At 39.2% G+C, this 72089-nt stretch overlaps 1 protein-coding gene across 3 annotated transcripts; it reads left to right on the forward strand.

Moving 5' to 3' along the window:
• Window positions 1-806: 806 nt before the first annotated feature.
• SI (sucrase-isomaltase) lies at window positions 807-52368 on the forward strand. Of its 3 annotated transcripts, XM_059822947.1 has the most exons (48): window positions 807-934; window positions 1856-1857; window positions 2314-2387; window positions 6612-6732; window positions 6820-6929; window positions 7622-7773; window positions 10989-11160; window positions 12528-12627; window positions 13234-13346; window positions 14106-14231; window positions 15074-15205; window positions 15378-15497; window positions 16536-16649; window positions 18191-18275; window positions 18883-19000; window positions 19391-19562; window positions 20242-20358; window positions 20922-21076; window positions 21652-21736; window positions 23013-23069; window positions 23750-23874; window positions 24257-24345; window positions 27100-27149; window positions 28450-28620; window positions 29562-29711; window positions 31344-31553; window positions 32417-32571; window positions 33827-33995; window positions 34863-34959; window positions 35071-35183; window positions 35286-35411; window positions 36220-36348; window positions 36466-36573; window positions 36857-36919; window positions 37182-37316; window positions 37826-37910; window positions 38834-38972; window positions 42775-42908; window positions 43340-43374; window positions 43466-43582; window positions 44957-45105; window positions 45779-45863; window positions 45959-46015; window positions 46671-46795; window positions 47084-47172; window positions 48665-48714; window positions 50863-51033; window positions 52306-52368. In XM_059822947.1, the coding sequence occupies exons 1-48, from the start codon at window positions 807-809 to the stop codon at window positions 52366-52368; spliced, it is 5442 nt and encodes a 1813-aa protein (XP_059678930.1). The 3 variants fall into 3 exon arrangements, with proteins under 3 accessions (XP_059678930.1, XP_059678931.1, XP_059678932.1); XM_059822948.1 differs by lacking the exon at window positions 1856-1857 and having other exon boundaries at window positions 807-930; XM_059822949.1 differs by lacking the exon at window positions 1856-1857 and having other exon boundaries at window positions 807-930; window positions 31347-31553.
• Window positions 52369-72089: the final 19721 nt, after the last annotated feature.

A 72089-nucleotide genomic window follows, 5' to 3' on the forward strand; every position in this document is an offset into this window, starting at 1 on the left:
CACAGCACGCCTTGCTCCACTGTGCCTCACAAAAAAGAAATACGGGGAAAAGCACGACTTTTACACAGCTTCTTAAGGCACTGACTCCACCAACATCCTCTCCTTCGTTTCAGTTGTGATTTCAGCAGCAACCTGTGTACTCCTCATGGCAGTTTCTTCTGCTTTCACTGAACTGCAGCCCCTGTGAAATCCCATGGGCTTATTTGCATGACATACTCTTCCCCTTTACAAATAAGTAACTTTTACCCCGTTACCTATGTCTTGCCTTTCCCAAGTGTCATGAGCATGCAATCAGAGCTCATTAGAGGCTTTTCTCAAGTACGTCTTTAACAAATCAACATCCTGCTTTATAAAACAGGAGATAGTTTGTGTTTGGTCTAAAGGAGGCAAGAAAACTTGCCAGGAAAAAAAAAAAAGGGGGGGCGGGGGGGGGGGGGGGAAGGGGATTTTGTTTGTTTTCTGCTTCAGGAATTTCAGTAACATGTAAGAAACTCCATAGTTAATCTCAGGAGCAAATTGTGGTTTTTGTGTAAAGTGGTTTGCAGAGAACAAAATACATTTCTCAGCGATTGCCCACTAGTGCAATAATGCAGTAATCTGTGCTGGGTGAATTATCCTGAATTGGAGATTTATTGCATGTAGTCCTTAAGGAGTGTGTTATTTAAACCCTGGGATTAGGGGACATGGTTTAAAACCTGAATGATTCGTAAATTTTGCTGATTTATTAAATTATTAATGTAATCTATAGAGTTTTCAAAGCTGTTACTTCTGTTTTCCTTATACCAACGGTGTTTCTCTGGGTCTAGATGGGCAAGAGGAAGTTCAGTGGGCTGGAAATCACCCTGATCGTCCTCTTCTGCCTGGTGGCGGTCATAGCCTGTGTCTTCATTGGGCTTTTAGCATCAGGACAATCCGGGGTCAAAACTACAGGTAAGTACTTCTCATTGCTGCTGTAGGACCAGAGCAAAATCCCTGAGTGGGAACTGCTCGTCTCTGCCTGCTGAGACTACTGTAAATGCCACAGAGCTTCAGGAACTAACTGTTGGCATCATTTCTGTCACTGTTTGATTCAGGCTTTCCAAGAACATGGACTTCCGAGTGATGAAAAAAAAAAAAAAAGCACTGTAAGCACTGTTAAAAAAAAAAAAAAAGAAAGGACTGTAAAGTAGTGACTCTCAGTGCTTCTGTTAAGTTCTTATCATTACCCAATGGTGAATCATGGTCAGTCCTTCCAAAAGATAACATGACTAAAGTTACCAGTCATGAACATAATAAATAGCGTGACTCAGAATTTATTGTCGTGAAAAAACTTTTATCCCTTCCTCCCAAGACTGGCCTTTTTTAATAAACATAGAACCAGTATGATTTCAAACTCTTTGAATATGAAAAAGACAGCACTGAAAAAAAGAAAAGAAATCAGGGAGAGTATGTGGGAGCAGCCAAATTGTGTGGAACATACATTATAACCATAAAAACCTATAGTATTTTCTGCTAATGTATTGGTACATTAGAAACCACATACAAGGATGTGATATAGAGTGCCCTGCTTTACATACGGTTCCATTTTATGTGAGTAATCCCATTTATACATGGGAATTGAAGCAAAAAGCTTGGAGGTGAAAATGACAGTAAAATAAAAATAATTTCTGTCACCAGATGAGTACGAGTCTCCCTGGCAAAAAGTGCAAATGCCTATATTGCAGATAACGCAAACAGGTGTTTGTGTGCATCTCAGCCCGAGACAAGATTTCTGAGCTTTGTAGTTCTCATTCCAAACATATACAGTGTTCCAAAATATGTAAAGCAAAAAAGAAAACAACCATCGGGTACCCTTTTGTCAGCTAAAGTTGCCAAGAGGTCACCTTAAATGCGTCCGACAAACGTGAAATCTAATGGAGCAACTTAATGGAGCTTTAAGGTGCTTTTACCTGATGCTCTAATTCAAGCTCCTGTGGAAGAACAATATTTCAGGGGAAGGAGCATGCAAGAGAACCACAGCAGAGTACCACTTGAGAAAAAGAAATGTCTTTCCAATTTTAATTTTTCATGTATCTTGACAAGAAGAAATGCATATTGAGCTACAGGACTTACTGAAAGCTGGTTTAATGTATAGCTTAAGAAATAAAATTATCAATGTTACCCATATGTTCAAAGATTTTAAAAATTCCTTTATCTGAAATAGTTGTGTGCAATTTTTAAAAAGTAAGACAAATCAGGTTATCAATAGTTTACACTCATTTGAATCTATGTTAATGGTTAGAGTTTACATTTTGGAAATCCTGGTAATAACCCGTTAATTTATTTCCCTAACAGAATTTAAGCCAGAATGTCCGAACATATTAAGAGCAGAGAGAATTGATTGCATCCCGGAACAACTAGCAACAAAGGTCTGAAAACATTCTAGAAAAAATCAGGAAATAGGCTTTATCCCATAAAGCCTCATGCTTAATTACAAAAATTTAACTTGTCTCTACTGTATCAGTTGTTTTCTTAACCTTTTTTAATCTGTGATTGCATGAACACTTTGCAGGGAAGTGTAACTGCTGTGTAACCCATTTCAGCTCACTGACGGAAGGTCTGATTTTTCCAGCCACTGTAGCAGTTTGCTTTCAAAGGTTAAAGACCAATGCCAAAGTACTCCCCAGCAGTTTGGTTTTGGGATAGGTGGAAACAAAATTAGTCAGACATCAAGCAGTTAAAAAAAGTCACTCTTTACTTTTAACAACTTTGCCTGAACAGTTTCTTTTTGTCTGATAGTCAAGTGCTAGCATTTATAATAGTTCAGAAATAGCAGGTGAAGATGAACTTTACCCAGATGCACAAGATTTTTATAACATAAGAGACATGGTCACAGTTTCCTTTCAGGACCAATTTCAATCTCAGCATCTTCCTTTCTCTGTTGTTGTGCCTCCAATCTGGGAGTGCGCAGAGCTTAGAAATTAGCTTTTGGCTTAAGAATCTATGACTTAAGATTCCCAGTGAAAAGTATCACCTTAATTTTTCAGTGCTCTCACATTCAAACATTTTTGTCGCGGTTGGTCTTGAAAGGCTATTAGTGTTATTTTTATCATCATTATTATTTTTCATCTTTACGGTGGATGTCTGGCATCTTTCTTTGGGTGGGGGGGGCAGTTTAGGAGAAAAAATAGTGAATATATTATGATGTGTGATGTTAATGTCATTCACAGAGGTATAAAAAATTATTAAACAGCTGTCTCCATCTCTGAGGAAATTCCCAGTCTAATTCCAGAAATGACTGTTGTTAAAGCTTCTGTCATGCCATGGCATGGGTTTTGTTATGATATATAGTTTAGCAAAATCCTGCAGGCAGACAGGTTAGTAAAGGCTCAAATCACAGCCTGTTCCTTTACTCTTTTGGTTCCTTCACCCCCTCAGGGGCAAGCACAACATTGTAGGAGCAGTCATGCAGATCACTTTAGTCTTCAATTACCACCTTTGAACCAGTCACCCCACATTAAGTGCTGTGCTCATCATACAGTGAGGGAAATAGTTTTGCTCTGATTGCAGCTGCAAGCCTTATTGTAGTCTGCCCTTGCTTTTTACCATCACTGATTAGAAAGAATTAAAAATAATCAAATTATAGATACCAGCAGAAAAGTAGGGCCAGATGCAGATTTGAACATTGGGGTACCTGCTCTGGAATTAGAGGTAAAATAAATGATTCCCGATTCTGTTCTTTCCTTAGTGAAGACCAGGCAGCAGATTTCACAGGATTAGAGATAAATATCACCTTTAACCTGTGCCCTGATGAAAGCTAACAGCATGCCTGACACAAGCCAGAGTCCCACCCCAGTGTGTCTATTCATTCCCATATAAATTTTCTCCTGGAAGCATTTTGGCTGTCCTTCTTAAGGCTATTCTAACGCAGCAACCAGCAGAGCTGTAAAGCTACAGGTACCTGCTTAGAATAACATAACTCTTCTGTAGTGGTTTCCAGTAGTGGTTTTCAGAATAAACAGCAGATGGGAAAATTATGATTTGCCTAAGCTCATACAGCAGGTTAATGTCTGTCTTGATTTCTTTATTCACTGAAGATGTCCTAGATGAAGCCAGAAAATTAGTAGGATTGCAGAGGATAGGAATATGGAAAGCAAATAGATATTTATTAGCCAATCACAGGGTTGACAAAGACAGACATGCTGAAAGAAAGCATATATTTATTAACTATTCACTGCTGTGGAAAATTGCCATGAAGTTTGATTAGACAAGAAGAACGCCCTGGTAAAAAATGAACTACCATGAGCAGAGCTAATGTAGTCCATTATTGGACTGATACCGCTGAAAGCTAGGGGGAATGGTGTATTATTGGTTTTGTTTTATGTGGTTTTTTCCCAAAATATCCTGCTGGCAGAGGTTTGTTTGGGTCCACATAAGAGAAACATTTTAGTTCAGCACATAGGCAAGCTATTCTTTCAATCCTTGGTGCTCGGTTCAATGTTCAGAAGCCATCTCATACTTTACCCCCGAGTAAACTGTTTCCTCGTATCCAGGATAATTTCTAATTAAGCTTTGACTTTCTCTTTGGCTTTATTGGGTATTGGTATCTATTATGCTGGTTTTATAGCTCAGAGGCTGTGATCAGCTCACATTTTTATTTACACTAAATGATAGCTTTTATAACAGCCTCTCCAGTGTCTTTCAATGAACTCTGCTCCTTTCCCTGTGTCAGGCGTAACTGATCTTACACTTCTGTATTTAATTCCTTATGTAGCAAGCTCAATGTGCCACAAAAATACAGAACTATAGCTTACAAATCCACTAAAATAAGATCTAGCTAGATGAATATCACCAGACTGTAAAGTAACTGCTGAAAATAGTCAACAAGTATTCATGAGAAGTAGCTGGGGAAAAAGAAAAGCTTGCTTGTGAAGTTGGGAATGCAGATGCTTGAACTACCAGGCTTTAGGAAAATCTGTTGTTCAAGCTATTCTGCATTGCATGGGACAGTCACTGGTCTAGGAAGGGATAAGGGGATGGAGGTAGCCTCTCTATTCTTATGTATTTAGGATATACCCCTATGCATGAAAGAAATTAAGTAAATGAAGTAAGGGAGCAAAGGTGTGATTTCTGCAGTCTTGGAGGGGATTGGTGCTTTTTCTCATTGACCGTGAAATAGTTTATAAAATGGGAAATAGGGATCTCTTATGGTAAGTGCTGTGAAGGTGGAAGGTGAGCATGGTTTTTTCACAGCCTTAGAAAGTGCATTGATTTGTGGATCTGTGTGGGGCAAAATGAGTCACTATATTTCTCCTCCAACTGTGTTTTTTGCTTGTAACCTAATGAAAATGACAGCAGATGTGTTTTCTGATGTGATGAGTCCATGACAGAGAGACAAACATTTATCTGTTTGGTGAATCTGGGTTTTATCTTCGGTGATTTTGCTGAGATTTCTGTGCTCTGTGCAATCGCTATCAAATAAATGCAATAAGACTTCCCAAGCCAGCGCCTCTGTGAGCTCCCTCTGTGCTTTCCTTCAGCACTTGCATGATTTCTGGCCTGGAACTGGCTTATCTTTTCTCTGTTCAGAGGCAGAGAAAAGCATTTGACCTGCATCGACCACTTTGGGCTCTATAACCCAAAACCAAGCGCCACCAAGGACAGCAGCCATAGAAATTTTGGACCATCTCCACGTTTCAAGCTGCAGAATATTTTAAATAAGCACGGCACAAACACCAAAAACATTTGAGCACAATCAGATGAAGGCAAAACCAGCTTCTGTTAGTGGCAGGTAGAGGGAAAGGTCTTGAAGATCTGCGTGTTGGATCACTTATGGACACTGCCCTTTGCCCTCAGTGAAGCTTGTTGTATTACTACTGCCCTTTGCCCTAAGTAATGAGCTGGGTTTCTTATGTGAGAGAATGTGTGGAAACTCAGTGATGTATTACCCTAATCTCATCTTCAAATGTAAAACTCACGCGAACAGCGAGTGAATAAGTTAATTTCTAATAGCAAAGCAAAGGTACTGTAGCATATTAGACTACTGAAAGGTAGTGTAAACTCTGGTGCCACTACACTGAGATATATGCTTTAAACAATAGGTTTATTTGCTTGGGGTTTTTTGAAAAAAAAAAAAAAAAGATAATTTATCTCAATTTGAGGTTCTGCAGAACCACTCTGAACATTTGTGATATTGGAAAATTACATTAAAATGTGGATATTATACATTATGATCAATTCTGCATGTGTAGACGTTTAACCAGATGTTTACCAGATGTTAAGCGAACTATAACTTTCACCCCCTCTCCAGTGTGTGACTTTTGGTCAGACTATGCTGCATCTGTCACAGCTCAAATGTTTCAATAAAGCTTTTTATATATTCATTTTGCTTGTGGATCTTGTGGTTTTAAGAAAGAATGAATGTCTAATAAGCAAGTTTCTACTCTGAATCCAGAAAAAAATCCTTTCTATTTGTGTATTCTATGCCATTGAATTCACTCAATAGTTTCAGAGAAGGAGTTAATCTGATTGCAGGTATTAAGGTTTCTGGTGTTTGGGGCAAAATACACTCCCTGGGCATTTAAACTGTTTTAGTATAGAGGATTTATTTGTGTAAAATCAGCTCATATGTGCCCCTCATGTCCTTGAAACAGAGCACCTGCAAGTTGCGTGGCTGCTGCTGGAGTCCTGAGAGTGATACCAGTGTGCCCTGGTGTTTTTTCTCTTCAAACCATGGGTACAAAGTGGATGGGTCGACAAGATCAACTCAGGCAGGTAAGCTGCTGGCTGAGCTCCCCAATTTATGCATGTGCCGATGTCTGATTCAATACAATAACATTGCAACATGTGTTTTTTCCAAAGGATTTGAGACTACATTAAAAAGGCTGCCATCACCTTCCCTCTTTGGAAATGATATCAACACTGTCCTCCTCACAGGAGAGTATCAGACACAAAATCGCTTCCGGTTCAAGGTTAATATTTTTCTGTGCTATTTTAAGGTTCATGTTCTGTGCAAGATTTTAGGCTGGCCGTTACTGTGCAGTGAGGTTATGAGGGCTGGATTAATCTCTCTGATGCACTCTCATGACTCCCACTGAAGTGCTCAGCTCCTCCTTTCTTTGTCCTCTCTGCTGTTGCAATGCATCAGGTTAACAAGGGTTTAGCACAGTGAGGTTTTTGCATGAAAAATTACTGAGACCTTTGAAAAGCTCGGCTTTTATATTGTCTTCCCCATCATAAGAAAATTTTGGGGATAAATGTATTTACTTACTTTTTATTTATGGCCTGGCCATATCTCTCAATCATTTTGACAGACGACATTATCTCTTCCAATGATTTCTGTTTTCAATGGAAAACTCAACAGTCTGTGCCATGAATGTGGGGTATTGACAGGTTCTGGAGTTGAACAGGGCTTCTTCTGTAGGAGACCTTCCTTTTGTGGTGAGTTCCTGCTGAGCCAGGGAAACACAGGTTCAAGTGTTATGAGGGAAATGGCTGAAAATGAGTCATGAAAGTTGGACGTGAATAACAATGAAGGCGAAAAAGGAGACTGGGATAGGGGTGGGAACATCCCAAGTCAGAACTACATATTGACGCTGGAAAATGTTTGAATTAGGCATTAGTTTTTAAAAGCCCGACACTTCTGTTGTTTAAATATGTGCAGATCACTGATCCTAAAACACAAAGATTTGAAGTCCCCCATGAACATGTGCGAACTTTTACTGGATCCGCAGCCTCCAACTTAAACTACAAAGTAGATGTGAAGCAGAACCCCTTTGGCATCGTGGTGACCAGAGTGAGCAATGGCAGAGTGCTGTAAGTAAAGTTGGTGCTTTTTCTGAATAACACGGGTGTCCTCGGTTTTCTCTGAAAGCCTAGTGTGTGTCCAAGATGCCATGTGTGAGGTGCCCTTGGACATGTAATCTACTACTTCTCTGCTTTTTGACTGATGGATATTCTGCAAGGACTTCTGTGAAGGCTTTGGAAATAAATTCTGTGATATGGAGAGCTCTGTCTGAAAGGTTTCTGGTCTGGAGCTCTGCTCTCTTTCTCCCAATTCTAGGGAAATCTTTACAGCTTCTTTGTTCCATCAGTCCAGGGAATTTTTATTATCTGAAGGACTCCTTGCCAGTGCTTCAGATCACATGGGAACACTCTTCCCGGCATCTTTTATCTTATTTGTCGCAACCATGCTGAAGCCCTGACTCACCAAAACCAGGTTTCCCTTTAGACCTGTGACACCCAAGAATAGCTGGTGCAAGCCACTGATAAGCTGGTCGTGTAATGCTGTAAGTAAAATATTTGACAGATTTGTATATTGAACACTTTCATCCCATTTAGGTTCTAAAAATAAATAAATAAAGCAAATGTACAAACCTATCGGCATGGCTTTAAGACCAGTTAGAAGGGGGAAGCGTCAGGGTGAACAAGCTTATTAAACGAGTCCAAGAATGATTACCTGTCAGAGTGCTAGGCCAGTTGGATTATCAACGCTTCCCATTTAATTAATTAGCAATTGCTTTTGTGCTCTTATTAGTATTGTTTTCTTGCTTAGAATCTGCTATAATAATTGATTTGCATTATGGAGAGCACAAAAGATGGACTTGGTATTCAGTAGTGCATGACTGATTAAACAGGTATATGGAGGGGGAATAAGAAATCTAGTCCAATAGAATGATGTTGAAACAGTGCGCTGGAAGATTGTCTCTATTTTCGCTAGGCTTTTGTTTCATTTGAGAAAAGAGGTTGCATTTTCTGTCTCTAAAGAAAAACATTACAACGATGCTTGACTCTGAGTTTGAGTATCTCAAAGGAAGCTGTTGTTAGCATGGGAGAAGGGCAGCCCCTTAGAGGAAAAAAAAAGTTGCGCCAGGGGAGGTTCAGGCTGGATATTAGGAACAATTTCTTTCCTGAGAGAGTGGTGACACACTGGAATAAACTGCCCAGGGAGGTGGTGGACTCACAATCACTGGAGGTATTCAAGGAACGTGTGGACATCGGGACATGGCTTAATGGGCATGGTGGTGGGTTTTTTATTGGTTGATGGTTGGACTTGATGATCTTACAGATCTTTTCCAACCTTAGTGATTCTGTGATTCTGTGAAAATCAATGTAACTCTGTTTGTGTAAAGTCAGGAGAAAGTTACATTACTCTCCTCTATATGGCTATAATGGCTGTTAAATGTCACAAATATCACATGAAAATATGGCTGTAAAAAGATTTTCTATATAAAACTACATAAAGTGAGTAGGTAAAAGCATATTCCTTTGAAATTGTGTGTGGTGTTAACACACATCGAGGTAGTTTGCTGTCTCAAAGTAAGTAATTTTCTGTGCTTTCGGGGAAAGATTGCATTTCTGCAGATCCCTGTAAGCTCTTAGTTTAATGAAACTGAAGGTAACCTTCAAATCTGAGGATCAGTTTTATTCCAATTGCTCGCTGCTTTAAATCTGGTTTAACTCACAATTACATTCTATTTATGATTGTTTCAGTTAAGAAGTGATTACTGATGGAAACTCAAACTACTTCTGGGTAGGGATGAATAGGAAAATGAACATGATTAAGTACAGAAGGAATGAAATTTAATGTTTTGATTGATTCCATGAGTTGTGGGAGATTCTTACCCAGGATGATATTTAGTGTTGCTTAGGAAATGCAAAGCAGTTCAACCGTTCCTGTACATCTGGCTTCTTAGGGAGGTATTTAATTGTATCACTAAGATAAACACGACCAAACTCCCAGCATTCTTGTCACATGATAGAGAATGACCACATTTTGGTGGTGTTGTTGGCAAACACACCTGGCTGCAGAAAACCATCCCTACGCATCGTCCTCTCCATCCATCAGGAGCCAGGATGCCTAAGATGTCCGACGAAGCCTTTTTGGCACCTTTGGACCGCAGGCGGGGTCACAGCTTGAGGTGTTTCTGGTCAAGGGGGTCTAGAGTCTCGTTCACCGTTACAGCTGCAACAGCTCAGCAGAGCTAAAGGAGAGTGAATCAATGAGTCCGTGGCCTTGCAGTGAGCTGCTCCGTGGTGCACCTCACGGCAGGACTCGGGCTGCCTCGCGCTGCTCCCTGCCTCAGCAACCCTCAGATCTCCCCACCATTTCCTGAGTCCTTCCTGTGGAAACAAGGAGTGAAATTAGGTTTTGCTTAAGGATTTAAAGCCCTCGTAATCCTTATTTGGAAGATTAATTGTTTGCCTATAACGAAAGGGAGTGGTGAAAGGTGCAAAATTAAATTAACAGAGGAAACTTTATTAATGAAATTGACTTTTCCTGTGTGTTTTGCTAATAGATGTAAAGGAGGAATACTGATTTCCAGCTTGTTCGCTTTGTACAGATATATACAATAGTCTCTGTATCTATTTTCAACACCACCAACTTCATGTTCCTTACAAAGCTTAGCAGTTGCTTTATGCAGGATTTGCTACAGGAGATGCGATAGCCATCAGCTGGGATGTAAAACACACAAAGGATCACATTCTGACTTTAATCTGCGCTCATCTGCGCTCAGTTTATTCAAGAGCTAGCATGTCGCTATAGTCTGCCTTTCCCTTTAGCCACTGGCCTAGCAGGACACAAGAGTGGGTCTTGTTCTTTTTCACCGGCAAGCAAAAGCTGCAACTGATTTGCAGAATGTGATGGAGTGGACTATTTTTGTGTTTCTGTCCACCCACCGAAATTTTCCATCTGCCCCATTGCTGTGAGTGGCCACAGAGAGTGGATTCAGGATTCAAAGCAACAGATGCAGGGTGGGAAGCTTTGGTGGAAGAGCAGAGTGCAGATATACCCCTCAAAATAGATGGGCCACTTGTATGAGAGGTTTCTATAGGATTGATAGGCACTGCTCATCTCGTCATCTGTGCAAGGGTCGCTCTGCTCCAGCCCTGCACCCTCCCACCTCCTCTCCTTCAGGTCTCTGGGTGGAGACCTGAACCTGCTCTCCAGCTGTAACTAAAACTAGAAACAATTATTGCAACAATTCTTGGTAAAATACTTTTTTTTCTTTTTTAAATTGTTTCATCAGGTTTGATACTACCATAGGACCACTGCAGTATGCTGATCAGTTTTTACAGCTATCAATCAAACTACCTAGCAGCAACATTTATGGTGTGGGAGAGCATGTGCATAAGCAGTACCGGCACGATGTTAACTGGAAAACCTGGCCCATGTTCAGCAGGGATATTGGCCCCTCTGGAGTAAGGACTGGTTTTATTACACTTCATTATTTGCAGATGACTTCTGGAATCCAAGCCTATTATGCAGTAGACACATTAATAATATCCATTGAGTTTTTCCCAAAGACTTCTCAGGCACTGCATCTTATTACTAAAAGCTAGATGGTACTGATGAAAGTTCCCTGATTTCTGATTTTTGTGTTGACATGCAGTTGAAAACCAGTTAATAAACGTTAATATATGAGAGTCTTCAGTTCTACTGAAAAGAAAATAAATAACAATATGTGCTAATGCATTGCTGTGTGCAGCAATCAATGCAGATGCCACATGCTTCTTCAGTTAACATCCTTGCATCTTGGCAAATGATGGAAAAGTTCTCTTTAACAGCTGTCTCTTTACAAGATAAAATATGTCTCTCAGCAGTTATTTGTTTCTATAGTTTGTATGGCTGTCTCCTTCCAAAACAATTTCTGGGGCACCCATTTTTCAATAATTGTAAGACTATTTGTCGCTACTACCCCAGTTTCATAAAGCAACAACCCATATGCTTTACTTTGAGAGAGCACTTCAGTGTTTTGCTGAAATAGGAGCTATACTAACATAAATTAGAGGGTGAGAGCACTATATGTAATTAATTAACAATTTGGAATTCGTACCCCTTACCTTGAGACACTTTCTCACTCTCTTCTCTGGTTGAAGATTGCTCTTTCCTGAACGGCGCTATTGAGTGTTGACTCTTTAAGTTAAACTAACAATGAACAGAATCAAGTTAGGTTAATTTCAGATTGCTTGAGTTCTGTTTCTCATTAATTTGTTCTGAGTTTTCTTTTGCAGGGGAATAAGCACAACTATGAAAACAGTTGTTAAAATTTCTAAGGTTTTTGTTGCTAATAACGGAAAAAAACATTAGAAAGGAAATAAAAGAGAAGCCAGGCACTCTCTTATTTCCATAAATTAGACATAAAATTTATTATCTTGCAGGATAAATATAAACATAAACATAAATATAAATTAGATGTACCATCTAATCTATAGTGAAATGTGATGACAGTGCCTTTCAAGTTCTATTGTTCGCTTGAAGTGCCTACGTATTACCCGGAAATAGTACTGCAATATATATGCAGACGTACCTGCAGATCCATCATATCTGCTTGCTTATGTTATCTATATATTTGGGGAAACTTTTATTTTAATTGACAATGTTCTCACAAAGGAGAGGAATGCCAGGAAGGTGAATACAGTGGTAGGAAAGTGGCAGGATTTTTATTTTTGTTGTTTGTTATATTTTGAGAAGTTTCAAGTTCTGCCTGGGATATATTTTGAAATATCCCAGAACAGATATTGTTATTAGATTTTAATCAGCTTGCTTTTTCTTTTTATCCTTTAAGGCAATGCATAACTTATATGGAGTTCAAACTTTCTTCCTGTGTTTGGAAGACAGCACTGGAGCCTCCTTTGGTGTTTTCCTAATGAATAGCAATGCCATGGGTAAGAAAGCTTTCTCTGTAGCTCTGAGCATTGCAGTTAAGTGTCTTTTTAAATTATCTGTGGGATTGTGATCAAAACCGTAGTGTTTAGCATACGTGATGTAAGCAGTAAGTAGCGCACAATTAACATGAAGATTGCGCTGGAATCCTGAGGGTCAGAAACCTATCCGAAGCCTGTGCAGCTCTGTACAGATGTGCACACTGGAATAGGAGCCTAAATTTGGAGTAAGTAACACTTGAAAGTAAATGCCTTCTCGTCTCTTTATATAAGGGCGCATATATGTATGCTTTACAGAGCATCTCTTCCCATCTCTTGACGCTGGAAAGTTGTACTGAAAATTTAGAGATAAAAGGGTGAGCCATTGGATTTCTTCCGATTCTCTTCTCTGTAGGATGTAAAGGAATGGAAATATGGACATCTAAAAGAGTCATCTGCATATATTTCCCCTTCATTGCAAGTTAAATTAATGATTTGGGGTTTCTTAGGTATTTTTGGTTTGTGTTTTTTTTTTTTAAGTAGATTTTCTAATCATCAATTAGAAAATTACAAAGTTGTTTTAGAATTATCAGGTATTCAGAACTGGTTTTGTGCACTCTTGTCCGGCAGAGTTTGTGGTGCAGCCTGCTCCAGCAGTGACCTACAGAACCATTGGCGGGATCCTTGATTTCTATATCTTCTTGGGGAACACTCCAGAGGAAGTAGTCCAGGAGTACCTGAAGGTACCTTTAGCTAGAGAGACTATGCATTGAACAGATTTTTAAAAGTGCCTGGGATTTTTTGTGGTGTTTTTTTTTTTCCACAGCTTTAAATGACAGTATGTCTTCACTATGTTATCTATTAACTCAAACTATGACTCAGTGTCGATTTAACTAAGAATAGCTGTTAGTATGTCCCTAATGTGACTGCTGTCATTAGTAATAGCTAGATGGGGTTAAGCTGGGGTGCAGCACTACTTTTGCTGGAGATGCTGGAGCAGATACCATGCAGCTGCTCAAGGCCCAAGAAGTTTATAGCTGCTAAATTCATCAGTCTGTATGGCCTGACTGATTTACACAATGGTCATTGGACCTAGAGTTGGTCTACATGGAATAACTGATGCTTTCTTGCTATAACTCTTGTTATAAGGGCAAATTCCTGTTCATATGGCAATATTATAGGGTAGATACTGTGCTTACAGGTATGTCATGATTTTACGGTCCTAAGATATCACTGATATCTTTTGTACTTCTTGAGATCCATTTACATTTCAATGATGCCTTAAAAAATGGGCATTGTCCCAAAATATTTGTGTTTCTTAAAATAAATAAAAAATCATAGAAAAATACTGCATTTGGGAGTGGGCTGCTCATTTCACACACTCAAGCTTAGTGTATATTATTCAAATAGATTTGAGCAGTACGGATCTAGGGAAACGGGCACTGAGGTGACACACGCAGTGTCCACTGATGATGTGTGGGATTTTTACTCTCAACTTGCAGCTCGTGGGACTGCCAGCGTTGCCTTCCTACTGGAGCCTGGGCTTCCAGCTCAGCCGCTGGAATTATGGGTCTCTGGATGAGGTGAAGAAAGTTGTGGAGAGGAACAGGGCGATTGGACTCCCTTATGTAAGTATGGGGTTTGAGGAGGGCAGCAACCCTGGGAAGGCAGAGCTCTGCAGGAGAAATGACCCAGAGATCCTGACCATGGTGTTCTGCAACTGGTTCATTTCACATCAATTTAAATTAGTCAGTTTCTAATATATAAGCTTCTGGTGTCAAAGGCTTTTATGCATTTTAATGGTAGACCCATTATTAGAATGTGGGACATGGTGGGGCTTAATTACAGTAGGTTATATTTGAGCACTTTATTGTAATACTTTTTCAGTTATACTTTCCAACTATATCCACTTATCTTCTTATGTTACCTAATCCATGAAATATTTTTTTTAATTGTCTCGTGGACAATTATGGAACCATATATTATTCTTAATTAACAGCCAAAGGTAAAGTACAATTAACTTTTAAAATTAAATTTCAGATTACATTAGCCCGATCACTTAAATAGAATAAAAATACCCTAATGTTAAGCTAAGAGTTGAGGAAGATATGTTTGGATTTAAGGGGACAGCTCTTGCAGTCAGGCAACTGCGAAGAAATAGCCACACGTCCAGGCTATTAGAAAGGATGCCAATACACACATTCATTTAAATTCTGTTAATGTTAAATGCAGGTCTCTTTAGGCACAAAAGATGTGTCAGTACCATTAATTAGGGCTGTAAGTATGAGACGAGATGCACATTGTTTGCAAGTGGTCCTGACAGCATACTTTCTGTCAGGCTGCAGTAAAGTCCCAACAGTAGGTTCACTATAGGACAAATGGGAATTGTCAGAAGAAATTGTGTTGGGCTAATACACAAAATCTTTACATATCACTTCTCATATTAAAGCTGGACTCCTTTCTTTTTCAGGATGCTCAGATCACTGATATTGACTACATGGAGGAAAAAAAAGATTTTACTTATGATAAAGTGAAGTTTCGAGATCTCCCTAGTTTTGCAGCTTATATGCATGATTATGGACAAAAATATATTATCATATTGGTAAGCATTTAACTATTTCTTTTCCCCTTGTAAATATTATAATTATAACTATTTATTATTGTTCTTTGCTTATGCTATGTAATTATTACATTTATTGCCTAACAGTTTATAATAATTGATGGAGTGTATCCTGGCTTCATCTTTTTTTTTTTTTCCCTAATTTTTTTTTTAGGATCCTGCTATTAGCATACAAAATCTAGTTGACGGTAGTCCATATGGAAGCTATGTCAGGGGAGAGAGCAAAAAAGTCTGGGTTAACGAATCAGATGGAGTAACAGCGTTACTTGGGGAGGTAATCGCGATTTTATGAATTTGAACTTGGCCTGTGGTCATTGTTATGGTGTAATTTAGGTCCGGGGGCTCCTTTTAAACTCTCATTTTCTAAGTTGCTTCTTTCAGTAAAATTGTCTGCCTGTGAGAACTAAGTTTCTAAGGTATCATTTAGGACATGATACTTCTCAACCTTTTGTGATTTTTTTTTGGCAATTTTTTACATTAAACAAAAAGGAAAACTAAGGTAGCTTGAAGGCTCAAGGGACAATTCATCAGCCAGCTCCTATTTATTTTCAGTAGTGACAGAAGAACCAGCTCCCACGTTATCCTTTTAATTTCTAATTTTAACTTCTATTGAGAAATTTTTCTGTTGCATGTTGTTCTTTGTATGATTTAAAAGCAAAGCACTTGAAAACTCCAAAGTTAAGAAACTCATACTCTTTCTGCCTTCTTTCTGTATGCAAGCTATTGTCACTCTAGCAGTTTGTCATTCAAAAGTCTTCATCAGAGCACTCTGGGCACGCTCCAGCACCTTAATGTCCTCCTGGTAGTGAGGGGCCCAAAACTGAACACAGCATTCGAGGTGCGGCCTCACCAGCGCCGAGTACAGGGGCACGATCCCCTCCCTACTCCTGCTGCCCACACCATTTCTGACACAGGCCAGGATGCCGTTGGCCTTCGGGGCCACCTGGGCACACTGCTGGCTCATATTCAGCCGGCTGTCAACCAGCACCCCCGGGTCCTTTTCTGTGGGGCAGCTTTCCAGCCACTCGTCCCCAAGCCTGTAGCGTTGTGTGGGGTTGTTGGGACCCAAGTGCAGGACCCGGCACTTGGCCTTGTTGGACATCATACAATTGGCCTCAGCCCATCGATCCAGCCTGTCCAGATCCCTCTGCAGAGCCCTCCTACCCTCGAGCAGATCAACACTCCCGCCCAACTTGGTGTCGTCTGCAAAAATCTTTCAAGGTCCCTTCCAACTTGGGCTGTTCTATTATTCTATGAACTCTTTCTAATATCATTAAAAGTTTAATTAATTATTTCCCTTTTAATACTGCAGGTGTGGCCAGGGGAAACTGTGTTCCCAGACTTCACCAATCCAGACTGCACTAGCTGGTGGGTGGAAGAATGCAAACTGTTTTATAATGAAGTGCCGTATGATGGGCTCTGGATTGTAAGTAACTCAGAACTTTCATTTTTATTTTTAAAAATAGTTAAGGATAGATGTTTATCAAATTCAATTTGCATTGAATTTGAAAGGGACGTTTACTATTAGTAACCTGAAATCAGTGCAGGATGTGTATGTCTTCTGGTGTTGAATTTACAATTCAAATTTGAATTTTAAATTTTAATTTCAATCATTAATCATGGCATTTAAATGATCAGTGTGCTGTTTTTTGGATGTCCAGTGACACTTTAAAATGCTTCAACTGATGAACCATTGCTAAAGGCCAATGTTAGCACACTCCTGTACTCAGAATGGCAATATTTGGAGACCTGCATACCTGCTCAGTGAATGTGTCCTAAATGCGTCCTGAATACAGGGTATAATACATATAATCCATGTATCTATGCTCCAAGTAGCTCATGGAATTTCCAGTTAGTGAATCTGCAGTTGCTGTTCCAGATAAGGATTTGGAAAAATCAGGCTCCCACGACAGGTTCTCCCACAAAAGGACTAGAATACAGTGGATTTTAGGTACAGTTTATGAAAATCAGATGAGATTAAGAACCATTTTGACTGCCCATATTAGTTTTTCAAAGGAATATCCTGTAATAAAGCTTCTAAAAGTGGGTGCCTGAAGGGAATCTGTACTTAAACTTCTCATTCCCTGTCTCAGTGTCTTCTTCCCTTTATTTTTGTGTTTTTCCTACCTCCTTTTACTTAAAAATAAACATATATTTTGAAAGAAAACCAGAATCTACTGAATATTTTGCAATGCATTTTAAAAAGCTGTAACAATTTTAAGTTAACCTGTACGGCAAAATACAGTCCTTCAGCTGCTATGTGATAGAATGAATTTTTCTTACTTATTTCTTCTGACTCTGTGGTTCCATCAAGTCAAGCTACGAAGTGTAAGACTGCACAGCTCTCTTACAGAGAGCAAATAATTTGAGTGAAGCAAATTGGTCACTAGACTACAATGCCTCCATGAAGAATTTTCTCTCTTCTTCCAAGCCTGCTTTTCCTGCAGCATGTTCAGGGATGCACATAGAAATGCACTTACAGCATTGCCAAATAAAATATTCATGAAAGGAGGCAGCAAAATTTGAAAGTATTATAAAGGAGGTGTTTAAAAATATCTAGTCACCTTGTGTATTTTTACAGAAAGTCACAATGTACATATGCTGGTTCTGTGTTTCTCTCCAAATACATGCTCCATACCAAAGACATTTCCTTGAGAGATGCGTGGAGCTGGTCATAGGTAGGGACAATGTATACATGAGAACCTCTTGCAGTTTCTTTCTGTGGAGGGATAAGGTGCAGCTCTTGTGACATGACCCTCACCTGCATATAGAAGTCTGTCCAACACTGAGACCTATATTAATAGAGGAATGGAGCAGGTCAGTATCTGAGTAATATAATTCTTGCCTAATTGTATGGTACTAGTTCTAAGTAATTATTTCTTAAAAGATAAGAGAAAAGAATGTAAGACTTTGTTAGGAAAGCATACTTGAGGAAACTTTATTACATTCTGCATCTTACCTTTTCAGGATATGAATGAAGTGTCCAACTTCATTAAAGGCTCAAAAAATGGTTGTGCGCAGAATGACTTAAACTATCCTCCTTTCACTCCCAGTAAGTCCATCTACTTCAACCAGAAAGCAAAATCCCCAAAAGTTTCTGAATTACTGTGCAATTGGCTATGATTTTAGTGTAGTTCTTTTGGGTGGGGTTCGAACATTACTATTGACAGAAAGTACAGATATACTTTGGCCCTTGTAGAAGGCGTGGTTTATATACCTGGCTTTTTTCCCTTTTCAAATTATTACTGAATATTGTCATTGCCTTAATTATGTCTGATAATGTAATTATCTTCTTTCACATTAGTAGTTTTTGGGATGTATGCAGAACTAAAATGGAGTTCATGGTTTATATTAAGTAGTAGGTTTAAGTAACCATTGCCAACGTGTTGTCAGGTAATAATCCAGAAATTTAAAGTGTAGTTCTCAGTTATTCATTGCATGGGTGCAAAGCTCAAGAGTGGAAAAAGTTACAGAGCAAAGATGAATCAAACCAGCAGCCAAGAGTAGCATTTTGTTTTTGTAGTAGCAATACTGGCCTTAGCGCCAACATTAAAGAGAAAAAAGGGCTTGAATGTCATGAATGTGCATTAAAGAAAAGATTGGAAATATTCATAATAAAAATGTGCTTTAAAAGTGATATTTGTATTCCTTTATTGAAGGTATTCTTGATAAGCTCATGTTTTCCAAGACGCTTTGTATGGATGCAGTGCAGAAATGGGGGAAACATTATGATGTCCACAGTCTTTATGGATATTCCATGGCCATATCAACACAGAAGTAAGGAATGCATCCTAAAATCTTTACAAAAAGGTTTCAGAACAGTACATGGCCTGCATTTTCCAAAACAGCAAGAGATTTCACTTCTAGAGGAACCCAGTTCCTGGAAAATACTGTATTATAGTTAAGCCAAAGAAACTAAGACAAAATCTGCTAACTAAAGTTGGCAGTAAAAGACACACATTGGTTGTCAAAGCTGTATAGAAAGGTTATTTAAAATTAATGTCTTGAACTTCGCTAAAAGGCACCTGGTTAACTGTAAAGGAGTCCACATCCCTGGGATGAATAATTATTGTAAATCAGTCAGTGTAAATCTGCCTTGTATAAAACTATTGATGTCCAAGTCATCTTTTCTTCCTTTGCATAACTCCAGTCTTGTTTCCTTTTAAGAGTCATCGAAACACTGTTTCCTGGAAAACGAAGTTTCCTTATTTCGAGGTCTACTTTTGCTGGATCAGGAAAGCATACAGGACACTGGCTGGGAGATAATGCAGCAACATGGGATCACTTAAAATGGGCAATACCTGGAATGCTGGACTTTAACCTCTTTGGAATTCCTTATGTATGACATTAGTTTGTGACAACCTTTCAAAACATATGGATAAACAGTAACTCAACCCTTGTGATAACAGATTATCTAATCAAATCTATCTAGATAACCATCTTACATTTTCAGCTCTAAACTACTCCCCTTTAGGGATCTGGTTTTAACATTTTTTTCCAATTATTGATTTTTGGTTTAGGCCACTTATTTTGGTTACTGTGGCTCTGTGTGTAGGGTGAGATAAATGTGGGTAGCAAACATATTATCTTATATATCCCAAGCTAACTGTTACTTCTAGTAATTTTTAAACACTGGTGTTCGATGTGAAACACTTCACTGTTTTTCTTATAATTTCAAATTGCGACATCCATTTATAAGGAAAATAGCCACATTCCTTTCCATGATGTAAATCTGTATGACTCTTGAGGTTTTTTCCTAACGTATGCATATTAGCACCAAACAGGAAGGTAAAGGTTTGGAAGAAATAGAAGATGGTCAGTGTTAGCTAGTAATCAGTTTAATTTTTGTACAACATAGCTGAATTTGAAAGAAGAAAGGTACAAATGTGTTGAATGGCTCGGTCACTCTGGTTAGAAATTAAGGCTGAATTAATGCATCTCTGAAAACTAGAAGGTTTTGTGTAGAGATTAGAGGTGCAGCGTCCTGCACATCCAACACATTCTCTTTTTTTTTAAAGATTGGAGCGGATATTTGTGGTTTCTTTGATGACACCACAGAAGAACTTTGCAGACGATGGATGCAAGTAGGAGCATTTTACCCATTTTCCAGGAATCATAATTGCGAAGGATTCATAGTAAGTTGGCTTTCTCTTACAAAATGCTTTGTGTTAACACTACCACATTCCCTTTAATAGTATCACGAGTGATCATTACTATCACCAAAGATTATGTAGCTGACCGGTTTGAAAATGACAGAACCTTAAGCTCTCTTTATGAAATTCTAGATCCGAGAGGTTCACCTTCATAAGGGTTAATTGCATATACTTGGGACTACACTTATTTGGCAACAGTTTCATCACCATTGGTTGTGCCTACCACCAAGGGCAAGCACTCAGTGCTGTGTGACCCATCAGACTGACTCTGGGGAGCCCTTTAGCATGCACCTGGCTGCACCCCAGGATGAAACCCAGGCTAACCCATATGTGCCCTCAATCCAGATGGGCAAAGAGGGATGTGCAGTGCAAAGCACGGGGAGCCTGGAGGAGCAGGACCTCTGGTCACACCACCCAGAAGGCAAACACCGTGCAGATGTGCACCACTGAATTTCTGCCTCTCTGAAACAGCAGCCACTTTTCACATGTTTGGCAGAGTGTTTTCTGCATGGTGAAAATAATAATCATCTGATATTTGTTTTCAGCCTCAGGATCCAGCTGTGTTTGGACCTGATTCAGTCTTGGTGAAAACCTCCAAGCATTACTTGAACATTCGCTACACTTTGCTGCCCTACCTGTATACACTCTTTTATAAAGCTCATACTCAAGGAGACACAGTTGTACGGCCAGTTTTGCATGAGTAAGTTTACAGATCAGCCTTTGTGATAGTTTCATGAGGAATAAAAAAATCAGACACGTTAAATGTTCTCAGGGATTTTCTAACCACGGATGTAGTCTGTGAAAATGAACATTGGAATACATATAGACAACCTCGCAATTCATGAAACACCATTTTAGAGCAATCAGAAGAATAATCAGAAACCACCTGTAATTTCTGCATATACGCATTTATTATTGTCAGTCACTCTTACGAGTTGCTGTGAGATGTTATTGTCAGCTAATCAAATTATTCTCCACCATCACATATACATATTAGAGTGTATGTTTCCTTGCCTGGAAACTCTTGAATAAGCTGTGTCAAGAACACATGCACGCCTGCATTTCACACATGTGTAGAGAACACTAACTAAACTAGTGAGACCTTACCTTCTCATCTTCAGATTGCCTGAGATTTAAAAAAAAAAAAAGGGCAATTTTGATCTGGCATTCTTCAGTCATGATTCTAGACAACCAGTACCCTGAAATACTGGGATTGCTGATGATGGTATAGTTCATAAAAAAACAGTTACTGCTCTATCCTTTCCCCTTGCCCAGGTTCTACTCTGACGAAGTGACATGGAGTGTCGATAGGCAGTTCCTGTGGGGTCCTGGGCTGCTTATTTCCCCTGTACTTGACCCGGTAGGTTTGGCTGCTTTGGTGTCTATCTCATAATGACTTCGTGGGGCACAGGGACACATCGAGTCAACAGTTGCAGCTCTTTTCTCTGGCAGGGGACTGCAGCATAAAATCTGCAGGTTGCACTATTCTTGTCACTCCTTTATTGCTCTGATTGGAAACCACCTTCCAGTTTTGAGCCTTTGTTGTTCAGTCTTGTGACAATTCTGTTATTCAGCTTAAAGATTATAGCTCCTCTGCTATATCTGTATTTCCTGCAGAAATCATACTCTCCATCCTTTTTTATGCTGAACAAGCTGACCCGCAAAAGTAGGCTCTGCCATTTCTCTGAGGATCCCAGAAAATTTGTTCTGATCCTACTCTAGTCTGAACTCTTCTGTCTTGACCAGACCTGTAAACTCTATTGGCAAAGAGATTGCAGAAGGCCTTGTTTATTAGCATTAACACAGCTCTATCTCCAGTGCAAGCATGTTTTTTTTCTAGATCCTCAGACTGTATTTATTTTTTCATGGGTACATCAGGTCACTTGCTGATGGATTCCTAACAAGCCTGGGTTTTGCTTCTTTTTTCTTTTTTTTTCCCTCCTTCATTTATTGCTTCCAGTGAGAGAGCCCACAACATATATTTGTCACTGCTGAAATGGAAAATCTTGCACTTTGTGCTATTAAATCCCACTCCTATTTTCCAGTCCTCTAGGGAGTCAAAGTCATCAGGTCTGAGATTCTGATTTACCTCAACTTCGTAACATCTCTGCATTTCCTTCAGAATCACCTCTTCTTGATGCATTACAGCTTGTCTGAGATGCAACGAGAAAACAAATACATCGTGGCTTATTGTGTGGCAGAATCTTGTAAATAATGATTGTTAATGCCAGTAACACATATGCCATGGAGAAACACAAAACATTTGTTAAATACATAAAATGAAAGCAAGCATCTGAAACATGCCAGCCAAGAAAAATGTGAAAATAAGTAAGAGATAGAGATACTTTTGCATATGATCTGAGCCACCGGATTTGAACCATTGTGATTTTGGGTTGCATATAATGAGCTGCCACATTGTAGAGCCATGATTCAGTTGTCTCCCAGTAGCTTTGGAGAAATCGATTTGGACTGCTGTCTTCCTTTCTGAATATCATCATAAAAACCATTAAAGAAAACAGCAAAGAGGAGAAGTATCCATGATTTTCTCAATGTGAACTTAAGTTTTATTAGAAAATTTAGTTTATTTGATTAAGTTGCCTTCAAATATGAAAGTGACTTCTTTGTTCACCTTGCAGGGTGTGGATGTAATTCAAGCATATATTCCTGATGCAGTATGGTATGAGTATGATACAGTAAGTAAATGCAGAGGATACTATGGGGAGAATTTCAAAATGGCTACGTGACAAAATAAGATTGTTAGCCCTGCTTTGGTGACAGAGACCTAAAGTAAAGGCCACGGGAAGGAAATGGTGAGACAAGGCGTGGAAGGTGGTGAGGTACATGCATGAATCAACACCTCCAGAAAGGACACAGAGGCGTGGACTATAGCACAGGAGACAGACTGAGTGGAAAGACCATGTTTGAAATAAAAAAAAATAGAATAATTCTCATGATAGTACACAAGAGTCAGCAATTATTCTTTGTTTACTAATCTCATTGTTTACTAATTTATTGTTTACTAATTATTGCTTACTAATCTCATTTTTGCAAATAAGTTTCCCACTGCTGTGATGATCCTTTTGATGGGTGAAAAAGGACATTGTTCATGTCAGATTCCCACATACACATCAGAGTCCCAACAGGACTTGCTCTCTGCATTGACTGAGCCAAAACTAAATAGTGAGAGATGATGACATTAGATCATATTGATATGCAGTTGTTTTATGCTTACGTGCCCATTGGCACACAGGTATTTACGTAACTTAAGCCTTTTCTAAAAAGAAGCATTAAGATGAAACTCAGGACTTAAGAAAACGTTCACAGCAGCGAGTAATGCAACGTCCCCGTTCTCTTCTACATCCCTGTCAACAAGGGGGCAAAAATCTCAGTGAGAAAACAATGGACCGATATGCACCTGCCAGCAGACAAACTGGGACTTCATTTGAGAGGAGGCTATATCTACCCTACTCAACAACCAGCTAACACAACAGTTGCAAGGTATGCTTCAAAACCAAAGGCTTTTATGTCTGTTTTTTTTCAAGACTGGCCTGAGGACTTTCAAATCAGTAGCAGCCCATTGCATTTAGCATTTTCACCTTGAAATACGGGACTGTCTGTGAGCCACACCTCACTTCCACAACTCTTTCCATTACAGGTTCAGTGATTAATTACAGGTTTGTTTGCATAGCATTTTGTAAACTTGCCATGTATTTTAATCTGTTTACATGAAAATCAAAGGCAACGAAGGACTAATCGAAGGCAATTCTCAAAGTACTGCAACCCTCTTGAGTGTCACATTCTTAATGTGAACATGAAGGATGTATTAAGACTGTTGAGATATTTGCTATGCATGTAAGACAGAAGCCCTTTCTTTCCACAGCCGCAAGAATCCAATGGGACTTATAATTGCCCTGGATGACAACAATGCAGCTTCTGGGGACTTGTTCTGGGATGATGGAGAATCTACAGGTGAGCAGCTATCAATAGTGAAATAAGTATGATGAACAAAGCATTAATACGTACAAGTTTCAATCTTCCTGCTGATTTCATGGAGCAAGAAGACGACACTGTTGTAACATGCTGTTAATACTTGTTTGTATTTCAGCACTTTTTCGTCACTTTTAACTGGAAAACTGTGACTATTATTCATTTATTGTGACTATTATTCATTTATTTTTTCCTTGTTCAGGTTTCACTATAGCCTTAAGTATGTAAAGGCTTGGTACATTAACATGCTGACTGTTAAACCATGCTGTCAGGATTGATATATATTCTGGTATATATCCAAATTAGTTTCAACGCGTGCAAGAACGCACGTAGTTAATGTTCAATGCTAAGAATCAGTAGAAAATGAAAAACTAGCACTGTTATTAACTCTCTGGAATTATTTTAATTGCTTGCAAAAACAGTAGAAATTTTCTTAACTCAAAAGTATGGTATTGGAGCCAACATTTTTTTTTTGCCATCTGGTTTCCACGGCATACGGGTGTGTAAGCACGTGAGTAAGCATGTACAGGCTATACTTGTCATGTTGCCAAACTGCCGGAGAACTTGTTTCCCCCCAGGATAGTCACTATGATTATGCCAAAGCCTGTCAACCTCATTGCTTGTGATGCACTGGCATCGATACTACTTACCTCACCAATTTTTTTCTGTCAGACAATTTAGAAGACACATACCTTTTCTGCTTAGGTTAAGATTAAGGTCGCAACTTAATTCAACACAAGTTTAAAAAATAAAAAAAAAAAGATGCAAACCTCTAGTTTAAAGTTAAACCTGCTTTTGGAATACATGCTCTCTAAGGAGAGCAGAGTTTATTCTAGAGCAATGGAAGAACTTGGCAAAAATTGGATATTTTCTTCATTTTAATCTTGAGATGTAGGAAATTTTGAAGAAAGAAGTATCTTGAACAGTGGGATTTTCTGTGGATTTAGTTAGGCATCCTGTTTCCATTAAACTGAAAGGATTTGGGGTAGTTAAATCCTTTACATTGCTTTTGCAGCCTTTGTCCTTCATTACACACTTTTTAGAACAGTCAGCAAGCAGTTGAAAGAGTTATTCTGAAATGATCTTTTTGAAGACGTTTCACAAAATACTCAAGCTTGTATTAAAATCATGTAAGGACTTGTATTTGACAGACTATATTGTTTTATCTGCAATGAACCATAACATTCAGAGCTAAGGACTCTGGTTTATGATGTATGCCAGTTAATGCTGTTGCATTTCAGGTAAACCTGATCTTCTCTAATCCATGTCCTACTGTATCCATAGACTGCTGTCAATGGCAAAAGTGTCAGAGCTTTCTTTAGCTATGCTGGAATAAAATGGAGGTTAGGAAATAGGAAAAACTGCAACAGTAAGAATATGCAGATAAGAATGAAATTGGAGTAATATTACCATTGAGGTAAAAATAAATAATGCCGCAATATTGTGTGCATGTTTAATTTATAATCCTGAAAATTAGGTCCACATCCCACAGACGGTGATTCATGGAGGTATTTTATACACAAGGTGTCTAAAAACTATGCATGCATGTTTTCAGGAGAGATCTTTAGATGTTTAGGAGATGACAGAGATTTTCTCATGTGAATTAACTTCACCACTGCCTATCCACAGATGGTATCTGAATTGGTGCATTCTTGCCTGTCTTCTGATACACCTAAGCACCTTTTTCTAGGTACTTAAGCAGTCCAGTTTTTCTTGTTTATCCTCTAGTTGCTAAAAGCTACCTTTATCCTTAGTCACAATATATTTGTTTCATTTGTTCAGGGCCCAGGGCTCTCACTAAACTTCCATGAAAACAAGCAGCTCTTGAGGTTCAAAATTGCATCCCCCTTTTCCTAATTGCATCCTACTTTGTCCTCTACATTATGCATTCGACCTGTATAAGTCCCTTGTGTTATTTTAACTATACAATCATATCTCCCAGAAAAACTTTCAAGCCTCTACTTTTTTAAAATTTTGTGGAAGTTTGGGATGCTTTTAAGAAATAGAGCTGTGATTTGGCTGATAATTGCTGCCATAAATACTGAAGGCCTTGGGTGGCTGCTGATATGACAGCTATATGTACTCCTTTGTCAAGGCCTAAAATAACTAAGCTATTATTGCACTCACTTCTGTTGAGAAACAAAACAATAAAACATTTTATGATTTTTATTTTCTGCCCAAAACTTAGAGGTTGCAGTCTTTTCAGGGAAACAGTTTAGAATTTGCTTGCAATTACAGTATTTTTCTTTTCATACATGGGAAAAGAAATGCCAGTTTGACTCAGCTTTTATATTTCTTTTCCCCGGTGGTGTGTTATTTCCTCTCTTATGGTTCTGTGGCATGGATTGTTAATATTATTATTGTCATTTTTGCATGAAAAGTGCTTATTTTGGGTATTTTAAAGGATTAACTTTGAGCCATACATCTACATTTAAGAGAAGCTAAGAAGAAATAACAGTAAAATGAAAAATTAGTACATTTTAGAAAAGCTGTTTTCTATGAATTTTTGGAAAAAATTGGAAAATCAGATCTCCTGGGAGACTGGCCTAAGGAAAAAAGAAAAAGAGAAATTTCAGTTCCTCAGAGAAACCTTAGTAAATATTTGAGTTGCTCACTGCAGCCCTCTGAATGCAGTAATGATAATAATTATCAATTTATTGGTCTCTAGCAGTGGCACAGTCCTGTTTTTAATGCTGTTCCTTTCTGCACTGCAAGTGTAACTTCTTTACCTTTTAGGTACAGTCGAGAGTAAAGCCTACATTTACTATCAGTTTACAGTTTCCAATGTAAGTATTTTATTTTAAATGATCTTATTTTCATTTTTTATTTTTATCATTACTATCTTCAAAGGGCTTTGTTTTCTCCCTCCTTATTCTCCTATAATATTTACTGAGAAGCAAAAAATTTGAGAAAATCAAAACAGAGTCATGGGATGAAAATCTGCTATTTGTCTTTTCTTCTCCCACTTAATATAAGTATCTAAAGAACTCCTGTTTCCTTTCACATAACAAACTCAGCAGCAATATTTATTAAGCAAGAGAAGTATAACACATCAGTGGCAGCTAAAACAGATTCAAAAAGGAGGTGAATGTTGTCTTTGGGATTTTCAAAATATTGGAAATTTGAAAAAAACTTTGTACACTGTAAAAATATAGCTGAATATTTCCAAAGAGTGAGAGGTAGACCTCTGCTTTTTCTGAACCCATGAAGTCTATTTCATGACTGAGTTTTAATTTTTAAATTTTTTTTAAACTGAAACTGCCTTGGCCGGGTTAGTTTATGGCAGAGTGAAGTCCAGATAATGTTTCTATTCAATATTGACCAAAGATGCCATATGATAAGGATTCCAAGTAATATGATAACATATTTATTGTATAATAAGAATATCTGCTAAAGGTATTGTTTCCCTTGCCATGGTGAAACAGCAGGGTAATAAGTGAGAGAGAATGAATAGAAACATGTGAGTGGAAGCAAAGGAATAGAAGGTGGAAGCATATGTACTAATTATTTCTTTTAATCATATGTAATCATATAATCATTTGTAGATAAGAAACCTCAGTTACTATTGGAGTTTGAAACTCTTCCAGCCTAATCATCAGTTGACTGTAATGATGTTGAATTAAAAATTAACATAGACTTTCACATGGAGAGTAATAAGAAATTTATAGGCTGGCATATGTGAGACCCATGGTACAGTTCCACTCTTTGGACTTTTAATCTAATAATAACTAATGCAATTAGGAACCGGTATTTTTATTATCAGAAAAAGTGAATATGAACCTTCACTTGTTAGATCCCGGCAAGATTAGAGTTGAGTAGAGGTTAGCTACCCTGTCAGAGGCATGTGTCAGCATTTTCTTATTTCCAAAAAAAAGGAAGCTGAAAAACAGCTATGAAGCATATTATCTATATGTTAGAAAAGCATTATTGTGAGAACAACAAGCAGGGCAATAATTAATATATTAGGAAAAAGGTAATGGCTTACTTTATGCTACAGTATGAAGATCTAACTAGAAAAAATTGTTAAATCAGGAGGATTTTTGGCAGATTTTTTTATAAGAAGGTGATCACTATATTATTTTTCAGAATGTTCTACAAATGAATGCTATAAATAGCAATTATGCTGATCCAAACAACTTGAAATTTGAAGAAATCAAGATATTGGGAGCACTCCAGGAAATAACGGCAGTTACTGTAACTCAGAACAATGTTGTGGAAAATTCTCCACTTCATATCACCTATTATCCTCTAGAAAAGGTAAAACAATAACAGGAAAATGGGAAGTTAACATCTTTGAAATTGCATCACTTTTGTTTTATATATTGCTGAGGACAGTACTCCGTACTAATGTCGTTTCAACAGAATACATCATGTATTTTATTCCAGAACAAAAGTACAATGGCATTCAACTCAGCTGCATAGAAAGTGCATCTAAGTTTTGGTCTCAGACCATCAGTGCAACAGAAAGTTTAATTATGCAGTTATTCATGTAGTAAAATTTAATTTCTAAGAGGAGGAATAGCTTTGTGATTTTGTTTGCTATGGGAGGAGGATACAAAATATTTATGGTTTAGGTGTGTATTTTTGCATTGATTTTTTTTTTTTTTTAAACAAAATCAAGCGCACTGTTTAAACTTCCTTTATCACTTTACACAGAGTTTTTCACAGGGTGAATACAGGAAAGCAGCAACACAGTGCATTTATGTGCAAAGCAAGCGAACATGCTGCTGATAATGGGAAGCTTTCATGAAAGCACTTTCCCATACTAAGGATAGTGCTGACATTGCTTTGAACTTGTGTTGTACACCCTCTTTAATTATTACAAGCACCTGAGTTACCTGCTATGTTGTCTCAGTTACTGAATCAAAATAAAAATATTTTCACTTTTTCTTACCTCTTGCATTCATATTTCAAAATGTGAAGGAGCTGTGTCCTTGTCTTTATTCCTGTTTGCTTCCAAGGAAGCTGTGGGATTGACTCAATTTTTTTAGATTGTTATCTTTTCAGATTTTATCTTCAAGAATATCAGTTGTGTGTATTTGTAAAAGTGAGACTATATCAAGTGTTACAGGACAGGTTTTTTTATGAGTTCTCATGTAGCAAAATATATTGTTCCTGAGGACTAACATCTCTGCTGACTGAAGGAAAGATGAATGTGATGTGGGATTTAATAACTGTTTATTGTTTAATATTTATAGGTTGCTCATATAACAGGACTTCAGCTTGAACTGGGAAAATCTTACACAGTAAAATGGACTCAACAACTGAGTGTCAATGAAAGGTTTAATTGTTATCCCAGTCCCAATCCAACACAAGAAAAATGTGAAAAACTTGGCTGTGTCTGGCAAGTAAGCAAAAATTATTTCTCTAAACTAATGAGACAGAAAAATTTCTGGAATCATAGCTTTCTCTTTATGGTTGTTATAGTGGAAAAAGGAGTCTGGCAGATCTGTCAGATTTACATAAAATGGGGGCACAGACGTCAGCTGGCCTGTACTACCAGATTTTCTTTTCCTCACTAAAACTAAGGTAGTTGGCAACCATGTAAGCTCTTCCAAGGTACATCAGAAATTGATGAAAAAATGTGGTACATTTTGAAAAGTGTAATGAAATAACATTACAGTTATAAAAAATAGAATAGACTTGAGATCAGCATCTTCAGCTACCTCTTCTTGCTTCACTGGCACCCTGGCCTTGCAAAGCTTATCCCCTTTGTCTCATCTTCATAGTCACTGAAGCACATTGTAAGTCAAATCAATTCCTCTGGATCTCAGTTTGAGAAGAAAGCCTTGAATTCCCCTGAAATTTGGATTCTTATGTGAACTGAATTATTTATATCCATGTCAAGGATGTATTTCCAAGTCATAATCCCCAACATGCAGTTCTTTACCACACAGCTTCATTTGTGAATATCCCATGGCTATAAACATAATGGAGCAGGGTGCCTTGGCAGGACTGAACTTCAGAGGGTCCCTCCAACTAAATTACTCCACACTCTTCTAAATCTAAATTTTACAGCTTGGACGTATGTCCTAGGCATGAAGACCAAAATTCTCTGTTAGCTACTCTTGAACCAGCAACAGCTGAAGTGGTTGATGGACCGTCCTGATTTTGTTGCACTATTAGGCATATTTTTTGCAATTTTGGATGTTTGGAAATGGCGCTTGATGGTGAAATCGAGCTCTGGTCCTGTTATGGACTGGGTATGTTTTGAACAGTTGCTCAATTTGAAAGGCACTTTGAATTTGGTGATGACAGATGAATAAATATTCGTTAACAATTAAGATGTGTGGAGCAGGCATAGTTTTATTTGAACAACTAGGCAGGTTTGATGATAAGTATCCAGAGGCGGAAGGCTAATGCATTAACCCACATCAGCTCACCTAACCTCAGAATACCTAGTTAGAGTATTTATGTTCAACTGGAGCAGGAAACTGAAAGTGATTTTGATCTTGCTGTCAGGAGATCTTAGATAAATAGGATGTAATTCTCAGTAGATATCTGAAGGATAATTCATGTGAATAAAGCCAATGGAAAGGTCTCATCTGAACTTGCCTGAATATCTAATGAGTTTTGGGTACATTCCTTTGTGTGAGCCAGAGACCAGAGAGCGATGGAATTAAAAGGGAGGAGGCTTTAGGAATTTCAACAGGCCAAGACTAAGCCGTGTTGTGAGGTTGAGGTGAAGCTCACAGATATAGAGAAATTGAATCCGCCTCCATTGTGCAAGGATTCAGTTTCCTGACTGAACTATTTGTACCGCCTTGACTGTATTGTTTGATTATATCTGATTTAGTGTAGAAATCGATGGGGTTTGTATTATTTCTTTATTGTTCACTAGTTACACTAAGTTCTTCCCCAAATTCTACATTTGACAAATATCTGATAAAAATGGGAGCTTTGGATTCCATGCTAATAACTAACAAAAAATACAGCAGACCAGTGTAGCTCACTAACCTGTAACTTTTTTCTGTTTGCAGCAGGTGACATCAAACTCTGATATTCCACCCTGCTATTACAGCTCCGACAATGCTTACTCTGTAGACAAAGTAGAATACACCTCGTCAGGTTTGGCAGCCAACCTCACCTTAAACAATGCCAAGACCAGAGCTAACGAGAATTTCACAACACCAATTAGTACATTACGCTTGGAGGTGAAATATCATCGCAACCACATGCTGCAATTTAAGGTAATGTCATTCCAGAATTTCTATGAGCGTGTAATGTCCCATTGTTAAAAACAGTCTTATTTATGGAAATTATAAGGGCTTTTTATAGTCAATTTTATATTACACAGACAGTAGCACCCTTGCCTAAACATGTTTCTCCCTCTAACCAAGTAGCTGTTATTGCTCTTAGCTCACATCTTTTTTTTGTCCTATAATTCTGTACTCGGTTATACAAAGAAATTATATTAATCAAAGGTGTAATGAAAATGTATATGCGTAATGTCTACCAGAAACTCTGGAACTAAAGACATTTTATTAGTATACATGTAAATTAATCTATAGGCATTATCATGACTGTACAGTTTATTTTTGCATTAATAATTCTCCTTCTAAAATTTTTAAAATGCTATTATTTAGACTATAATTTGTTACTGTGCATTTAATAATACTGAAATAAGTGTGATGCCTTAAAATGGTCAGGCATCAAAAACTAACTTCTGTCACCTTTCAGAATACAGAAAACTTTAAAAAGAATCTCAAAGTTGGCTAAAAGATTAATCAGAAAGGTATTTAACATAGTTTTACATATATATATTTTATATATATATTTTTAAATTCATATATATATATATAAAATATGTACAAATGATTAGACAAGTCATTCTTGATCCAAAATAAATCCTTAATGTTGGGTTGTTGGTTTTTTTCCCAAACAAAATACTGCAAAAGAATTGGTAAAAGAATACATATTGAAAGAAAATTCTCATCTCAGCAAGCGTTTTCAACACTTTTCTGTATTCATTTTAACTAATTCAGATTTCTGTCACTATAGGTAAGACTTCAAAAAACTCGTTCATTGAAATTAATTGATTTTTACTTCACAGATCTATGATTATCAAAACGCACGATACGAGGTTCCGGTACCACTAAATCTCCCGAGCTCCCCAACGAGCACAGACAAGGAACGACTCTATGAAGTATCAGTTCAGAAAAAACCATTTGGTATCCAGGTTCGGCGCAAAAGCACAGGAACAGTCATGTAAGCCATAGTAATTTTATTTTATTTTACTTGGTTTTGTTAGCTCTTTTCAAGCCAAAGCATTTTCTTGTGTACTATGTTTTAAAAACCTTAAGACTGACTTTTGTATCCTTTCCATGAAATGGCTCTGTCTGCCAAATGCCAAATGCTGCTTCAGCGGAGACAGCGTCACCATTGCATTGTATGAGAGCACTGACCAGGGGGAGAGTGGAGAAGGTGCCCTGGGCAATATCCTAATTTTTTCTCATAATTATCTAAGGTTTTTCCCCTGTCACTTCATAATCTGTCACTTGCTAAAAGTCCTCTACAAGATGTTGAAGTGTGGAACGTAGACAATTCCAAAGACCATTTCTTATGTAGTTCCCAAGACTCTGGGAGGCACAACGATTTTCTACACTTTCTAAAATTTTCCTTAGGTGACCACAGCTCTGATCATTAAGGATTGGTCATTTGGTTTGGTTTTGGGGAATGGTTAGGAAAAATAATAGAAGAAAGTAGTGTCTCAACTAACTTGCAGATGGATTTTGGTAACATGATAGCTAATAAGTCTGACAGGAGCTTCATTTCTTTCCTTGATTAAGCTTAAGTCAGAGCTAGAAAACAGAGAACAATGATGTTAGCAGTTGCACGTGTTATGATTTTTATTCAAAAAACCCATTCTTATGACATTTTTTAAAGTATTCAAAACTTAATTGCAAGATGACTTCCTTTTTGCCAACCAGAGTAATGGTTCAAATTGCAGTTCAACCTCCTGAAACGATGTCATTCTTTGGCAGAGCACCATCAGGTTGCAGTTGGGTTTCCGACTGTAAAGATGCTGATTTACAACAAATGAAAGCTATGAATACAGTTTCAATGTAATCTGCACAAAAAGTCCAGTGAACTGTAAAAAGCACCTTATTTACTATATTCCATGGATCAGTCTGGGAGGAAAATACGATCATACTCTTCTGAAACACATTTTCTCACTGAATTGCCAAAACATGATGCAACTTGCCATGCATTATGCCTGTGCATAATATATATCTCTCTGAGACACACAGAGGACTTTGTGTCTCTAAACTGTGCATCAAATTCTTAGACATCCCCATTTCATGTGCTTTAAGTTTTCTTGATAACCATAACAGTTTTATTCCACCTTTACCGAAGAGTGAGATTTTCAGAGAAAGAGAGTAGCCTAAAAAAAGTGTCTGCCAGCAAAACATGGTACTGAAGACACTATATTCCTGTTTTCATTTTCCTCTTCCCATTTTAGCTGGGATTCACAGCTGCCCACCTTCACCTTCAGTGACATGTTCATTCAGATTTCTACCCGCTTAGCATCCCAGTATATATATGGATTTGGAGAAACTGAGCACACCATGTTTCGCCATAACATGAGCTGGCACACCTGGGGAATGTTCGCTAGGGATCAGCCTCCTACGGTAAGTAGAACAAATGTAGCTTTTGGACCAATGAGCCTAAAGTGCGGAGGTGTTCAGCAGGACTTAAAAGTCCAATGGATGTCGACTGGTACTGGACACAATTATTGACTTTGGTCGTATTTATCATGGCTTATAATTTGGATGGTGTCTCAATGGCAATGGTCTTCCCTAAACCTATTCTTTCTTTGTGACCAGTGAGACTAATGTGTGGAGCTCAGGCTCCGAGTCAGATGTCAGAAGACAACAAATGGCTTAGAAATAACAGCACATTCCTCCTTTTTTTATTCTTCTCAGCTAATTATTCTGAAAGCTAGACATGAGTCAGGGCAGCTCCCACTACTTTGGGGTTAAATTAGTCCTTACAGAGGTAAAACAGAAATGTTATTTCTATGTGCATACTTGTGTTATTTCCTATGAGATAGCACGTTTGCAATTTGCAAGGAATAGTGGTGGTTAATTATAGCTCTAATTTTCAGTTCAGGTTTCAATATATTTTTGAGTAAATGAAAGATAACAGAATGTCACCAGCAACTCCTGATCATATAAACACCTGCTACTGTTTGAAAAGAAGGGAAAGTTTTGTCCTGGGGAAGCACTTTCTCATTAGCAAGTTGTAAAGGCAGTGATACCTTTGCTTTCCTTCCTGCCTGATCAGACTGAACAGGTCTGACCAAAATTGTGAAGTTGAAAGTGATCTTCTGTAGGTATGTTTCGTAGGTGTGTAGGGTGTAAGTATATAATTTTGGAGTTTATTTGTTATATGTTTGGCAGTTGTGTGTCTCATCTTTTATTAAATTTATTAATAAATGTAAATAAGTGAATGCTTGTGATGTTTCCCCAGTAGAATGTATTTTATTTTGTTTGCAGTACAAGTTGAATTCCTATGGTTATCAGCCATTTTACATGGCTCTTGAAGAAGATGGCAATGCCCATGGAGTTCTCCTGCTTAACAGCAATGCAATGGGTGAGAAAACCTTCACTTCATTGTCTCAATGCATTTTATTTTTATGGCCAGTGTTTGCCAATAGTGGCAAATCCAGGCATCCTTTTCTGATTTCACTTCCCCCATTTCCAGATGTGACATTCCAGCCGACCCCTGCCCTGACGTACCGCACCACTGGAGGAATTCTCGACTTCTACATGGTTTTGGGCCCAACACCAGAACTTGTTGTTAAGGAGTACACTGCAGTAGGATTCTTACTCTAATACAAACTAATGCTGGTTTTTGTTTGTTTGGTTAGTTTGGTTTATTTTCACCTACTCATCACAAATATTCTTTCTTATTTTTAGCTGATTGGACGACCGGTCATGCCACCCTACTGGTCTTTGGGATTCCAGTTGTGCCGCTATGGATACAGGAATGACTCAGAAATCGCCCAGCTGCTGGAGGACATGAAGGCATCTAGGATTCCCTATGTACGCTGGTAGCAGTTAACATTTGAGCTCATGCCTGAACTTTTGGCTTCAGAGTATTAACTAAGACCATTTAAACACAAAATCAAAAACCAACCAAAAAAACCACCACCGTGGTAGAGTAGAGCAGACTATGTTTTATGCCAGAGTTGAACATCTCTGCACACTCTGGGCCATGTGAAAAGTAGGGGTCAGGCTGCTTTATTTTCCTTATCATTGATCTCAAAGAAGCACCCAGATGCCTTAGTCAGTCATGGACTCTCACCATGCTGGCTATGAAGGAGCAGCGATCAACAAGAAAAACAAGCAGGAAAGAAAATGAAGCAGAATCATTTCAATGGTATATTGCTCTCTTTCAAGTCAGGTATGATTTGACACAGAATGTTGTTGGAAAAGTTGGAATAGCACATAGATCTAACAAAATTATATTGAATGTGACTCTTCATTTTAAATGTAATTAACATCACTATTTCAATACAGAACAACTGTTTCCACTGTTTCCTTATAGATGTGGTAACATGTGTAGTTTCTGTATACATACACATATGTACCAATCCAGGACTTTTTTCTCTATCGTGTATTAATTTCTACCCTCAGACTAGATGCAGTAGTGAAAGGTTTATTTCATATTGGACTTGCTGATAGATTGTGTAATATTCATTTAATAACTTTAGCTTAAAGTTACAGCTGCTTCCAATTTTACAGTTCAAAAGTTCAGTAGTTTACTTATTTTGGCAGATTTTCAATAATTATGTATTTGGCAAAAAAAGAAAATAAATAATTTTATGTTAATTGTTTTTGTGAACTGCAGGATGTCCAATATGTAGATATTGACTATATGGAAAGGCAACTGGACTTCACCATTGGCACACACTTTGCTGGATTACCAGCTCTGATTAACAGAATAAAAGAAGAAGGAATGAGATTTATCATTATCCTGGTCAGTTTTGAATACTGCTTTTAAATGTCAATATAGCATCGCAGTATGCAGAATATATTCAACAGCATTTCTAAATTTGTTTTTTGAGCCTAAGGGTAAAAGTGTTTTTAATTGCAGGATCCAGCCATCTCTGGAAATGAAACCAATTATCCTACCTTCTCAAGAGGTGTGCAGGACGACGTCTTCATAAAAAGGCCCAATACCAATGACATTATATATTCCAAGGTACTGTTCTTAAAAAGTTGATGACAGTAGAGGCATGCTGTATCGAAGTGAGCAACATGTCAGCCTAGACTTCAGTGCTAGCCATAATGGGGAAGTCTGCTAATGGTATATTCATGCCTGGCTGTAAATGACACATTGAATAAATACTACAAACTGAATTGTCTTCAGTTTGTGTTGTCATTCACATAGGTATCAGGGAAGAATGGTTGTATCTGTCTGTTGCTGATGCTCAGTTTATATTCAGTGTGGTTTGATTATTTTAAAATGTCCTTTCTTCTATAAGGTCTGGCCATTTCTTCCCAATGTAGAAGTCAATGAGTCACTGCCTGAGCAAACCCAAATACAGGTAAATGTTGATACAGTTTTGTTATGGACTCAAATATAGACAGAGCAGCATATTAATTAAGGAAATCAGCAGCAAACTAGTTGATAAATCTCGTGGGAAGAACAAGGTGCAGAAACTGGTTAGCCTTCTTAACAGAGCCAAAAAAGTCAGTGAACAATTTATTTTTTTTTTCAGTGTTTTGATTTTTTAAATGAATTCCAACATTTTAACAGTGGGATGGTTTCAATCCTGTATCTGTTTTGTTTTCCTACTATTTTTACAGATCTATGGAGCACATGTTGCTTTCCCAGACTTCTTCCGCAATTCCACAGTGGGGTGGTGGAAGAGAGAAATCCTGGAGTTCTACAACAATCCCACCAACTCCTCGAGAAGCATCAAGTTTGATGGCCTGTGGATTGTAAGTGCAGAAATGCATTTGATTTCTGGATTTTTTTTTTCTGCCACACACTAGTAGAGAGGGCCACACTTCACAGTATACCTACTGCTGTTGAAGCTCAGAGGGTATCTGGTGTTAAATTGCAATAAGTAAAATAAAAAAATAGGCTGGAGGGAAATCAAGCAGAGCACCAGGCAGAACCTGAGCCCCCAGCCAAAGGCACCACTTTGGCTCTAGGTTGTACACTTGCACTGCCTTGGTATGAGGTGACTTTCTTCCTCCGCTGTGACACTGTTTGCACAGGGGAAACAGAGCCCAGACTCACTGTTCTTCCCTTGAAACACTTTGTGGCTCCCTGTCCCTGCACCATGCCACATGTGAACGTGCCAAGAAAACATGGACCGGCAGACTGAGACTGCAGCTGCAAGGTCTCCTGAGGACTGCTACAATGCTGCTTGTTTGTAATTTAGAATTTAGTGTGTTTTGTAGGTTTGAAGGAAATAGAATCAGGTTTTGCTCTATGTTTTTAGGACATGAACGAACCAGCAGCTTTTCTGAATGGTGCCGTTGACGGTTGTAGAAATGACCTCCTAAACATGCCACCGTATATACCTCGTAAGTCTGATCACTCCTTAAAACAGTTTTAGGTCATTCTGGTTACTACATAATTTCTTATATGGTATATGTGGCGTAAATGCCAAAAGTCAGATATATAAAGCCACAACTCCTAACTGAAAGTGTCCCTTTATTTCTGAGATTATGGGCACACTTCAACCCCATCTACTTCAATGGGAGCAGTAACTGCATGGCACTTTTTAAAAATAAAGTTGTTTTCATCTACTTGCCTCCATATAGATTTTGATACCTATTTTATATCTAGGTGCTTTGCTTTTGGATGGTAGAGAATGTAATTCCCTGTTTTGCAGTTTTCTCAGATGAATAATGCAATTAATTAAAAATTTAGAAAATATCCTTGTGTCTCCTCTCATTACCATTTATCTATATGGTCAAATACTTGAAATATTTAGCTTTCTTACCTTGGCTTTACTTAAGTACTGGTGTAAAGTAGTACTAGTTAGTATTTATTAATGCTTTAATAGCATACTCCTGTTGCTTACTGCAGTCTTTGGTTATTTTAAATAGTTTCTCAGGAATAGTCAGGAAGTTAATATTCAGACACAGACCATACACCTGCCACACCCATTTTTCTGTTTATATGGATGATATGACCTTGTTTACAAAGATTTGCAATGTCTTCTGAATTTGGATATACTCTGTTTACTCTTTGAGCCTCTTCAGTAAGAGCATCTCTAACTGAGCTATTAAAACACTTACAGACCCAGAAGCCTACATAGGAATATTAGAAATACTCCATTTTGGAAGTGCTATTTTTATAGTTATAAATAAATAAATGACAGTATACATGCCTAAAAGAGACTGAATGCCTAAGAGGTTATGAAAATTAAGAAAAAGTAACTCAAATCATTGTTGAATGTTCATTATTAAAAAAATAAATATTTATGTTCCCTTTCTATTAGATTTGGGATACCGGTCAGATGGATTATCTGTCAAAACTCCATGCATGGAAGGTCAACAATATCTTCCAGATGGTACCCCAGTTAGACACTATGATGTCCACAATCTTTATGGATGGTCACAAACAAAACCTACCCTAGAGTGAGTGAAGTTTGCATACTTTCTTGTTGTCTCCAAAATATGTTACAAATGCATATTCTGTGTCTATATTCTTATGGCCAAAACTTTCATCAGTTTATTTAACGTGCCTGAGAAATCTTTCTTTTCATTCTAATACCTTTGATTCTTCAATTCAGCTAGAAGTGGAGTTTGATGTTCAGAAGTTTGAGCAGCAGTGCTGTAGCTCTGCAGTTGGTATGATTTCACTCACGTTACTGCTCAGTTAGTGCAGTGTCTTGCCCGTGGTGCAAGCAGGGTGGTATGAACCTGAGCTGCTGGAAAGGAGGTGCAGGAGAAGGTGAGGTGGGTCTGCACAGGTCTGAGCTGAAGCTGTGCTTCCACGGCTTCACTGCAATAAAGACCTTCTGCAATTGGAGTGAGCTAGAAAAAAAAAACCACCTGCTTAAGCATGTCTACACCTGCAGCTGCATCACTGACTGTCTCAGGACAAGCAGGCAAAGTCTTTGTTTTGAGTTTAGCAGCTTTAAAGCCACTGACCGTGAGCAGACACAATTCTCAAGGTACATTTAAAGACAGTTTACCCGAGTCTGATACTAAAGAAACTTAGTGCTCACCTAGCAATTCCTGGTACACCAGTTCTGAGGACTTCACCCATATAAATGTTATGTTGTGCAAGCTTAATTGCTGACCTGCACCATGAAATAAGGTGGACATGGTGCTATTTCTCATATAGTTTAATTTGGATGTAATTACTCGCCATCCAGCATTTCCTTGTCCCGACACATTCAAACACAGCATGCTGCCTTTTCAGCAGAGGTTTCTATTACGAGACAGCCAGCAAGGCCGTCCTGGGGCAATGCTCTGCATTGTAAACAAGAGCATCAGTCAAAAGACACCACTGGGGTATTCATTCACAAGGCAGGATGGAGAACAGATCTGAACCTTTTGATCAGCTGTTGGGATAGTCTCCAGCAATTACTGAAATTACAATAGAAAATACTTTTTTTTCCTAGGTTTTGCTGGGATAGTCTGGTTTATTCCTAGGGTGGATACTGGTTTTGCCTTACAATATGCATCTATATTACGTCCTCTATTTAAAACAAATTGAGTAGTAGTGAAAATGGGAAACAGTGACTTGTAAAATGCAAACTGTGTGCATAAGGCTTTACTTTTAAGAATTTATTTTCTCAGTTCCAAGGCAAACGTCATTATCTCAATAGTACCCCAGCCTGCTCTAGATAATGTCTGATCTAATGATAATAATATATCTGTGCTGTTTCATTTCCAATTCAACGAGTAAGCAAGGAACAGTGTTTCTCTATAGGTCTTAACGACCTTAAAGCCCTTGGTAACTTTGATATTACCATAAAGAGAGAAAATACCAAGGCTGCTTGAATTTTTGACTGAGTGGATGTTATATTTGGCAGCGTGCCATTGCAGCTCTGCCAGTCAAGGCAGGAGCAAAACTGCTGACAGGACAGGAAGGAATGTCTGATACCTCTGCTGTCAGCCAAATCCCATGTGATTTGGGCATTGTAAGTAGGCAATAATTTAACAGTAAGAGGAATATTGCCATTGTTTCTGTGTATTAAGTATGAACTGAAATGTAGTGAAATATTTTCTTCTGTTTTGAGAGGTACCATAACAGAAATGGCTATGATAAATTACACAGCTTATACAGATGTTCTCGCACTTGGAATTTATGGAAAATGTCATTTACAAAAAATATGTAACTTTTGGTTCCCAATTTATGCTTTGGTGCTAACTGAAGGACTAACTGTGCACCTGAAGACATGTTGTAATAGGAATTTATTCTGATACTAAACCATCCAAACAGGAAGGTCATTTGCACGCAAAACTCACAAAAACCTAGAACTTCAAAGTGAACAGCAATTTTTTATGTAACTTGATGTCATTTCAGTTCTCCATCCATTAGGCAGAGGGAGCTTCTGGATATTGCCTTAACGCTATTCTTTCATATTGAGGCTTTTGCATAGACTTGAAAGCCAGAGCCCTTCATAGTGAATAGAGTAACTCCAGTCCTGGAGCAGAGAGCTGGCACCTCAAGTCAGCCAAACACTCGGGCCATGCTCATCCTTGAGCAGCTCTACGTGCAACATACACTTTCTTTACATTGGAAATTTTAGCTGTGATTTCCAAAGCGTTGTTGACGTAGGGTAAACCAAGCAGAGGCTGAAAGTCTTTGCTAGTACATTACAAAGAAATAAAAGATACTAGAAAACTTACTGTTTGTCTTGGAAGAAATAATTACAGCACATTAGTGTAGTTTAATTACTACAGTAATTTAAATGACTTGTGTATTTTTGCTGTAATTATAGTGTCACTAAAGCTGCAAATCCTGTAGAAAAATAAATAAATAGTGCCTTACTGAAGCAGCTGTTTAGGCAATTATTGTGGAGCTAGCATTGGAGAGCAGTGCGATTTAATCAGTGTAGCTTTCTAACTAGTATTGCAGTTTAGTATTTTGATGTAACAATTCACAGTATGTGTGCATGGCTGCAAAGGAATTCTTCTAAGAAACTGCATGAGCAATAATGCATCCATGCCGGTCACATAGCGTAGAGCAATGGCATGTGTTGCAGAGAAAGGTGCTCGTGTCCTTGGTGGAGCAACTAGGAAGCATAAATTCCCCTCAACTCAGCTAATTTTGTTTTTTTTTCCTAAAGACTACTTGGTTGCCTTTGCAGGTACTTTGTGGCAATGGCCAAGGCTTTATTTAAGAAAATTATTAATTTTTTTAATTTATTGGAGTTACTGGGCTTAATTGGTGAATCGATTCTCCATCCAGCTTATTCTCACCCACACCTCGGGAGCCTCAGGAACTCTTCTCCTGAGTCATCGGCAAGCCGCAGTCTCCCCTCCCAAGAGCAATGATCCTGAGCAAGGCCATAGGGTTTTAGTGCCAGAGCATCCTGAAAACTCCATGGCAGTCCTTGCCTGCTGCTAGCTGTTTCCTTCTTTCCCCCACACCCAAGTGCCTGTATGTTTCTCACCCTCTAATTTGGGAAAGAGAAATAAGTCCCACATTCCTCAAGAGGTTACTAACCTCTGGTCAAAAGCTCTTCTGCTTATGAGGAAGCCAAATGTGATCAGACCAAGAGGTCGGCTGATGCCAAGGTAGTCACACACACTGGTAGTTGCTCCTTAACTGTAAGGCCTGTTACCTGCCCCGAGCAGAAAACAGCTGGTTTAATATGTTTGCTTCTAGACAAATCCATGTTGCTCATTTCATGTTGATTGCGTGTCATCTTGGTGTTTCTGAAGTGACTACAGATCCATGATTTATTTTTTTTTCCAGTACCTTTTTAACAAGTAGAGTTATGCTGACAGGTCCAATATTCCTGGCACCTCTGGTTGTCCCCTTACAAGCTTCTTGGTATGAGTTTTGTTAAATTATTTTCAACTGTTGCTGCAAGCATTCAGGTACTTTAAGAAAGGAATGAGGTGCCCTGGAACACGTCGTGGAGCCCTTAGAAAATGTGCAAGTTGGGCTACATTCGTATTTTCCCACACATTAATTAGCCTGAGCTGGAAATCTCTTGTTTTAGCACCTCGTTTTGCCAGTTCTCTTTTCAGCTACAGGTTGGCTGACACTGCTGACTTTCTGTTTATGTGTGAATCATAGTGAATTGCCGTAAAGAGCACATCTGGATTGGATATGTGCATATTCATGCATAAAATAATGCTGCCTTTCGCTATGAAAATATAAGCCCTTACGTTTATTTTCAAAGAGGATCTTATGTAATAAATTCTCATGTAATATTTCTCATGTAATTTGATTTTTATCTATTTTCAATGTCAGTGGCTTGCAGAGTGCCACCAGAGAGCGTGGAATTGTTATCACCCGTTCCACATATCCCAGTAGCGGAAGATGGGCAGGACACTGGCTCGGTGATAACACTGCAGCTTGGGACCAGCTAGCTAAATCTGTTATTGGTATGTAGAAGGAAAAGTATTGGTATTCAATTTACTGTGTGCAGTTATTCTTTTTCCTTCATCTACTTGCTTTTAATAGTCATGTGGTTTTAGCTGAAATACGCCCTTCAGTTAAGCAGCCAGAATTCGTGGTCAATTCCTGTTTTACTTCTTCTTTGCTTGTGCACCGGGTGTTGGGAGCTCTTTTATTCCCTTGGGACTGGCCACCTTCCTGCCCTGTATCCTGCCCCTCATTTGTTTGCTCCTGAATAACCAGCTCCCCTCTCTTTCTGTAGCAGAAAAGCGTGACACATGAGAGAAATCATGGGGTTGGTGTTCTGTTTATTTTCTTCTCGTTCAGCATTGCAGTATGTATTACCTATGTAACCAATAGCATACCAAAGAGGGAAAAACAACCCCAGCTAGTAAAGTTGTATTATTTTTCCTTTCAGGTATGATGGAGTTCAGTCTCTTTGGAATATCTTATGTAAGTCAGTGAGTTATTACCTTATATTTAATGGTCTTGATGCTGTACATGAATGTATAGTATTCCAATCAGATTATTTTTAAACTTTCAGACAGGAGCTGATATCTGTGGCTTCTTGAAAGACTCGGAGTATGAGCTGTGTCTTCGCTGGATGCAGCTGGGTGCATTTTACCCATACTCAAGGAATCACAATCAGAAAGGAACAAGGGTGAGTCGCAATATTTTAACGGTTCTTAACGGCTGGGCCTTTGCGACACACATGTAGAGATCAGCCAGAACATCGCACAAGCTGGCCTGACTCGAAAAAAGGTACATTCCAAGCAAAACGGACAAGAAAAGAACACTTTTGGCTCTTTATCAAGTAAAACTTGTCTTTATTTATACGCTAGCTCTGCTGTAAGCCTCCCCCTCACGTGGGAGGTTTTATGCCCACAGAGGGGCTGCTCTGGGATTTGGACCACTTGAAGGAAGCATATTCTAAGTCTGCTTTGACTGAATCAAACTCCTACATATTTTTCCCTCTATGCCGTTTTTATTTAAACGCGCTACACCGGCAAGACTAGAATAGAGCGCTTTTATGGCAAATGCACTTAAAGGAGCAAAACTGACCTTGGTGCTCTCAGCCCTAATTGTCCATAATTATACAACAAATGAGAAAACGCAAGAGTGTAATAAGATTCTGGAGTCAGACTCGGCAATTTCTGCGCTTTGCACATTTGCCACCATCAGATATTGTATTTCCTTTAAGAGTAAAGGAAAATAATGGCCTAAATGTAGGTCTGTGCTGGCTAAGGACTATATTGTAGAAAGCTGTAAAACAAGATAACTGGAAAAATGAAAAAAAGTGGAAACAGCACTTCTATTCCAGTTAAAGCTTCAGGTCTAGCAGAGTAGAGCTATTTATATGGCATATATCTACTGGATTAAAGTCTCCTTTTCAAAAACTCTGTGCTTTATCTTGCAGCGGCACACCTTTCGATGGGACTTTTAAAGCCTTTAAAAATGCAGATTCAGGGTTATCATGTTGCTTCCAGTCTTACCCAATTTGCCAAGGTATTGTTCAATACATTTAATAAAGATTGGAAGTGCTCCCTGACATCAGTCATTAGTGCTTTGGTCTTTTCTTGCAAGTCCTGAGTGCTGCCCCGTGGAAAAGAGGGGTAATAAATTACGTACGCTGGGACGTGTCACGCCTTCAGGACACTTTGCATTAAGCATTTTTTACACTACACCCCCCAGGTTTTTCTCTCCTTCCCTCTTCCTAGTTCCCCTCTTAGGGCTGACAGGGATACCTACTGTTTTCAGTGTCACTTACTCCTTAACTGAAGAATTAGTAAGTGAAGGTGCTCTAGTTTGGTGGAGAAATTTTCTTGGCTTTGTCTTGCTATGTTGATTTTAATGCACATTTGGTAATTACTAACACTAATAGTCTAATATGAAGTCTGACGAGAAACGTAAAATGAAAGAAAAGAGATGCTAAATGTGAAGTCTCTTCTAAACATTAGCAATTTTTTTTACTTTTTTTTTAGGTTTTCTGAACAAAATAATCCGGCTTGACTAACAACAGTCCCTTCTCTTTCAGAGGCAAGATCCTGTTTCCTGGAACTCAACATTTGAGGAGATTTCCAGGAATGTGCTGAATATAAGATACAGCCTGCTACCCTACCTCTACACATTAATGTATGATGCCCATGCCCATGGCAGCACTGTTGTCCGCCCTATACTCCACGAGTAAGTGCGACACCTTTGCTCTCCTTATCAGGAATTTCCACTAAAACTTCTGTAGTTACGATCCTCCTGACAATAAAATTTTCTCTTAGTTACAGCAATTTTATTTTATAAAAAAGAAGAGCACAAGATTGAGAATATGATCTTTCAATAACAAGTGTCACTTGAACAGCACTAGTTTTCCATTTTTTGCTATGCAAAATTGAACATTTGCTTCTCTAGGAGTAATATTTAAATTTTAAAGCTCACCCTTAACCTTTTTAGGAGCTAGCAACAAAAAAGTTTCATCTGATGCTGGGCATAGGTAGACTCAAAACCACAATTGTTGCAAAAAGAGGTGGACAAAAACTTTAAGCAAAAAAGAGGGAATTCTTCCACAAAGCATGAGTTTTGTAGGGAAAAATGGCTTTTTTAGTGTGCGTCCAAGCAGATATACCAGATTTTTTTAAAAAATGTTGTTAAACACACAAAACCTTCTTTGTGCCTGGTCTGGAGGGTCTTTATGCATTCCTGGCAAGCTTTAATTGATCTATGAATTATTAATACTAGAATAAAGATGAGAAAATAGTAGATACTAGAAACAGTAGATTGAATTACTGACAAAAATATCTTAAAGAGGGAACACTTTGGAAAAGTTCAGCACCCGATGTCTAATCATTATTCTGTTAACTTGCAGGTTTGTGGAAGACAGAACAACCTGGGAAATATATGAGCAGTTCCTTTGGGGACCTGCACTGCTCATCAGCCCTGTGATGCAACAGGTATGTTTTTAAGCACCTATGAAAATATTAAAGTCACTTTAGCTAAACTTCACTTTTTGATTTAATGTACCTAAAACATGGATGTTTAATTCCAGAATGCTGTAACAGTGAATGCTTACTTACCCAATGCCCGCTGGTACGATTACTACACAGTAAGTAATTTTAAAAATTATATTTTATACATCTTCTTCACAGTGCTGTTCAGACAGCAGCAGGGTGTGCTGACAGTGGTGCTGAGCTGTGAACCCTCTCTCTACCTTTTGCAAACTTGCATTCAGGATCAGTTCTTAGCAATGTAACATCTTCCTGGCTGATAAAAAAAAATCCTTGATTCCTGTATAACAATGTATAATAACATGACTACAGTTAGGGTAAATTAAAAGGTGAAATAATACCTTTAATTTGAAGTTCTTCTATTGACTTTTTTTAACCCTCAAATGATATAGATAATGTCTTTGTAAGGAATGCTGGAATGGAGAAAGACAAAACAGGTTTAGCTGCATCATCTTTCACAGAAAATAAGAAAAGCTTTGGCAATAGGAAGAGCAGGCATCAAAAATCACTTCATGAATCACAAGGTCATATTTCACCTGATTGGCCCCTTTGGTTCAGCTGCCGTCACCTACGGTCAAGTCAGTCTTTTATAGATACAGAATTTCAGAGTTTCTCTTGAAAGCATTATGTAGTTACTCCTGCAGTAACAACTCCTAATTAATCTGTCCAGCAAAATATGATAATTTCATTCTAAAAAAGGCTGTAAAGTGAGGGCAATTCAGTAGATGACTTTTTTTATTTCTTCATAAATAGGATGAAGATATCGGCTTTAGGGGACAATTCAAACTTCTACCAGCTCCTTTGGAACATATCAACCTGCATATCCGAGGTGGATACATCCTTGCTTGGCAAAGACCTGCTAATACAACCTTTTACAGGTAAGATTAACTGAAAATTTAAAATTTAGTTTTGCACAATCACATATAAATGCTACAAGTCCTCAGAGAAGCTACAGGTATGATAGCACTGGAGATTTATGGATGGTTTTCATTTTGGTTTCCTCCTAATCGTCTCCTTTAAATTTTATAGTATGGGCTTAGGAAGATGATGACTATGGAACGTCAGTTGAGTGGTATACAATATTTCTAAAAAAATTTCTATCATTTGATAAATATGAAATGTAATTAGCTGAGGAAATTGAGGAAACATTTTTCTGTTTTCCATAGCCGAAAAAACCCGATGGGACTCACTGTCGCTTTGAATGACACTCTGTTTGCAGAAGGACAGCTTTATTGGGATGATGGGGTTCGCATTGGTATGTATGATGCTTCTTGCCCTTGTAAAATCCTTGTTTGCTGTGAGGATGGTCGAACACTGCAACAGGTTGCTCAGAGAGGCCGTGGAGCCTCCACCCTTGGAGATATTCAAAGCCCAAATGAAAACAGACAAAACAAAACCCAAGGATATGAACTAGGGAGAGAGGGAACAAATTACAGCAGTCCTTGAAAACCAAATACTGCTCAGTAACGGACTTAGGAGCTTTTCTGTCCACAGTTTTTAACAACACCACCACAGTTGTCAAAGTGGAAACTCCAAGCTGTAAGAAACTGCATCGCTTAGCCATCGCTTTTGAAAAGAAGTGCTGGTGGTTGCTTCTGCCTTAGAAGTCCTCAGTGTAGCATGGGGTGTTTGAGGAGGAGCCTTAGGAGCAGATGGAAATGATGGACTCTGGCCAAAGCGATCGCATTCCTGGAATACATATCTGAACATGCCTTCAGAGACAAAACTGAATTTAAACCTTTAGATTAGCATTACAGTGAACTGATTTTTCCTGATTTAAATCACATAATGCTATGATTGATAGAATTAATATGTTGTATAAATGAAATTGTGCCCTGGACCTAAGGCAACACAGGTAGCAAAGATTTGTTCTCAAACCTATGGGAACCATAACCATAGATTATGTGGGAAGCTTTCACTAATTTCCTCAACATTAATACTTTTAAATCATCTTCAGGTAAGAGATACTTAAATGTCATTTATCCTTTCCATCCCGACTGTATTACCCTTGTAATAACAATAAGCTATCACCTGAGATTACTGCAAGTAATGCAGAAAATGGTGTTATTTTACATCATGTTGTGTGTGGAAGTTTGCAGGATGCTGTTAATGTATTTTTAGGTGTTTCACATACATCACTGCCTGTTAGCGCTGGAATTTAGAAAAGATGGCTATGTTTATGGAAGTCTGATGATAAATGAAATTAGCATAGATTACAAGGTGCAGCTCACCAGGACGCCTGTGATCTGGTTTTGGGAGTACAGAAAGCCCATGATTACCAGCACTACTTTGAGTTCACTGAGTGCTGAATAATTGGATTGATAAAATATACAACAGCGATTTCAAAGAAGCATCAATGTCTATCATGGTTTTGTGTACTGTGTAAGTGAACAGATGTGGATGTGGGAAACGACTCCCATGCCTTCTTCAGTGAGGACCATTTTTCTCTTGCTGGTCTTAACACCCTTGATCTTCCTAATGCTGTTTGTTTGCCTTCTTTTGTACCTTACCTCTAAAATGTTCTTATTTTAGCCTCATTTAAATAGCACGGAGTCCAACAAGAAAGTATTTTATGTCTAAAAGCGTATGTCTTCTGGAAGTACTGAACTTCTTTTTACTTATGTATAGATAGACATACCATTTATTTGTATATAGTATATGGACAGAATTCTTGAATTGAAATTTTGATAATGTTTTAGCTAAGGTGACTAGCGAATACATTTTATTTTATTCTTTCTTTTTAACAGATGCATATGAAGACGGTGTGTATCTGTTAACATCATTTACTGCTAATCAGGTATGTAATGCTATCTCACAGTTTCTGAATAATCACTTCAGGTGATTATTATTATATTTTTAACTATAGATATTTTAATTTGGGACTTCCTAATGTCTAGATATCACATCCTAACATTAATTTGTGCTCATGATCAAATAGACTACAAGTAATTTGATTAGACTGTGTTAAGAACAAATCTAAGAGTGATTCTAAAGACACCAATTTGAGCATATTGTTAAATAGGGTGTACATTTATGGCATTGTAATTTCTGATATAATTCTGAAAGTACAAGTTTATTTCATAAATGATTTCTATAAAGTGAAAGCACATATCAATGCAGAACATCTGGAACATGTTGAACAGCTGTGCTGGGAAAACCAGCCCTTGCTGGTGAGAAGGGAGATTGAGGCTGTAGACAAGAAGTTTTAAGGACAAAAGGCTTTGACCCTGGCTTACAGCTACAGAGAAAAACCTCTGCCCAGCAAAGAATTTGGGTTTCTTCTCAAGAATGGGCACCTGAAATTGATCCTAATCCATTTTGCAAGTTCAGGACCCTCCTTGCTGTTCTCTACCTTGCTGTTCAAGCTATGTTTCTGCTCCGAAAAGAAAGAAGAGTTCCCAGGGCCAGAAGGAGGGCATTTCTGTTAGTAGTGCGCTTGCCCGTATTCACCGTAGAATGTGTTTATTGCGTGCAATCTTAGTTCTGGGAGGAAGCAGCAGAATACACAGTCATTGGCAACCACGAAAGATACCACTCTCTAAAACGGCAGAAGGGGGAACAGGATCTTCCCCATTCGTGAGTCCTTAGCATGCCCTCCCATCGATGACAAACCAGAGACGCGTTTGTGGTTATGAGTCATAAACTTGAGTCCCAGTCCTAGGATGTGTGCATTGACCCCAGTCAACATATCCTACAGAAACATCTCAGCATCCCGTAGGAGATAGTGGGTTGTGCTGCCTTGGCCATGCTGCCTTGCAAAGCCCACGAGGCGCAGCCTGATGGGAGAGCAGAGAAAGCGGCTTAGTCCCAGCCACAGCTTTGCAGAGCAGCTGGTGCAGAGTCACTGCCTCAGTTCAGGATTGCTTTTTCTCTTTATTCTTCAACACAGAAAATCTGGCAGGCATTCCTGGGTAACTAACTCAATGAACAGGAGTGTTTATTTTAAGTACTGGCACTTCTAGGATGTCAGGTTTCAATTTTTATCATAACCAGCTGAATGTCTGGAATTAAATTAGACTGCAATTATATGGACTTTTGGTTTAAAAGAAAAGCTTTTTCTATTGTAATAGAAAACACACTTTGTTATTTCATTAGTTTTCCAGGGTGTCAGAATGCCTTCTAATTTTTTCCACACTATTCTTTCTTCTCAATTAATTCTGTCTTTGTCAAATAATTGGATGTTAACTGCTAAGGAAGAGAAATTTTTTTTGCTAATATTCACTATTTGCAGTTGCAAGGGCATTATAAATTAAATGCTCTTACAGAAAGTTGGTAAGGAAAAGCCTAATTAATGAGGTCTTGAATCAACCAACAAGGAAAAACACCCACACTAAAAGTAATGCCCTCTAAGCACTAAATATGCAGAATTATATCATAGCACATTTGCATGGGATCACACTTGGGCTGTGAAGCAGCAGGCATGGTCTCTGGGCTGCTTAACATGGCATTTGCTCCCTGGAGACCTGCTGGACCTGGGTATACCCGAAAGAAACCATGTGCCCATAATCTACGTAAAATCACAGCAACTGGAAAGGAAAGGGGAACTGTGAGTGCTGAGGGAGATGATGGGGGTGGAGGAGCTGTTCTGGATCAGGCCCCATGGAAGCCAGGAGACGAGGCGTAACTGCTGCCCCTGTGACACTGGAGGAGGGGTTTGTCCATGCAGCACTTGCTGCCCATGTCAGGGGTTAAGAGCGTCTGGTTGCTTCACTCCTCACATCTATCAGCCAAGTGGCAATTAAAGACACAGCAGAGCCCAGGATCTAGTCAGATTAATAATGTGAAGAAAACTGAAGCCTTCAATGTTTGGAAAATAAATAACAACATACAGGTATTTAAAAAAAAATTCAAAAAAATAGGAAGAGAGGAAAGCAATTGAAAAGCTCAAGTGGCTTGTACCAGTCTAATCACAATCTCCAGTATTTTTTTTTCCTTTTCCTTTCAGAATGTTTTAGATATCCAGGTTTTGCATCACGGTTACACTGATCCAAACAACTTAATGTTTACTGAAATTAAAGTCCTGGGGGTGTCCACCAGCGTGAAGCAGGTGACCGTAACACAGAACGGCGGGACAATCGCATCGTCTCACACCATGGACTACAATAATGCGAAGAAGGTGAGATGCCATTTGCAGGGTAATGCCACCTTCACAACTGCGTATGTCCTTTTAAACCTTTGGAGATTCAGCTCTCAGCTGTAATACCATATTTAAAATATATTTCAGCAAGATACATATGCTACAGTCAGATAATGATTATATAATACACTGTTTAATAGATAGCAAATATTGTGCAGTAAGTGTGGTAGAACTTTTAAGCATAGAAATTACGTTGAGGAACCCAGACTGCTTCTAACAGTGGAAAAGCGGTGGCTTTTGGTTTTCGCTTGGTTTCAACTCTTCCTAATAGCTTATTTGCAACCTGTGAGATTTGAAGGAAGAAAAAGCAACTACAAGTATTTTCATAGTCTCTGCATGACCCCGTTGTTGTCAGGCCTGTCTGACAACATTTTCATTTCCCAGCCCTGTTTCCCTACCAGCATTTCTTATTCGGTCATGTCACATTTCGGCTGTAGGCATTGCAGCACAGGGTTCCTACATGTACAAGTTAAATCCCACTTCTTCTAAAGTTAGCGGCATACCTTCTACCAACTTCAGAGCACCAGGGTTTCCATCTGCACGGGTCGTGCTGTCCAGGGCTTTCCCCATCCCGTCTCCCCGGACAATCGAGTCAAGCACTCCTAAACGCAGCTGAAATAAATGTGTATAACTGTATTGCCATTCAAAATGGCACTCCTACGGAGCATCTTTCAAATATGAACAGAACTGCTGAGGCGTTCAGTCTTGCCAGTTTTCTGGTAGAGGAGACTGCCTAACCTCTTCTGTTACTGCAATCTTACTACCCTTCCTTTGAAATTCAGTATTTGTTAAGTCTTAGTTATTTCTATCTTTCATGGAAAGCCAGAACTGTGTAAGTTTTGTACATAACCAAAAAAAGATGAGTTAAAAATGTGAAAGGGAATGGAAGTATTTCATTCTGCTGTTGACTTTTGGATGGTAACAAAAAGGGAATTCATATGCACAGTTGAATTACAATATGTTCCAAGTTTTACTGCCTTTTTTAATTTCCTTTTTTTAAAAAAAATAAAAGGAACCTCAGTTCTAAAAAAGCCTCTGAATGAAGGGAAGGGATCAGAGCCTCATGATCAGACATTCCAACTCTATGCTGGTTAAACTATGTTTATAGTGATACAAACACAAAAGCAAAGGAAGAGGAGTAAATTCTTCTATCCTAAAATGAGAAGCCATTATCTCTACTGAAGACAGACAACGCAGTGGATTTTTCCGGGCAGAGTTACTAATTGTTCATTTTGTTCATTTTTTTCACAGCTCCTGACAATCACCAAGCTTCAACTTGAATTAGGCAAAGACTACACCGTGCGATGGAGCTAAAACGCCTGCCACTGAATTGGCCACTGAATTTTCTCATTGTTTCAAAACTATCTTTCAACTTTTGTACTGCCTCTTTCGAATCGTAAAACTATGAAACTATAGAAACATACTAGTCCAGTCGGTTCATATTCAGGCATTACGTGTATAAAGCAGTCACCTTTCAGTATTGTTGAAGGTTACAAGGTCTCCGTGTGATGCAAGATCTGGATTTTAAACACTGTGGCACTTCAGTGTAACTTTGTCTTTCAAAACTGAGGACCGAATGTAAAACTCCGTGTTTTCTCAGAGTAGAATTTATGGTTGACTTCATGTGTGCCAAATTTTATAAAAAAGATACAGTTGGTGTTACCTGCATGGATTTGGGGCAATAATTCTGCCTATATTTAACTTTCCTCTTAATTTTAATTATGCCTGTGTAAGTGACTACTATGGAGAAGTATTTAAGGCCAGACGAAGTAAAAGTAAATGTTTTCAGATTACTGATTTAGCAAGAAACGATGTTTCAGGTTGTTGATCTATAAAATACGAAGGTACTTGCAGAAGTAATTTGAGGAGCTTTTTTGTATGACTTTAGCCACACATTTGTGTTCCCCAGTGTTTTAATCCGAAGTTGTAAAATTAAACCTGAAGGTTCAAGGTTAACTAATGAATGGTGGTCTCTCAGTGTTTATTTCACTGAAGGATATGTTGTTGTATGTTCACTATAATAATTCATGTTAAAGACTCCTTGTATCCCAGGAGTGCAGCATATGATCTGAACAGATTGGTAAAGCATGTTTACAATTAAATTTGATGGGAATAAACTGCTGTCAGAGGTAGTAGTAATCTCTAGTGACTGTGTTTAAGATTCATTTAAAGGATTCCTCTCTGCTTTAAAATTTTATGGTAAAACAGCTAAGTAGCCAACATCTCATAGGTGGATCATTATAGGGCTGAATTTATTGAAACTTCCCTGTAAAGTAATAATGAAATTGGCAATCCAGAGAAAATGATCATTTAGGACTAAAGTTACCATTTTGACAAATATTTTTGTCTGAAGGAACAAACTACACTGTTTCTCCAGAGCTAGCGATAACCAGCTGCCTGAGTGAGCCGATGCAAGGACAAGTCCCATCGCTGCAGAGCGGGGAGGTGCAGGTTACTGAGCCTTCGACCCATTCCCTCTCACGTTATGTCCTACCATTTTGCCTCCACCCAACTTGACATGTGAAACAATAGGTACAACCAAAGGCTTCCAAGAGCTTATTTTCATCATTTTTCTTATTATTAGTTTTATTTGGGGAACCTCATTGTTCTGTTTTCTGGGCATTGAGAGGCTCGGCACGTCAGCTGAGCTACCTGCGTTTCAGCCACGGGGAAAGACTTTTACTGAGTCCCCAAGCTAATAATTCATGAGGAACTCATACAGACTGAGAAATCACAGCTTCAAACACACGTTTGTCCGCTCAGGGAGGTGCTCCCTGCTGTGTTTCTTCCAAAGGGCCCAGGAAATGCGCGTCCCCTCCTGCACTTTGTACAAGCACGTGCAGCTCAGCAGAGCCTGTCCTGCAGCTCACTTCTGAAGTATCTCCGCAGCATCACCGTCCTTAGCTGGAGACCAAAGCAGCTACGTGCTGAACTGGGTGGCATCTTTTTCAGGTTGATAGTAGCTCTTCATGCAATGTTTCTCTTCGGGTCAAGTACGTACATGTGTTGTGAAACATCTCCCGCTGCAGCAGACCCTGTTTGGATGGACGAGCAAAAGGAAAGCTCACTTCCTAATGAGACGTCTTGCATTTTTAATTACTTAACAAACTGGAAGTTCAACCCTGACCATTTTCAGTAGGGTTCTTCACGTCACATGTACAGCTGAAATCTGCCTGAGAGAGAAAGAGAGAATATATTTATACATAGATATGCATATATATGAGCATTTTATAGACCTATATATACACACACATCATTATACATACGCACACACACACGTATACAGAAATGTGTATATACACATCTAATTATCCATGCTATATACATACATAAACATAATATATGCATATATATGCGCATATACATCCATATGTCAATACATATCTTTTATTTCATCACTAGTAAGTGGGGTTTCTTTTTACTGAGACTTTTCAAGAATTTTAATAACGTTCAGGTTTCAGGGGCACTACACCAGAGAACAGCCAGATGCAAACAGGACCTTATGAGTATACTTTTTTTCCTTCAAGAAATGGTCAAGTAGCTCATCCCAGAGCTGATCCAAACCTCATGGGAATCGGTGAGATTCTTTCCGTGGGCTTTGGATCAACTCCTGAAAGATGAGGTGTGTTTTTTTAAAACCTGTGTTCCCTGGCATGGGTCCCAGCACGGGTCCAGCTTCATTTACCAGAGCAAAAATGGCCTTTGAATCCATTGCTGCAGACCAAGAACACAGCCTGGAGATTAAATCGAGGTCAAGCAACAGGCTAATGAACTTCACGAAACTGTCTCTCCTAGCTGTGCAATTAGGAGCTGTAATCAAACAAAAACTTTGGCATTCCAGTTTGGCTAACCTCTGCATACAAAGGACTTGGGAAACATAGCGACATACAGCAACTGCACTTAAAAGCTAATGGTGGTTGTGCAGATCCCTCCAGCTTTGGCTAACGTGCTTCTCTTCTGCAAGATGAACAAATGCGAGCGTTATCGCTGTAAGAGAGCAGCGGATGCAGAGAAAATGCCCAGAAAACCCCCCTCCAGATGACAGCTTTTCAGGTACCAGCAGATAATCCCGACGGTTTTAAAGAAAACCAAATATTTCTTTATCCACATAACGAACGGTTCATGTTGCAGCTATTTACTGCTCTGCTCCAGCTCCCCAAATTAGCATGAGCACAAGGCCACCGGCCAGCCAGCGACGGGACTGCTGGAGGTCAGGTCCATAGCTCCACCACAAATCGAGAGGAAATTACATTTCCAGTGACAGGTAGCACGAACTTCAATACCTCGCAGTACAGAAGCATTTCATATCCAATTATTACTAATTCATCTGCTGGCCAAGCTCTCTCACTGTGTTTACCCTTGTGCACTGAGCCCACGCAGCCGCCCTGAAGGAGAACGGACTCTGATGAAATGTGGCATGTTGGCATGTTTGGGATTTAAGGCCAAGGTGGGGTGTTCTGGTGAATTCCCCTTGCTACGAAACCTCTGCTTTTGGTCTTAAAGAGAGAGAAAGCAGCAAAACTGCAAAACTGGGTTTTTCATTTCACTCCTTTTCCTTCTTATTTCTCAAACAGCAAGTATAGCAGACCTCTCTGCTGTCCCTGGCACCTTTTAGTAGTTTATCTTTGTGTTTTAAATACGTGGTTGTAGCAATGTGTGGTATTCAGATCTAATTACCTTCCTCATGCTTAGAAAGTGGAAGAATTCAAGAATCCTTCAATACAACATGTGAAGCACAAGCCTGGAAATAGCTGGGAGCTTTCTTTCTAGCAACCATAACGTGATGAGCACTATCGCGGTGACAGCTCTGTAAATTACATCCTTGCCAGATGAGTAGCTGGAGGACATTTTCAGAGGAGTGCCCTGTAATAACCAGGGGCTGACTTACCTTAAACAGATTCCGACTCAAAACCTATGGAGAGGATAATGAAATACCAGTGTTTCCAAGCTGCTTTTGGGTCAGAACCCAGGACTCCAGGCTGCAGGGTTAATTCCTGCAGTATCACACCTGATATTACTGCTATCTGGGAAGATGACAGAAGATACAAATTTCAGCGATAGCTTTGTTATAGCATATGCTATAAAAATAATAGATTTTATAAGTATTTCTGGTTCTCATGGACTAAAAAGTAGGTGGGATGCTGGCATTTTTTTGCCTCTTGGAAGATGCTGTTGTGTGATTGTCCTTCTGCCCGTCTCATGTTGCAGCTGAAGGATAATAGCAGCGAGCTGTTGGATACAAGATCACAAAATCACAGAATCATTAAGGTTGGAAAAGGCCTGTCAGATCATCAAGTCCAACCACCACCCCAACCCCACCATGCCCACTAAACCACGTCCCACAGTGCCACGTCCACACGTTCCTTGAACACCTCCAGTGATGGTGACTCCACCACCTCCCTGGGCAGCCTCTGCCAGTGCTTCACCACTCTCTCAGGAAAGACATTTTTCCTAATATCCAGCCTGAACTCCCCTGGTGCAACCTGAGGCCATTCCCTCTTGTCCTGTCACTTGTCACTTGGGAGAAGAGACCAACACCCCCCTCCCCACAACCCCCTTTCAGGCAGTTGTAGAGAGCGATGAGGTCTCCCCTCAGCCTCCTCCTCTCCAGACTGAACACCCCCAGCTCCCTCAGCCGCTCCTCAGCAGACTTGTGCTCCAGACCCCTCACCAGCTCCGTCGCCCTTTTCTGGGCACGCTCCAGCACCTCAATGTCCTTCTTGGAGTGAGGGGCCCAAAGATCTCATCCCTCAGCTTAGATCTTCCTCCATGAAACTATTGCATTTTGAAAGCAGCTCTTTCCCTGCTAAAAAGAAGTGCCCGCTTATGCCAACTTACAGGAAAACCACCACTAATTGGTGTGGGAAGGAAATTAAAAGAATCAGCTCACATTTGCCTTCAGCATGTCTCCAAATGAGGCACTTCTTTTACTTACTTACTCCGAAGGACTTCTCTCGGGTGCAACGTGTACGAGTGAGTGGATAGGCTGTCTGGCGGTGGAGTATCTCTGTTGAGCAGGAGCAGATATTGTTGCCCTAAAGAGACATTGACGGCCCCGAAATTATTATTCCACTAATGTACAAGACAAAACCGTGTCACACTTGGCTGTGCTTGTTCTAATGAAGCTGCCCCCCGCCCCCCCCCCCCCCCCAGTTAATTGGATTTTTCCTTGGAGCCTGGGAGTAACAGCTGGATGGCAACATCTGGCAACACGGCGGGAGCGTGGTCTGGCTTGTGACAAGTGAGCAGTGTTTCACCACTCCGGATCGCACGGGGGGGGGGGGGGGGGGGGGGGGGGGGGGGGGGGGGTGACGTTTTCAAATGTCTTCAGTGCTGCAGCACAAGGAGCTCACCTCCACCCTCCCCAATAATGAAGAGTTTGTACATTCCGCTTTACATTTGCTGAAAATACTAATCTCATGTTGTTCTGAGGATTAAGTCAAGCTTGATGGTGTTTTCACTGCTATTAGTAATACAAATATATTGCAATATGAATTGTTATGAAGTTTTGAATGATGATTAATTGAAATTGAAACTTTAAAAATTAATCCAGTGGGACATAACACTTCAAATTATCCTATGGAGAAAGGTTAAGTGTTTAAATACACATTCGGTATATGCTACATATCTATAATTCATAAGTGCTTGTATGAGTGTATACACTTACACACATACACTATATATATTCTTTAAATTATTAATATTTTAAATTCTATTATGTAAAATAAGGGGGCGGTGTTACTTATTATATGGTTATTCTAAAATTCAGAGTCACTTCAGTTGAATTTTTAAGGCATATGAAGCATTATGCACATTATAATAATTATGTAATAAGCAATTTAGAAATGCTCTCTGACCAGTGGTTCCCTTTTAATAATCTCATGAGACCTTTCAGGCGGATATAGTGCACCATTTACTCCCACTGATATAAAACCTATATTCAGGGTCAGGCCATAAAGCAGCTGATACTAATATATTCCAGCTATTTTTAAAAATCGAAGCAATTTGCATTGAGCACTCGGTGCAGGAAAGGCAAATAAAAGTGACATTCATGCAGAGTGGCCAAAAAGTATTTGTTAAAAACATTATTTGCCATAAATTGCCTCTTAAAAATACCGTGGGGATGGTGGAGAGCAAAAGAATCTGGTCTAGATGAGTCCCTCCAGGTCCTTGGCTTTCTTTGCTGGCACGGGAAGAGCTGAGCCAGAGGATCTGCTGCATAACATAGAAAATATTCAGCTTCTATGTATATCTGACTATCCAAACCTGTGGCTCGTCAGGATGCAGCCACAGGAGTGGGAATTAAATCCGATGTGTACAGGAGTTGATGCAACAGCCTTCCAATTCCCTGTATTTGGGGACTGTTCCTGTACAAGGTGTCAGGAGGACAGTTCAATTCACTTTGAAACAGCCGGTTAAAAAAATAACCTCCTATCTGGTTCTGATATTTGGATAAAAGTCTAGGGTTTTGATATTTGGATAAAAACAATCCGATGTTTTGAATCCAGAAGAGCTGCTGTCTAAAAATTACAGAACGTTGACGGCTTGTGCTATTTTCTCATGAATATGAACGTCATGGAGAGTAACCCACTGTGACTTGCGATTGTAATGTTCGACATGAAGCCAGCAAATGGAAAGTTGAGAAAGAGTTGGGCTCTTTCTCAAGCCCACCCATTTTGCTTCGTTCATTTTGTTATTGCTTTCATCAATATATTTAATTCTACTAGGTATTATTTTTAACAGGTTCATGTGAAAATAAATAGCTTTTCTTCACAATATTTACACTGTCAGATATGCATTTAATAAATGTTATCTGTAACGACACTTTCTGCCTCCTCTGGAAAGATTGCACAACTCAGTACATTCATTTAAAATAACAGCTTCAACATCTCCTCTCTGTTGTCTCCTATCTGATCTATGCAATTCCTCGCAACACCCCGACACCTGTATCTTATCATTTGTGCTGGGACGGTTGGATTAGAACAGACAGAAGAAAAAGCTCCGGGAGGATCTGTCCTGTTTGGAAACACAGCTGGGTTTGTTGTTTCATCTGTTAACCACTGCGTAGGGGTTAATGCTCTCCTCTCCCTCCCCGCTGTCACTTCTTGGGGATGAGCGATGCCGAGCGGGGACTTGGCCAGCATTAGCTGACCCAGACATGACCGGAGGGTAAAGCTAATTAATCAGAGCCAGGTAAAGGGAAGGGGTTTCCTCCTGTATTAATACCACTAAATAATATCTCCTTGGGTAATAACATTATAACAATGTTTGCAAATCCTAAGAGAAATAGAAACCCTCATTAAAATGATTCTCCAGCAACTCACAGTGAATTCAGAAACTGCTTCTGATCCACACATTTTTTTCCATTTCTTATGCCTTATCTCTGGGCTATCGGAAAGGGAACATGCCTGCGGCACTCCCATTTTTTTCTGCCTCTTGGCTTAAGACAGTTTCTGGTTGTTGGCTTTGGACGGCAGCGGACTCTGAATTCTCGAAGCCATGGCTTAGGGCTGCAGATTTGGATGTTCTGTCACCTACTGACGATTCATTCTTTTAAAAACGGAAAGGAAACCCTGGGCCACTCTAACCGCAGACCCTTTGCTGGCCAACAATGGCAGAGCTTTCCCCTCTCTTCCTCCTGTGCCATCTCAGCTTTGCCCCGGTAACTCTTCTTTCCGATTCCCGGTGGCCCCTCGCAGCCCCGCTCCCCACCCCTCGCCCCCCGTGCTGCCTGGGCCCCCGGCTCCCCCCACCTCTTCTGCACCGACCGAGAGAGGGAAACGCCGGTTCGGCAGATGCCTGGGATTGGGATACACCGGGCAGCCCCGTCCTCGGGCGGGCAGAAGCCCTGACGTCCAAAGGCTATAGCACAGCTAAACGCTTTCTCACAGCAAGGCGTCAGTCGAAGGTTTTTCTGATGTTTCAAAATTAGACCTTTCCCTCGTATTAAATAATGAATGAAAAGAAAATAGAATTTCCTGCACTGCATATACAAGTTCTCAGGCTGATTTGTTGCTATCCAGTATTCCCGGATTCATTTCAGGCAGTGACGCTCGGGAAGCGATGCTTTGTTATTTTTCATACCAGGCAGCTCTTCCTTCCTCTACAAGCTTCCATCTGATTCCTTTAATGAAATACCTCTCACAATTGAGCTAATCTCTCCCTCAGTTCCTCCTGTTCTCATTTTCACTGCCAGCCTTTGCCTTCTGTTCAGCACTCTGTGCTGCTATCAGCCTTGAGAAAATGCTTTTACGGGTTCTACCTATTCCATCTCTAACTTCAGAAAACGAAGTATTTTCATGCCACCTCTACACACTGCAATTTTAAATGGATCTAATCGGTTCTGCCCTCTACCTTTTATAACTAGAAATGTTTTCAAATGAAAATTGAGATATCCCATCCTTCGGTGATAGCCTAATCTCTCACTCTCTTCCCATATAACGTTTCAAGCAATAAAATAAAAAGTTTGCCTGACTTTGACAACTTACCCACAGCACAAAAGCCTTTTCCAGGAGTTTTAATTGAAGCTAAACATCTATTTAGGTTACAATGTCCTATCTTTAACTTGAATAGAATAGTTCCTTTTCTTGTATTTAACCTTTGATCAGCTACCTACCTTTGAACTCTTGGATAACTACCCCCTTCTTGTTATCCTTGTCCCATTTCTCCTGTCACTTTTGCGTAACTGCACCCTATAAATCAAAACAGAATTCTCTTCGGTGAAATAACTTTCATTTTTTTTCACAGGGACAGTTTCAGTCACTTTGTTTGTCCTTTTGTTTTTGAATATAACCACTATAGAGATGTGGGATATAATACCGTAGGATGTTTGTACAGTCCACATTGCAAAAAAACCCCATATAAACCCTGAACCTAATATTGATATTCCAGATTACGTCTGAAAAGTCAACCTGTCTACGATGGACTTTGCCCAGCCTACTCCATGGTCACTTACTGGATCCACCTCCTCCACTCCCCCCTCGCCCTTGGAGGTCGACCACAACCAGAATGTCAGCCCACTGGGGAGGACGCTGGGCAGGGGGCAAGAGGGATCGCTCTCTCCTGGGAGAGCGGAGGGACTCAGCGTCCCGCTGCCGCCTGTGCTTCTGGGTCACTCCCTCCAGGTGACAGACACCCTTAAGGATGCTCCGCTTCCCCGCTAGGACTCAGAAACCTCAAGAGAAAATAAATCAGCAATAACAACTAAAAAGAAAATGATGACATACTGTTTAATTCGATGGGCAATTTTTTCAGCATTACACCTGCTTGTGTCTCTCCTTTCCGCCTCCCTCTGATCACGCAAACGATCCCTGGTGACGCAGGAGGGGAGGAAGTGACAAGCGGGTTGGTTTGGGCTGCAGCAGCCTTTATGTACGAAGCTGAAGCAAGCTTCTCCTACACAAATGTCTGGATGACTGCTGTTACAGAGAGGGCGAAAAACAGCTCTTAAATTGCTCAAACAGAACTGCTGGAGTAAGGCAACACCCAACTCGTTTTGTCACTTAGTCACCAAACTTTTGATGTGGGTACCAGCCCTAAGCTACCCGCGTCCAGCACGGACAGAGAGCTTGCGTTAACAGATTTTAAATATTCTATTTCAGAATAGATACACTTGCGAATAGATCATCAAATCCTCCCAAGTTATTAGTATCTCTCAAAAGAACATGTGGTTACACAAATTAATAATCAAAAAATCAACATAAATCAAAAATTAACATGTTAAAAATTGCATCATGGTCTGAATTTTTTTCCTATCAGCAGTGCATGACTTAAAATGTTCTAAACAATTCCTTACCTTAGGTGCTTGCATTAAATGATTTCTTGCTTCAGGATAGACGCAGGTAACAATCTTCCTTATTAATACTTGTCTCCAAATGAATTCAGAGCAGAGAATTGAATTTCTGTATTCATAATGCATGGACTAGTACACAGTTCTCAATCCTCTTTTCCCCAAATAGTTTCAGACTCTACAGATCTAAGCGATTATAGTTCACATGGCACTTGCAGACTCAGTGCACCTACAAAGCGCATTTTCTTCTTTCTTTTGAAAGATCCTTTTTCCACCCCACTTCTTTCACTATCATATGCCAAATGGAGAGTAAATATTTTCTTACCTATTGTGCGCATAAAAAGAATAAAAAAGCTGATTAGAGAATTACTCGTGAATCGTTCCACATTGGGAGTGGTCTTTCAGAAAATCAGAGAGTTGCACTGCACGTAAGGGCAAGATACCTGGAAGGATGAAATGACGTGGAATGAAACTACTGCCTAGAGTCTTGGTTCACGGTCTGTTTTGACACTGAATTTGTTACAGGCAAGGCTACATATTTCATTTCAAAAGGTACACTGAATATAGTTTGAGATATCGCCATTCTCTCTGAGCATATCTTCCTTTTCCCCCACTTATGTGAAAGTATATCAGCCTCTGAAATACTCCCAAGGACAATTTATTCCCTGTGCATTTCTTCGTTAATGCAGCGTTAACACACAGAGGCTCACTTCAGTTTCCAAACTCTGAAAGAGGAACACGGAGAAAAACTTCTGCTACTGAAATAACCCAACAGTTTGGTTCATCTTGAGAACTATCTCTCCATCTCCATAGATTTACCTAATTTTCCCTCTACTGAGTGGCAAGGTCACAAGGAAACCGTAACATTAGTGAATGATGGTGACAGAACCGGCATTAGGGTGAGGTTATTTGCCATCAGGGAAATGATGGCAATGATGTGCTGGTTCCCCCCTGCCAGGGCTCCTGTGGATGCAGGATTCTTGCAGGCTCTTTTCATCTCAGCATGTTCTGCATGGCAGCACCTAGCAAATAAAGCAGAAAGAAAAGGTTTTAATAAAATAATCTGAAATTAAATTATTTCTGAAACGGAAGGACATTACCAAGATGATCATAAAGAAGGATCATCTTACTGAAACTAAAAATACATGATAAATAATACTGCTGAGAGGGTAAGTGAGGTGCGACTCGGGAGCGTCTGGGACTACAAAGTTCAGCTAAATCCTTTTTTTGAGCATCTTTGTGCTGGTTCTATTGTGCATGAAAAACTCAAGAGACTGCTAGTTCACGGGCCTTATTTCACTGGGGCAATACATCTGTGCTCAGGCAATATTTTATAGTGTGCTTTAAACATGAATCAAGTATACTAATATTGCTCAAGTATGGTAGTGCTGGGTGACGTTTCAGGCAGAAAAACCTGCCTGTGCAACTGAAGGCTGTGAAAAGAGCATGAGAGCGTGAGGAATGTTGATTTGCAGTTATAAAAATATCCATAGTTAAAATATTTCACTTGATCCAGCGATTTTTACACCCGCAGATAGGCTTGTAAACATGATTTAGCCAGGCTCATTGTAGACAAAAGTTACGTGCTAAGGTGAGCCGGGCTGTGAGCCCCTGGATACTGTCTTATAGCAGCGAGCTTGAATATTTCAGATTTCTTTTTCTTTATTCTCTGAGATGCCAAATGGGCTATTTAACACCTTTTCTCCCAACTATGTGAATGCCCCAGGAAAAGGACAGGACAAGCATGTTGATAAGGGGGATCTCCTGCATCTTTACGTTGCAACCGCGTGCTGGCAGGGCTGCGGGCTGGTACCGACGGCCCGGCTGGTACGTGGAGGGTGACGGCCCTGCCTGCACGGAGGGTCACCTATTACGGATGCATTTGACGGGAGCCCACGGGAGCTGGAGGTAGCTGGGGGTCCCCTTGCCGCGACGTGCACCAGGAGACGGCCGCAGAGCGTCGCGTACGGCTCCTTCTGGCATGAGGCGGCCAAACCTGTAAAGACATAGATGATTCTGGTGTGGATCCTCTGACCACGGATAATTAACCAACCCCAAAACAAACTGCAGCACAGAGACGCTCAACATATTAGAAGAATTTATAGCAGTGGATATTATGTCCGTGAGAGAAGACAAATGTTGGCATACTTCAAACTGATGAGACAATCTAAGTCTCAGAGCATTTTATTTTGCTTTGATGGTTCCATTAAAAAACTAATTTGCAAATAATTTTAAACTATTATGCATATATATACATACACACACACGTATCACACGCTGATATACAAATATATCAGTATTATTACTCCACACAAGTATTACACAACTACGCTGACATGACTTTATATATCTGTTGCCATGGTAAATGACTGAATATTGTGGAAATAATTTACCTTTGTGTCCGTGCACTGGCAGAGGTGGAGGCAGAGCCCCGGGGCACCACGCTGCTCGGGACCGGCGCTGCTAAGAGGAGTTCGGGAAGGTTGGAGGGCAAAGCCAACAAACGTGCACCAAAAGTGATTCCCCAAAGCCTCAGCAAGTTAAGTTTCCCTGGTGACAACATAAGCCCAGCTAAATGCACGTCTTTTGTGGGATCCATAAAAATATCTCTGCATTTTCTCACCATTTTTCAGACTTGGATTTTCTCATCGGGTGTAAGTCAGGTAGGATTTCACCGAAACCTCTGGAATTACACTGAAAAATCCTCCCAGAAGAAGGTGCCCATGTCTTTTCTAGCAGCACACTATTCTCACTGTTTCTCAAAGTTTGTTGTTTCTCATCTGTATACTGACAACATCTCTCAGATCCCCTTACTGGATGTATCTTATGCCCTGTTATACTGACTTCCAACAAGCTTAAGTTTTTGATAGTTCTTCAGACATTTTTAGGCTTCTATGACTTTCAAAAAATGAATATTGCCATCAGGCAGTGCAGGCTTTCACTGGCAGCACCACATGCTTGACCAGAGAGATTATTTAAATACTCTCAGTACGAGGAAAATAGACCCATTCATTAATATATTATGAGAAGAATTTTGGGTCAGGCTTTTTGCCTCTCATAATGCATTTTAATGCATTTCTTATTGAGTCTTCCATTACAGTTCCGGAGGGGTAATTCATACTTTCCTTCTATTCAATATTTCTTTGCAAGAGAAGAACAAAAGCTGGAATTCTATTCCTACTGCTAGATAATTCCTATGATATTTTTTTATTTATTCCTAATAGATGTTAGATAGGGAATATACTTTCCACCGCACCATAAAGCGTATTTATGAGAATACAAATACATATACGGGTCAAAAAGGAAATTATTATTTCCTTAAATAAAGGGGGAGCAAAACCAAAAGAAGGGGTTTTTTTACGACTACGCATTGCAAATGTCAAACTTTGAGGCTATATATTTCCAACACAGATTGATTCAAAGTTCCTTTACATATTGAGTAATGAATCACAATATTCTTTTTGTTGTTGTTGTGTAGAAACAACACCCCTGAGAGAAAATACTTTCGGCTGCTAGAAATGTGGCTTTCACATTCACATGTAGTATATACCTATATAGAACGTGTCTATTATGATAAATATTTACACACACAGACATGCATCTACACGTTACGCAGAACAGATTATGTCAACAAATACTTAGTTGCTTGACAGATGATAGCGGTTCTTCTCTTTTTTAATATAAAATGCATATAATAAAAATGTAACATATTGCAATGTGCTTTCCAGCATCTATGAAGAATACTCTTTTCACACTATGGTGACTCTGTAAGAAGTTGTGAGATTGTGCATATTTGTTTTTATGGATATTTATGCTTAGAAAAGCCGCAGCTATCTATATGCCCTGTATTCACATACGTATCTTTCCAGCTGTCTGCTCAGCTGTGTAGATGCATGGATATAAGCCGTGTGCTTCCTGGTTTTTTGAGAGAATTTTAAATAATCATGGAATTTAATAAATCAGTACATCTATAGTAGCAAGGCTTAAAATAGTATATCCTTAATATTTTGGTGATTACCTTCAAGAATGATGACAAAATAAATACTTCATTTACTATAGCCTGATATTTTATGATTTTTAAAACATTTTTGCATTTTTTGAGTAAGATAAAAAAAAAACCCAACCCACCCTTCGGATTGTTTCACTATCATGTAAAAGTAAAAAGTAGCAGCTATGCACTTATGGCAAAATGTGCAGGAGAACATCACCATCGCGCTTTGACCCTCACTGAAGAGAGCGTTGGGCAGCTGCTGTAAATGAGGATACGGTTGTGCTGCAGCAAATCCCCCGCAGTTTTCCAAGGTGCTGCAGCCAAAGAGTGGAGAGAGCTGTGGTACAGGCTGAGAAAATGCTGCTGAGAAACTTTAGTCCCTCAGTCCCTTTACTGCAAGTATCGTCCTTTTATTCTTATTTACTTTATAGGTACCTTATAAATATTTAATTTTAACAAGACCCGTGGAATAAAATGAGCTTTTAGTACAAGGTGACCGAGTGGTTATTTGCTTTAACTTTCAGGTACAATTAAAGCTTTTATTGCCATCCTACTGGAAGAGCACATCTGCAGTTCAATATGCGAGAGGAGGAGGTTCAGCCCGCTGGAGGCTCCCGAAATCCCAAGGGCACCCTACATCCCTACGTGCCCACGGCTCCCGGGGCAGCCGGGAGGGATGTGGCTGGGAACCCGCATCCCTGAGGTGACGAGAAAATAGGAAAATCAGGAAAATTTTGCTTTTTTTTAAATTTTAAGTCACATATTTTAACAATAGGAAAAGAAACATGATTGTGAAAGGGAAGTTCAACCTCCCAGTCGTCTTTTTTGTTGTCAACTTCAGAAGTTTCCAAAGCCTAACAACATCACTTAAAAAGCATTTGTTTCAATGTACACTAGATAATGAAAGAACATCTTTTAAGAATATTTTCAGACACATAAAAACCCCCAGCAAGCATCCGTGGCTGACATTTTGACAAATGATGTACCAAAAAAGATCTGGTCACAGAAATAAAGATGGTGGGGAGAGCGACACTTTCTCTCCAGCTAATTGACAACCTGGGAAACAAACACATCAAAAGAAATACATTATGATATTACTCTAGTGAATACAGTCTGTCAGAAAAACGCAGCCTGTTTATTAGTTTGAAATAAGCGTTCATTTTGATCTCAGGCAGGGTACAGAGATGAGCTCTGGAAGCAGAAGGAATCTATCTGCAAGGGCTCGCAGCACAATGTGCTTGGAGAAACAGCGAAGGCGCGGTTGAAGGCCCATTAGACAGCAGTGAGAGAAGCTGAAAAGGCAGCAATTTAAATATTTTTAGTGCTCTGCAGCTTCTTTCTTATTTAACAGCTTAGTGGGGCTGCATATATTACAGACGAGTTGGAAATAACTTCAAGACGGGAAGTTAGGAGAGTAATATCTTAAAGGCATCACTCACCCACTTGAATGAGACTGGATTCAGGACAGCGTAATCCACAACAGAAACCACCTCCAAGAGCTGTGTTTGGAGAAAAATCCAGGAATCCGGCATCTGGTGTCAAGTATTTCAGCCCCAACCAAGTTACGTGAAAGTGTTTCCTCGTCTGACTGTCCTGGCAGTCCGGTGGAAATGTGGAGCTGGGAATCGCCCAGATCATCTCCCAAAACTGCCACCCAGCAGCAGGAGGAAATGGAGTGCTGTTCACCTGAATAACCACTAAAAAACCTGTGTATTTCGAATATTACTAGCCCCTGCCACCACATTTACCCTTAGCAGTTTTACCGTAAGAAGATCTACCAGCTCTGAAAGTCCTTCCACTGTACCCATTTTTAAGGATAAAATTAAGGAGTTAGGGAAAATGGAAAAGAATGTAATAAATGTGACATCCCAGAACTTATAAATGAAACAGATGGAGTATTACCACAAGATAGAAATGGGAAAGAAGGCAAAGAATATAGTAAGACCCCTTTAAAAAGTGCAAAGAAAATATGACAATTATCTACAAGCATGGCCTAACAACTTTATGACCACCCTCCCACCCCAAAGCCAAATACGCAAATTTTAGGGCATTCAGCATCTGGTCAAATTCACTCCTGAATTCGATCTCATTAACCACCTGGTTTTCAGACCCCTACTACAGTAAATGGTGTAAATCTAGGGAAAGGAGGCAGGGGGATAAGACCTTCTGTGAAAATGGTTTCCTGCTCCATATTTCTCTCAATCCTAGAAACCTCAATAAATGTGAAATAAAACCTTAAAATGCTAAAAAAGTTGCACGTATTATTTATTACTCACATAGTTGATTGCATCTTCATAAAAACGTGCAGAAAGAATAAACAAAATTTCGATGCAATTGTCCTTTTCCATGTTCGCAAGTACCACCACAAACGGGGTTGGTGAAACCTCGGCGTTACTGATGTCAGGTAACCTTTCCAGTGACTGGGTCCGGGATCTTTGTTCAAGTTAAATGTCTCTGTTTCCATAATACATTTTCAGGAGGAGAAAAATACTGACAGACAATAATAATGTTATTAAAATAAGGTCTTTGAAATGAAGAAACCACATATGCGTGTTTAGCCTTATTTAAAAAGCAACTGCACCATTGACATTAGTTTGAAGGCTGAGCTGTACTTTCAAGGGTTTTATCACTAATAAAGAAGTAAATAGTAAAATTCCTTTTTGTTTGTCTATAATTGCGTTCAAACAAACAAAAACCCCTGGGTTTCAAGCATTCGTTGCATTGCCGGTGATGTCCTCAGTGCATAGTCTTCTGCTGTTGAATTGCAGATTTACAGTACCTGTTATTTTCACTAGACATTTGTCTGATTTTTGAGAAATAATAGGTAAAAACTGAATTGGCCGTTGTTCATTTCTGTAGCATGATATTACAGTTATAATGTTAACAAATATACCTTAAACATATATCTTTGTTCCTTGTTTAGATAGTGCTAAAACAGCACTGAAAGTCAGGAGCACCTGGTTTATTTATGGACTGGTGAACACCTTCCATTTCCTTCAGCAATAACCTTCACCGTGATACTGCAGCATCCGATACATCTTAAAAAGAAAAATCTTCTCTTGACTTTCATGCGTGTTTACACAAGTTAATGATGATACGCTCACCAAACAAAGCATAAAAGTACAAATTGCTGCTTAAAACTGGAGATGCCTTTGATCAGAGAGAAGTCCATGCAAGAGAACAATTTCCTATCTATTTTCCAGCAGCCACTGATTTACCGCAGCGGTTATTTCCCTGCACAGGTAATGGGCTGACTTCCCACATGAGGCTACTCGAACGGCCGTGGTGAATAGGTTAACTGATGAGCAGAGACTAAAGTGAAGTCTGGCTGAGCTTGGCTTAGCAGAAATCAGTGTCATGGGCCCCCAGGGGATGGAGGGATCATTGAGAACATGTGCCCACGCTCAGACACGTAGCTGTATTGAGCCTTCCTTAGCAGAAAGGAGCACAGACCAAATAACCAATTTCAATGGGAGTGTTTCTAAAAATATGTCTATATCAAGTCAGAGATTGCCTTCTCTTCAAAATTTATGCTTATTAGAAAATGACTGAAAAGAATTAACCACAGTAAGCAATCGGAACAGGTAACAGCAAATGCCATTTCACTCGGCCCACTTGACAGCCTAACGGCAAAACCATCCACAACAAATTTGTTGTCTAATTTAAGAGCAGAGACGAAGCTTTCTACAGGAATGAATGAAAACCATGTGCATTTGATGAGGACAAGTCGGTTTAAGTTCTCTAGATGGATATAACACATCCCTCTGTCTCCGTCAGCCTTTTCCAAATAACTTCCTTTTCTCTCTTGTGGAAATTATCCACTTTCAGTGGTATTTTCCACCAGCAACGGAGGAGGAGAAAATCATTCCACTGCTGTCCCTTCGTAACTCCTGAGCACTGGCTAAGCAGTAGCCTGCCTTGAGATACTCTAGCCTAACTAAATCTGGGAGAATATAAGAATATTTTACAAGTCAATTTGAATTTTTATCCATGCTACGGACCTTACATGTACAAAACCTGTCACCATACTGCTCCAGAAGGACAATTCTGTGTTCCTCCTCTGCTGCCTGACACGCTTCTGCCATGAGATCCTCAGCCCACTTGGCAAATTGAGTCTTTGCTGATGGCTGAAATAATTCTTCTGGAGAAAGGTGAGATGTTTATTAGTCTGAGTGGAGAAAATCTGCAAGCGAAAAGCCCTTTTCTGAGCAGGAAAGCTGTGCAAGGTGTGATGTTAACTCCGATGGCAACAGGGACTATTCCTCCCAGCCTCTCGCCACCGGGCAGCAGCACTTTGCAGATGTCCGTGGATGGACCTTACTGAATCAGGTTGTATTTTCTGCTCTAACTTTTTGCATTTCCTCTCTTCAAACTTTTTAATGAGGTAGATTTGTACAACTTTATCTTACAAGTAAGTGTCCTTGTGCTCTTCTACTTGTTTTCCTTGAACTTAACAGTAATACCTTGTCTATCTGTTTGAGAAAGCTCTTAAAAATTGTACCTTTCACATGAAAGAACACTGGTCCAGTGGCTTTTTTTTTTTGCACTTTTATTTCCGTCTACCATAAAACCAATCCTCCATGAACTTATCGCCACTGGAGACAGTAACAGAAAACAAACTGCACTGATGGGAACTTTGGTGCTAAGTTTCAAGCTACGATCAACCCTTATGGCTACCTTAGAAATGCTATACAATATACCTTGTTTACAGGAAACCTAACACATTCTTTTTGTGCCTGTAATCTCTGTAGCCCACAGCTGCCCTGAGTAGTTTTGATGATTTTGCCATGAGCATTATGAGAAACTTTGAGAAAAAAGCCACCAGATCATATATTTTGCATCCACAAATGATGTATGGAGCATTCAAGTTTGCCATGCACATTATTTGCCATAGTGATCACACAATTCAACAAATTATTAAAAATAAACCAATTGTATACTGAGTTCAGGGCATTTCCTTGGCAGGCTCAGCTATTACGCATTTTATTTCACTTTGCTGAGAATTTTTTTTGGCCTACTGCAGAAATATTATTATGAAATATTAATAGTTTTCCCCTATTCATAGTCATAATATGCTAAGTGTTTGACTGTTTTCCATCATTCTAAGAAACTATTGCGAAAGGAAAGAATTATGAATTGTCTTAGATGATGAAGCAATATTACACTCGCAGCTGAAAACTAAGTTCCCTTTCTGAAAACCACAACAGAGAACAAGTCTACCTGATTGATGAAGAAATGTTAGGGCTCTCCAAGTACAAATGCAATTTGTCAATCTTTTTTTTTTTTTTAAATACCAGAACACTTCAGATATTCTTGTACCTTCTTCACACAATTCAAAACCCACTTGAACTTCTGTGGGAGGCAATTAGGAATAATGAAAGCTACCTTCAGTTTTGAATACATTGTTTTTAAACGCCACCCACAGAAGTTCAGGTGGATCTTGAACACTTCAGGTGAATAAAAACTTCTCTTTCAAAAAGAAGATGGACAGAGTCTATCATACACCGAGAACTTTTGTTTGCCTTCATTGCAAATTCAAAACATTGCTCTCCTAGCAGAAATCACGGTTGACTTTGAGAAGGTGAACGCGTCGGGTACAGACTCATTTTACTTACAAAGACTAACTATGACATGGATAGGAAGGAACTCAACCTCCAGATTCGCCTCAGATTCTGGGGTTCTCTATCTAAACCGCATCTAGATTTCAAGGCCTCTTTTCTTTTTGAAGTAGATGCATCTAAAGGCTACCAGCAGAAGACAGCTTTCATTTGCAGAGTGAAGTTTAAACAGATCTAATTTCTCATAAATGTGTATTTCCTTTCTGAAATGCTTTTAAACAAGTCGCATACAGAAAAAAAGACAAAGGCTTTGTTAAAATTAAGACATTCTTTCTGTAATATTTTAGATCAAATTCATGACTTAGTAAGTGCGACTATTGCTGCTATTACACTTCCGCAGCAATTCAGAAAAAGTAGGTAGCTAGAAAAAATTTAAAGAATTATTGCTAACAAAGTCATGGTGTAACGCATTTAAAGCTCTTGCCAACTACAAAAGTGATAAAGTTTGAAGAAGATAATACAACAAACGTAATGATTTGCTTTGCATCTCAAATAGATAATGAAGCACCTAGAGGCAACACATCTAGCAGTTAATCCACGCAGTACTATGTACGTAACAGGTTACTGCAGGATTATTTAGTAGGCTAATAAAACTGACAGATGACCAAATTATGGCTCTTTACTCACACCGTTGGTT

The sequence above is a fragment of the Gavia stellata genome, chromosome 11 (genome assembly GCF_030936135.1).
Source record: "Gavia stellata isolate bGavSte3 chromosome 11, bGavSte3.hap2, whole genome shotgun sequence".
Lineage (NCBI taxonomy): Eukaryota > Metazoa > Chordata > Aves > Gaviiformes > Gaviidae > Gavia > Gavia stellata.

Bases quoted from the DNA above. Each gene is read 5' to 3' on its own strand.
- SI (XM_059822947.1), top strand. From the start codon at position 807: ATGGGCAAGAGGAAGTTCAGTGGGCTGGAAATCACCCTGATCGTCCTC. The intron at 11,161-12,527 runs GTAAGGACTGGT...TTATCCTTTAAG, and splicing joins GGGATATTGGCCCCTCTGGA to GCAATGCATAACTTATATGG. The intron at 24,346-27,099 runs GTGAGCAGCTAT...TTTACCTTTTAG, and splicing joins GGATGATGGAGAATCTACAG to GTACAGTCGAGAGTAAAGCC.